This window comes from Talpa occidentalis, unplaced genomic scaffold (genome assembly GCF_014898055.3).
Source record: "Talpa occidentalis isolate TD23 unplaced genomic scaffold, MPIMG_talOcc4v2.1 talOcc4.5, whole genome shotgun sequence".
Lineage (NCBI taxonomy): Eukaryota > Metazoa > Chordata > Mammalia > Eulipotyphla > Talpidae > Talpa > Talpa occidentalis.
This window is the reverse complement of record NW_023604861.1, coordinates 57880303-57952391: the sequence shown is the minus strand read 5'-3', so window position 1 is coordinate 57952391 and position 72089 is coordinate 57880303. Positions and strand designations below refer to the sequence as shown.

The following is a 72089-nucleotide window of genomic DNA, read 5'->3' as shown; positions in this document are numbered from 1 at the left end:
TGTACCCAGGGAGGCCTTTACTGACAGTTCTGTAGAGGGATTTGGGGCATTGCTCCTGGCTCTGTATCGCAGCTTCCAGAGATGTTGTGAGCTGCCAGTATCCTGTATATGAACTGTATTTCTGCTCAAAGCAGTATTTGTTTCTGTGGCTTGCAACTAAGAACTCTCACATGGCTAAGCAGATCATGAGGTCATTAACGAACAAATCAGAAGATCTTATGTGTTACATGAAAGTGACACACTGACAAATCAATGCAGAATTTTGGAGAGCAGAAAAGCATGGTAAAATGATTTATAAATAAGAAAGCAAATTATTCCAGTTTGCCAGGCAATCTGGGTCTATATTATTTTGATCTCATAATTATTTATAGTTCTTTGATTTTCAAAAGTTTTCTGATATGGAAGATAAGAATCATTCTACTTACTAATTATTGAGATAGGAAATTTTGATTCTAAGCCCCAAGTCAAAGTTCATTGAGAGGCATCTGTAATAATGAGATTATTATGTGAGGGGCCTTTCTGGTGGTGCAGGGATTAAAGACAGTGCTATCAAGATATTGCTAGCACAAGTTCGATGCCTGGCCAGCCAGGGAACAATCCATATGGCAGAGCGGACCTCTCTTGCCCCACACCTCTGGCTTACACCCCAGTTCTTGTATGCATAAATAAATAAATCTTTAAAAAAAAAGATCATTAGGGCTTCCCCGGTGGCGCAGCGGTTGAGCGCTGGGTTGCGAAGCTGCCCGCGGCCTCTGCCGCGCCGGTTCGATCCCCGGCTGCTCCCCGGCCACCAGAGGAGGGTCCCACATGGCGTGCGGACCTCTCCTGCCGCCCGCTGCTCCCCTCAGCAGTGTACTTCGGTCCTTCTGCCTGCTCTGCTCCCTGCTCTGGCTCTGGTGAATTCTCTCGCCCTCCCGTGCTTCTGACTGTGCCCAGTGCATGTATAAATGAACAAATAAAGAAATAAAGAAATAAATAAAACATGCCTCTATAAAAAAAAAAAAAAGATCATTATGTGAGACCCTAATCCACTATGACTAGTGTCCTATTAAGACAAACTTTGAACTCAGACTCAGTACAGAGGGAAGACACAGTGAGATGACTATTTGCTTATCAAAGACAGAGGCCTCCAGAGAAATCAACCAGCAAATAAACACCTTGACCTCAGACTTCTAGCTCTAGCATTGAGAAAATAAATTTCTGTTAGTTAAGCCCCCCAGTCTGTAGTACTTTGTTTTGACAGTATGAACAAATGTAATGTAACATAGAACAGACTTCTCTCAAGACTTCTATGGCTTTCCATTGCCAGTCTTGCCCTGACCTACAATTTGCTTCACTGAGCTGAGAGACACTCAGCAGCTCCAACTTAGGTCAGTTAATATGCCCAGTCAGGTAATCCAGACCAGTTAATCTTCAGTACCTGGCAGCCCATTTTTGTGTAATGACCAAGTATAAAGAGTTAAGGGTTAATTGGAGTTCCTTTAATCCATGCTGACTGCCTGTCTCTGTGTACACCAAACAGAGAAGGGTCAAAAGTATTATAGATCTTAACCATGAGCTTGACTCATGTTCACTGTTTCTGGCAAAGCAGGTTTTCAGGGTTACAGATTCAACGCCTAATCCTGTCTCCAAACATACTTGTTTTTATCCCTTTGTACCAAAACCAACTGTGGATCTGAAGATTCTCAAAGAGAAAGACTTGTCATAAGATTGATTAGCTGGCTGATGTCAAAGCCTTTTATGAATATCAATCAACAATTATTTATCAGCTACTCCGGCACAGTGGGAATGTCAAGGAAATATTACACTTGGTTCCTATCCTTAAAACAGTGACTGTGTAGTTGGAATTGATGTGGTTTAAGAGCTTCAAAAGTGAAATAGAATAGAAGGGACATAATATAATAAAAGCCATATACAACAAACCCACAGCCAATATCATACTTAATGGTGAAAAGGTGAAACCCTCCCTTTAAAATCTGGCACAAGACAAGGATGTCCACTCTCACCACTGCTTTTCAATATAATACTGGAAGTCCTAGCCAGAGCAATAAGGCAAGAGAAAGACATACAAGGAATCCAAATAGGGAAAGAAGAAGTAAAACTATCACTATTTGCAGATGATATGATAATATACACAGAGTATCCTAAAAACTCTACAGAAAAACTAATTAAAACAATAAACCAGTTTTGTAAAGTAGCAGGATAAAAAAATCAACACACAAAAATCAATAGACTTTCTATATGTAAATAATTAGTCTGAAGAAATAAAAAACCCATCCCATTTACAATTTTATCCCCAAAATTAAATACCTGGAAATAAACCTAACAAAGGAGGTGAAAGACCTATACAAAGAAAATTATAAAACATTGAAATAGAAGACATAAAGAAATAAAAAGACATCCCCTGCTCATGAATTGGAAAAATTAACATTATCAAAATGGCCATCCTACTGAAAGCAATTTACAGATTCAACACAATCCCTACAAAAATTTCAATGGCATTCTTCAAAGAAATAGAACAGATATTGTTAAAATTCATATGGAATCACTAAAACCTCAAATAGCCAAAGCTCTCCTGACTAAAAAGAAAGAGAATGGAGGTCTCTTCAAATTATACTACAAGCCATAATAATCAAAACAGTATGGTACTGGAACAAAAACAGACACACAGATCAATGAAATCAAATAGAAAATCCAGAAATAAAGCCACACATATATGGACAACTAATCTATGACAAAGGAGCAAAGAATATGCAATGGAACAGGGAAAAAATGGTGCTGGGAAAACTGGACCACTGCATGCAAAAGAATGAAACTAAACTACTACCTCACACTATGCACAAAAACCAACACAAAATGGATAAAAGAATTGAACATAAGACCTGAAACTATAAAATAAAACATATGCAAAACACTCCATGACATATATCTCAGAAACATCTTCAAATACTCATCTCCCAGAGCAAAGAAAGTGAAGGAAAAGATAAACAGCTGGGACTACATCAAACTGAAAACTTCTGTACAGCAAAAGAGACAACAGTCAAAGCAAAGAGACACCCTACTGAGTGGGAGAAAATATTTGCACTCCTTACAACTGATAAGGGATTGATTTCAAAGATCTACAAAGAGCTCGCATGACTCAATAAAAACAAAGGAAACAATCCAGTCAGAAAAATGGACAGAAGAGCCAAAAAGATACTTTTCCAAAGAGGAAATGCAAATGGCCAACTTGTATATAAAAAAATGTTTAACATCACTTATAATCAGGGAAATGCAAATCAAACTACAATGAGATACCACCTCACACCAGTGAGAATGGCCCATATAAAAATTTGGCAACAACAAATGCAGGTGAGGATGTGGAGATAAAGGAACCCTTTTATACAGCTGATAGGAATGTAAAATCATCCTACTACTATGGAAAGATGTATGGAAGACCTTCAAACTTCTCAAAGTGGAGCTACTATACAACCCAACAATTTCACTCCTAGGAATCTACCCAAAGGGCACAAAAACATTAATTCAGAAGGAAATCTGAACTCCTATTTTTTTCCAGCACTATTTATAATAGCTAAAATATGGAAACAACCTAAATGTCCAAAATCAGATGACTGGATCAAGAAGATGTGGTATAATACACAATGGAATACTACTCAGCAATCAAAAAAGATGAACTCATGCCTTGGAGGTGGAAGCGATTATGCTCAGTGAAATGAGCCAGAAGGAAAAAGAAAAATATTGGATGGTCTCACTTATATGAGGAATATAGGGGAACGAAACAAGGCATCAGGAAAAAAAAACTAGCAGAAAAAAGAGACATTCAGCAGGGGAGGGAGAGAGATCAGAACAGTGGAGGAAAGAGCACAGAAACTATGGTGACAGTTCATGGGTGACTTGGTGGTGGGACTCTTATGGGGATTACACCTGAGAGGAACAACAATGTAAAAAAATACATAATTTTTTTAAAAAAGTGAAATAACAATAAAAGACTGGAATATTTAGCTGTCTATTAGCTGTATGATCTAAGCCATTTCTTCAACCACTGAGTCCCAGGGGTTTTCTCTGCCAAATGGAAATTAGTACTTTGTTCACAGGGTTCTTGTGAGAATGAGATGAAACAGCATGTGCAAATAATGTCCAATTAAGTACCTGGCACCTAAAAGTGTCACTTTTCAAAAGTGAAAGGCAGCACACATGTAACTGCAGTGAGGGGATGTTCATGGGTGTTAGGACCTTGTTCTTATATACATCCAGAATTTGCTGAGCACCAACTAAATGCCAGATCCCCAGCTGTATGTTGGGGATACAAGACCAGGTCACAAGAGGTTTCCAGTCAGCTGGAAGCAGACAGGCAAACAAGCCATTGCCAAATAGGTGGGAAAAGGCCCCCATCTGAGAGAGAGGCTGAGCTTCAATAACAACTCATCAGGTCAGTCACTGAAATTATCAGGTCAGGGATCATTTACATACACACACACACACACACACACACACACACACACACACACTTCACTTTGCAATTCAATGGCTTGCCTATAATGGTACCAAGAGATCCACATAGATTTCTATCCATTTTGAGGTTTCTAGAAGTTATGGGGTTTTGCTTCCTATTTCTTCTAGAAAAAAATGAAAAGATGTATATCTGATGGCCTGACTCAAAATATAAAATAATTATAGATGTGTGGCCTGTTGACTCTGAAATCCTGATGTTGATTACATGCCTATAGCAGGCAATTTGACTATACAATCTGCTCAGGCCTCAGCAACTTGTCTGGGGGAGGAAGAAGGTGGATCTAAACCAGGCCGACTTGGGAGTCTAAGTAGACACCTGCCTATACAACCAAAGCAGGTAGAACTGTGTCCCACTGACCTATCTGGGGGGACCAATCTGGGCAGGGACGATACCTAAAGTCAGGTAGGGATAACACTGAAGAGCTGTGGCCCACTTAATCCAGCTAGGGCCCCAAGCAGATAGCAGGTAAGGGGTCACCATTGAAACCAAGCAGAAGCAAGATTTGAGGATGTGCGCTGGTCTCAGAGAGGACCTAGACCATAAGTCCTGAGCACAAGAAGCATATAACAGGAGGCAGTGAGGTATTAAATGTAACAGCAGCCACTGCTGGTTCAGGATTCAGCCACTGCTGGTTCTGTCCAAGTGCTTTTCAGGTAATCTCTCACATGCGCTCCACAACAACCTAAAGGATAATCCTTCATTACCCTGATTTTGCAGATGAGGGATCAAGTAGCAGCCCAAGACCTCTCAGGCAGTAAGCAGAAACCAGCACCCCAATCCAGGTTTCACTCCAAAGGTCATTATCTTTAACTGTACACCCCCCTGCTAAAGGCAAAGCCCCTAGGCTTTCAAGGAACAGTGGTTCATGCCATCAGGCCCCAGTGCAAGAGGTACTCCAGGCCTTGCCCACTTGGGGAGAGAAATTCTTCCTGCATTGGCTGGAAGCCAGGCCACTGGGCTGGTTAGCATTGGCTTAAGAGCGAGGCAGGGCCAAGTTTGCAGGTGCGTGGTCTTGATCATGCCAGCTGAAGACAGATGGGGAGGTACAGGCTGCCAATAGCAAAAACAGGTATGAAGTGAAAATTTTAGGGGCTACATGTCTTCTATCCCAAATTTAGAACACAAATATTTGGATGACAAATAGTTATTTTCTACCTGGATGTTTTGACAACTATATTACAGGTTATCTTCTTTTTCTCATGTCAGGAATTTTCTAAAATGGTATTCTGGTACTTCATTGTCATTCTGGTGATTCTTAATAAGGTAAGCCCTTTGTAGAAATGGCTTCATGCCACGTGCTTCATGCCACGCCTCATCCATACAGATTTCATGAAGAGTTCTATGAGGGAGAGCAAGTCAGGGGATACAGCTTGCAATACCAGTCACTACAAATTTTTTTTTCATAAGAAAGAAAGTTATGTTCAGATCTATGGAACAAATTTAAACAGACTCAGCCAGGGGACAGCAGGCAGCACCTACATGGTAGATTTGAGGATGTTCCATATCCAGATAGTATATCCTGTCCCTAACACTGGTAACAGAGGGAGAGCCCTCAGCATTTGGGGGGCCTGTCCAACCTCTAGAATGTGGGGAATCGGGGCTCAACCTCTGCTGGGGTTTAGGGAAAGCATGTGGGTATAGGTAGGGCCAGCACAAAGAGTCGCTAGAGTCAACAGCTAGAGCAGGGAGCATAGAAATCAAAACATTCTTTCCTAAGGAGTGAAGAAAAGTCTAGTTCCAGAGCAAAACAGGAGATTGGCAGCAGAGGATGGACAGGACTGAGTGGGCCAGGTGTGGCTGGAATGATGGCCAGAGGAGACAATGCCCAGCACAGGCCTTATACACCATGCCCCTTGGAGAAGAGCCAGGATGGGGGAGGAGGTGGTCTCTGAGGGATGCTACCTGGTGCAGACACATCCAGGTGTGAGCCCAAAACAGCTCCCTTGTACTCCCAGCAGGGCTGTGTACCTCCATGCATAGGACGATCGCTTGTATAGATTCCTAGGGCAGCTGTAACACAAACTGGGTGGCTTGAAAGAGAAATGTATGCTCTTACTCTCTCTTCAGGGGCCCAGAAGTCCAAGACCAAGGTGCTGGCGGGTCCCTTCTGAGGGCTATGAGGGAGCATGTGCCCCAGGCCTCTCGCCCAGTTTCCGGTGGTTTGCCTGGAATCCTTCATAGCTTAGGCTTGTAGAAGCATCAGCAGATCTCTGCTTCATCTCCATGTGGCACACCCCCTGTGTATGTTCTCCCTAAATGCCCCTTTTTCATAAAGACAGGAGTCCTATTGGGTTGGGGCTCACCCTGATAACCTCATGCTGAGCTAATGAAGGTTAGGACTTCCACATATTTTTGTGGGGGGAGGGGTATACAATCCAACCCATAACACCCCCTTTCACAAGGTCTCCAAATGGCTAATGCTCCAAACCCAGGTGTCCATTAGGTATTAAAAATAAACTAACATCTGGACTCCATTCTCAGAGATTTGATTTACATAGGCTGGACTGGGATGGGGCCCAAGGATCTATACTTTCAAGATGTCCCCCTAGGTGCACCAAAAGCCTGGCTCGGGTTTGAGCACTTCTGTCCTGGGGATAAAATAAGGCAAGGAAGCAGAGACATTAGACACCAATTCTGCCCCCCTCCCTTGGTGAACCCTGAGTGCTAAGCCTAGCACTGATGTGCTGGTGCATGGCTGAGCAACCCAAGGAGAATACTTGGGGTGAAAACATCAGCTCTTTGGAGCACTATTAAGTGACAACCCCCGGGGGTCTTCAGTGAAGCAGAGTTTTCAAGCCTTTCAACAACTAGAGAAAAAGGGCATAACTAATCTTCCCTTCATAAAGATGCATTTACCTCAGACAACCCTCAGGAGAGTCCTGATGATTTTTAGAGCATGTGATTTCCTAGCAGGCCAAAGAGTCAAGGGTTTTAAGTGAAACTGAATATTATAGAGAAAATTGAAGCTGACTCACCTCGCTGCAAGGTAAAACAGAGGATCACAGCCTCACCCTTCATCCTGGGAAAGAGAAAAGCAATGAAAATCTAGACTACTGTGACAAACCCCTAAAATGCCTACAGGCCTGATTGTATGCTAGTCAAAATAATTTTTCTCTATTTTTAAACACTGTTGAAAACAAAACTAAATTAATATGGACTCAAATTTGAAGGAGGGAAAAAAAAAAGACGCCAACATCCATAATGAACTGACAAGCTAATTAATGTATCTGAACAGAGGAAGGAAACCATAGAAACAGATTGGAAATCATGTGGATTTCATTCATATGAGGGAGAAAGCTATTGAAATATTCTCAGGCAAATTAATTAAATTTATAATGCACCAGAATACATGTTGTTCTGTTTTCCTGCTGAGTTCCCAGGGAGAGACTATCAATGCCTTCTGACCAATACCTTCTGAAAATGTGTTTTAGAAATAGGGCAGGAAAGACAAGCATGCCATTGGACCTTTGTTACTGGACCTGAGCTCACAGGACACTCAAATTCAGGTCCTGGCAGAGTATGCACTCTTAGAAGGACAGTCCCCCTGGTGGGGACCAGGTCCATGTCTGCTTCTTCTCTCTCCCTTTTGCCCTTCACTTACCACTGGTCCACCCACAGGTCCAACCATACCTGGAATAACCAGGCTCCACTGATGCTGAAGCCAGGATGCCCCTATCAGAGCAGGGGTGGCAGAGGTCTCTTGGCTCCCTTTCATGAGGTCCCAGAGGCAGCTTCCTCCCTGGCCCCTAGAAAAATAAGCCCATGACCAAGCTCAGGATATTGTGGCAGAATTACAAATTTTATAAGGCCATTCAATTTTTACACTTCCCAAAAGAATCCAAAATTGGCTTTGAAAAGTACTTTGGGGCCTCCCTGGTGGCCTAGGGGTTGCGTCTCAGTGCTATCAGCACTGTGGCCTGAGTTCGATCCCCAGCCAGAAAGCTAACCCACATGGCGCAGCAGACCTCTGCTGTCTTGCCCTCTGCTTCCTCAGCAGCATATTTCAGTAGATCCATCTGTTCTGCTCCCTACTCTGTCTCTGGTGAATCCTCTCATCCTCTGCACCTCTGGCCTACACCCCAGTTCTTCTACAAAATAAATATTTTTTTAAAAATGAAAGTACATTATTTGTGCTTCGCAAATTCACCTTGGCCAGTGAGTATTAACTAGCATTGCTTCTGTTATGAAAAATAAAAGCCCATTTTAGAAAAAAGGGAAATTTTGGAAGGACAGCCTAAGGAAATTTTACAGACAGTTGAACAACTGGGATTCAGGAAAGAGACCCACGTGACAGCCAAGAGTGAGCGTGAAAGAGTGCTGTAAGGGGCTGTAGCCATCCTTGCCCAACAGACAACTCTGTACATGGGTCCTTCAAGCGTGAGCACAATTGCAAGATCACTCAGGCTCAGGGAATAACGAATGGGTTTATTTACCAAACAGGGAACACAGAGTCTCTAAGGCCAAAAGTGGCTGGTTCTCTCACCCCATGTAGTGTCCACAGTGTCCAGAAGTCCCAAACAAAAGGCCACTTTCCAAGATGGCACCATCCCGCCAACAAGGGCCTGGAGCTCGTGGCAGCCGGCAGGCAGCAGGCCAGGGTTCAACTCAGCGCAGATGGAGGTGCCCGGGGCAGGGCTGCTGAGATGATGCCGCAGAAGCACAGCAGCAGTCTAGAGGTCGGGATGGACACTGGAACAGATAGCAACAGAGGCAGCAGCACAGGGAGGTGGTGCCAGACCTTTAGGAATAGTTAACAGCTCTGAGAAGTGACCAGGACGCAGAGTGCCGGACACCTGTCAACAGCGCAAGCAGCATTGGCCAGTAGTTCCCATCTCCACCGGTCACCAGGAGGTTGCGGTGTCAAAACCGCCAGCATTAACAGTTCTTTGTGAGTTGTTGACCCACACTAACAACCAACAGCTCTTTAAGACACCAGGCCTAGGTGGTGTCTCAAGTGTCAGAGGCAGGTAGAAGGCAGTTGCGGCTGGCCCAGCAAAACTTCTCGGCTTCTCTTCTTTCCTCAGAGGCCAGGAACAGCATCCCAGAGTCCCAAGCTGGTGCCCTGCTTTATCTCCTCATTCAGGGCCCCCGCCCTCACCTACAAGTCTGATTGGGCCATTTTCAATCCTACAACAGATTGGACAATTTACCAATCAGCTCATAGCTTGCACCTGATAAGTCCATTCCACAATCCCAGCACCAAACCCTGGGACCTCTTTACTGCCTGCAGCTGGAGTTGGAGTTGGCCCCATGGGGCCCCAGGGGCTGCGTGCCCGGGGGTGGCGTGCTAAGGCAACCATTGCTATCCACCATCACTGCCAGCCTTTGTCTGCAGCCTGAGCCCCACTGGGGCCACCAGTGATGACAGTAAAGTGCCCACCACTCAATGACACTTGCAATGGCTGCGAGCAGCTTCTGGGGCTGAGTGCCAGAGACCCAAAGCCTATTTCAAGAGCAGGAAGTCAAGGCTTCCCTCTGATGATCTGCCCTAAAATGGGCTCAGCGCCCACCCTCAGACACTGAGTCTCTCCATTCTGAGATAAAGAGAGAAGCTGAGGGGCCCGTGTGGGCCAGGTGTTCATCACTGGCTGATGACTTGGGTGGTTACTCTGTCACACAGAGTTGTCCACACTGGCTCCTGGGATCCCACCTCCATGAAGCTGGTCAGATGCAGGAGGGAACTCTGTAACTACCCCATAGATGTCTGGACCAGCAGGGGTGTGAAGTCAGAGCCAAGAGCATATATGTTTATGCCCTTAGTCATTGTAGGGTAAAGAAAATGTCAGGCTTTTCTGCCCTCCCGCCATCAGGATAGATGATGGATCCTTGTCCTGAATGCATGCCTGATGGCGGGCACCTGGAATAGGGTGTGGGCATAGGTAGATGGGATTCAGCTGAGCTAAGACTGTGCTTTTAAGGGCGGCATCACGGGGACGCCAGCAGCAGCAGGAGCAGCAGTAGAAGCCGAAGCAGAAGCCGAAAGAGAAGCCGAGAAGCAGCAGAACGAACGCCAGAGAGCCCAGATAGAGTGAAGACTTGCTGGGGGCTGAGAGGCTGGCAGGCCTCCCAGCCCCCAGCCTCCCAGCCCCCCAGCCAGCACCCCTGCCTGCCATATGCCTGGTGAACCCCAATAAAAACCTGCAAAACCACTGAGGACTCTGACTCCTCCTTTACCCGGTCTGCATGGGATCAGGAAAACCTGCCCCGTGGCCAGTCCTGCCCCCTACAGTCATATATGAATTTTCCTCTGCCTGGTGTATGCCTGCACCCCTGACCCCCAAGTCTTCTTAGAAACTCCTGGATGAAGGCTGATCCCATTCCACCAAGTCAGAAACATGCACTCCTCCTTCTGTCCCTACGTGAGCATGAAAGAGTGCTGTAAGAGGTTATAGTAGTGCTAAGTACAGCCCAGATCAACCTATGAAATGGTCTCTACACACTCATCCCCTCAAGTCCATCCTCCACATGCAGGACTGATCAGGCCACTCTGCTGCTTGTTTCTTGGAAGGATACAAGACCCTCAGCTCCTAGTCTCTCTTCCAGGAACCTGTCCTGCCCAACAATCTGCACCCCCCACTCTGCGCCTTTGCGGGCCTGGGCACAGCTACCCATGCAAAACTGCAGGTAGGGGACCTGCTGTCTCTCCCCCACCCTCCAAACAGAGTGGACACTTCAGCTCTTGATTTCACCCCCAGCATGTAGCCTAGTGCCTTAGTCCAAAATCAATGCTGAAAAGACAAATATGGGCACTAATTAATCAATATTATAGGGTTAGTGGAAGTGATCAGGTTTTTTCTGCCCTCCAGCCATTAGCATCTATGATGGACACCTGTGGTCTCACACGCTGCCTGAGGGCAGCACCTGGAGTATCCCATGGGCGTGCGTGAGTGGACGCACCTGCGCTGAGAGAAAGAGCACCTAAGGGTGGCAGCAGAGGCCAGGGCGGCAGAAGTCCGTGCAGCAGAGTGCAGTAGAGACCAGCAGAGAGACTATGAGAGAAGGCCAGAGAGTTCAGAAAGAGTAAAGATTGGCTGGGGACTGGGCGGTCTCCAGACACCACCCCCCCATCCCCCAGGCCCCCTGCCTGCCCTGCACCTGGTTGCTGCACTACAAATGGTGTAGAAAGATCATTAAAAGCCTGAAAAAGCCACTGAGGACTCCAGGACTCTCCTTTACCCATCTGCCTGGATCATAGAGAACCTGCTTGCCACTTGCCACTTGCCACTGGCACCTGGTGCCAGCTTGCCACAATATGTGAATAAGCAAATTCATATTTCTTGTTAACTAGTTTCAGGTTTCCCTCCACATGAATTTTAAGTTTGGGGATCAAGAATAGTATCCTCATGAGGTTGATTTTCTGCTGATGTGGACTAAAGGGAGTCAGTGTGCCTGGGATGGTGTTTCTGCGCAATCTCCTTCATTGTGCCCTGCAGCCCTGGAGCACTTCATAAGTACTAGGTGAGAGGACACACTCTGGTTGCGATGCACAGGTGGCTTATGTCCCTGAGAACTGCCTCGGGCTTGGAGTCCCTATGCTGATGCATTGGAAGCAACCTATACTCTAGTACTGGAAGTCTCTCTATTCAGCTGGGATTTTCCTAAAGTCATAGTCACAGGTTCAGGAAATTGCAGTCTCTGTAAGCATCTGACCACAACTCACCGAGGAAGGTGTTTAACTCTCCCCTCTTTACAGGAGAGCAGGCAAGACCCAAGACTCATAGTCAAGCCATGGGGGCTTTGATTCTGGCCAGTTGTGCAACTTTGGTCAACACCCAGACTGGGGTAGAGCCCCCCAGGTAATGCTGTCATCATGCCTTCACTTTTCTATCACAGAAGCAATTATATTGCTAGCAATGCTATTTGTTCACTGACCAGACCCCCGCTGGACTGGGGACCCCAAAGACAGAGACTATGTGCATGTCACTGCCACCTCGCGAGATGCTTGGCCTGGAGGAGGTGCTCAGAAAAATAACTACTTAATGAAAGAAATAAAAAAAAAAGAAGGAAAGAAAGAAAAGTGGAATGGTGGGGACAAGACAGGGACAGAGAAAGAGCAAGCAAGAAGGAAGGAAATTTCTCTAACCTCAGTTTTCACATCTACAAAAATGGGCCAATAATTCCTATCTCCTAGGGTTGTGGTGGTTAAATGAAACAATGATTTGCTCCCTTATTTGTTCTCTGGTGACTTCTGTACAGAGTACTATTACAGAATTTAACAAGGATAGTTATTTGTACACCTGTCTCTCCTTAAACTGGGAGCAGGGCTGTTTCTTTCTTATACTTGTGTCATACCTGCACCCAGCCTGCTGACATCTGCACATAGTAAGTGATTAACTCCTGCGTGTGTGTCCTGCCTCTCTCAGAACAGCTGAGGCCTGTCACACACTTGCCTGGCAGAGGCAGCCAGCCCCAAACCCCACCCCCAGCTTTGTCTACCCAGTATTGTCCACTTCTCCAGTCACTTCTGTGTAGTCGCAACTTCCTCTCTTATGGAGCCTAATGAATACTCTGCCCAGGCCTGCAGAGGGAGTGCCCTGGGAGAAACAAAACCCAAGAGACCAGCAAGGAATCAGAACAATGTTGCTCTTGTAGTAGGAAAATACTGCCAGAACTCAGGGGCCCACCTGCTATTTTGCATAAATTTGCATCCCCTGCAGAGCCAGACCTCCCTGGCAAGTGCATCATGTGCTCAAAACTCAGTTCTTTGGTGGGCTTTGCTGTCCTTACTCCCCCCAGACATTTAGGACAGGAGGATCCTGGCCACCACCTCTAGCACTCAACTGGCTCAGCCTGCACTCCCAGTGCTGTGGTCACCCATTCCTAGTGGGTGAAACGCTTCCCAGGATCTGCACTGAGTTGCTTTTCTCTCAGACTTACCTTCCTGTTGATGGCAGGCTTGTCCATTGTTCAAACCAGTTCGCATCCTCAGCTCTTCATTAACAGCAGTCAGTTGGTTCCCTAGGCCTCGTAGGCATGGGGATGGACCCAGAGGTTTCTGAGATTAAGAATCTTAATTACATCTATGCCATATCCTACTGTGTTATTAATATTATATGTCAACTTGACTGGGCCACGGGGTACCCAGAAATTTGGTTGAAATTTCTTCTGGGTGGTCTGTGATCTGTTTTTCAATGAGATTAGCACTTGAATGGATGGACTGAGTCAAGCAGATTGTGCTTCCCAGTATGAGTGGGCCTCATCCAATCAGTTAAAGAAAAAGCTGAATAAGAGGGAACTCCTCCTATGTGACTGCTTGTGCTAAGATATTATTCTTTTCTGGGCCTTCCAACTGAAACTGGAACATTGACTCTCCTTGGGTCTGGAGCCTGCCAGCCTTCAGACTGGAACATACACCATCAGCAATCCTCATTCTTAGACCTTCAGACACTGGAACACATTTGCTGTCCTAGGTGTCCAGTTTGCTGACTGCATATCTTGGGACTTCTCAGCCTTCATAATCATGTGAGCCAATTCCTTATAACAAATCTCAATATAGATGTATAGATTAGATATAGAGATATAAATCAAGACATCCCATTGGTTCTGTTTCTCTGGGAACCCTAATGCCCAGCCAAGAACCACACGTATGGATTGCTGACAACATTCTCAGGCCCTTCTTCCTCCCTTTCTGGACTTTCTCCCCTCTGCGGGCTGCCTGAACCCTCCCTAATCCCCAGTGCCCACATCCCCATGCTCCTACCCCTCCTCTCCCATTCCTGCTCTGTGGAGAGGGTCTCCTGCTCTCAACCTTTCTCCTGCTGCCACTCACTCTCTTCCTTCCACTCGAGTGTGCACATCTTGCTGGCCTTTGCCCATGCTGTGCATTCAGGGTGTCTTCTGTGTTCCTCTGAGTCCTTTGGGAGTGGCCTCTCCTCAAACCCCCTTCACTCCCCAGCAGGGTATGTCCCTCTTGCAATAACCCTCAACATCTTTGATCTCCCAGCTCCCTACAGTTTCAGGGGTAGCAGAGCATTTAAAATCTAGTTCTTACCTGTCTCTCTGCCACCAGGCCCAGTTTCTTGAGGGCAGGCACGGTGTCTGCTTTGACTCTATCCCAGGACCTACCACAACCTTACACATAATAGGATCTCAAAATTTGTTTGTTGAATCAATGCTAGAGCTCTTAACACTGAAGTGAAAACCTTATATAAGATAATGTATCCCCTCCACCTGGGGCCAAAGACCTAGCAGTTCAAAGAAATGTACTCGTCTGAGCTTTGGGAGAAATTACATAACTAACTCTTAGGCAGAAGATAATTGCAAAAAAAGAATAAACTGAAAATTGCAGATTCTCTAGCATAAGTGAGGTAAGCGGATGCTGTGGGTTGAATTGTGTCCCCAAAAAAGATATGTTCATGTCCTAATTCTGTGACTGTGATCTTATTTGGAAATAGGGTCTTTGCAGATGTAATTCAGTTAAGATGAAGTCATACTCAATTAAAGTAAGCCTTACATCCAGCATCCCTGTTATCTCTATATGAAGGCCATGTGATGACAGAGACGGAAATCAAAGGGATATATCGACAAGTAAAAGAATGCTAGAGACTGCTGATAACCCCAAAAACTAGGAGAGAGGCAGGGATCAGATTCATCCTCAGAGTCTTTTGAAAAAAATCAACCCTGTCAAACCCTTTCTTTCCGGCTTCTAGCTTCCAGAACTGTGTTTCTGTTGTTCTGGGTGACCCAATTTGTGGCACTTTGTTAAACAACTCCCTGCCCCCCCCCAGAAAACTAACATAGTGGGGCGAATAATTTTTTGAGCAAGGTACATGGGGGGGATGGTAGGTTGATAATCTGTCCATATCTCAAAATAACATTTATTATTATAAATTATAAAATAACATTTATTATAAGCCTCATTGAGCACATTCTATGTGTTAAGCACTAACTCTATGTGACCTCATGTAGGCCTCCATTCCTACTGGCTCCATTTACTTTATCCTTCCATCTGAGAGGAAATAGTACTATAATTTTAATTTTAAACAATAATTTTAAACAAAAGGAAAGATCTATGTGGAATATTGAACTCCTTGGCCTGGGGGAGAGAGGAGGTGAGGAAGTGACAGATGTCTATTGAAAGAATCATTCTCCCATTCATTCATTCATTCTGCAAATATATACTGAGTACATTCCGTATTTCAGACTCTGTTCTCAGAACTAGGAATACTGCTGTGAATAAGAAAAACATCCCCCATCCTCACAGAGTATTGTATCCAGAAAACTCCAAACTCAAACCATCAATACCCAATACAACTGCTCACCATTATTCTTCTAAGTATTTTTGGTAGCTCAAAGTGAAAATGGCACCACCCTGCTTCTAGGATGAGAAGCCAGGTGTACTAAGAGATGTAAATGAATCTGAATACCTACTGAGGCAAACAATAGATGTTAAGGGTACTCCACTGTCTGTAATATGTGACATGAATTTTCATAGACGATGCCTCACCCTACATTTTAATAGGCATGAATAAAAAAAATCTGTTTGCTGTGCTTAAAATTGATAAACTAGTTTTTCCACCAAAGACATTCCTTTATATATAAACATGTTTTTCTCAAAAGTAGCTAGAGTTGTAAACATGTTTATTCCATTACTGATTAACATATGGCTAATGCCTTTAAAGGAGATATACATGTGTTGTGATCCAAAGACATTAACATGTTTTGGATGATACAGAAAAAGTATGAAATATATTGGTAAGTTGAGGTAATCTGCAAAGAATTTACACAGCCAATGATGCAATGGCTTATGTAATTTGTGGCATGACCAATATAGCACACGTATCTGCAAACCAATAGATTAGGTAAGCCCAAATTGTCCAGGCTCCCTAGGAGGCATATGGTTTCAGCTGTCAGACCACGTGAGCGTTAACAACTCCCTGAGGCCCCCAGAGAGATCTAAGCTGGTTGCTGGTTGCAGCCCACCACGTGCCAACCATAAGGGATTCCTGCTTCTGGTGGGAGTGGTGGTGGGGAGCGGATGGAGTGCGGGGTGAGACCCCTGCCAGCAGAGACTACTGGATGTGCAAAGGATGCAGGGGGAGCTGAGTGGTAGGCAAAGCAGGGAGGGAGACTGGCCAGTCCTGGACTGGTGGGTATGCCCTCCATTCTCACCCCGCTTGCTGGCTCACAGGCACCCCTGAAATTGTTGAAGGAAATAAATGTGTGAATCCTGTTAAGGCTAAGTGGTGTTCGTTCTCAATGTTTCTCACTCCCTGACATCCTGAACTTAGGTATTTGCTTGGACTTGAGGTCTAATTCCTCAGAATAAATCACAAGTCACATTATTTGTAGAAACACACCATGTGTGAAATTCTTCATTTCTTCATGAACAGTGGGGTTCGGTTGCCTTTGGAATGAGGCTGTTCCTGGCAGTGGTGAGGTGGACCATTAAGGCAGGGCATTTCCCCCAAGGTGTGTCCCCATGTGGCGGCCCTGACTCACCCACCTCCGCTCTCAAACCTCAGCTAAGGGGCCTGCAGGACAGACAGGTCTCCAACATCCTAAAGATCAACCCACCACCCCCCTAGATAGGAAGGATTGCTCCCCAGAGTCTTTGGTCCAGCGCCAACACCCCTTCCCAATTGGCTTGCTGGGTTGAGCACCGGGGGAGGGGACTTGCATCTATGCTATTTGTGTCATTTCTATTCACATGAAGTTATGTCTCTGGCTTGTGCATCCAGAAGCATTCTAGAACAGTGCTAGCATTTGTGATTTTTCTGCACTGCCCCCTCCCTAGCACTCACAGACTTCTCCCTCCTCCGCCATGCTGCCAACCAAACCAATCACTATCACCACCACCACCACTGTCACTATTGTGTTCAAAATAGAAATAAGAAAGTTTCAAAATCTCTCTCCCACACACCCCCTCCTCCTCTCACCTCCTGGCCTCCTGTAGGGGTGCGTTAACTGAATGTGTGTGCTGGAAATTCTGTCTCTGCTTTTAAAATGCCCTCCTGTGTTACTATTTTGAGGTCTCACCACTGGGTCGCAGCAGCAGGAAGGAAGATGGAGGTGCCACTCACCTGAAGCCACTCTGAGAGCTCAGCCCCAGGGTGGAGCATGAATGCCCACAAGCCATGGTACCAGGGGGTTTCACAAATGTTTTCAACCCTGTTTTAATTGTTAGTCTCTCCACAGGCGCCCAACGGGTTTTCTCTCCTCTCCCCCTCCACAAAGAAGTGATAATTTGCTTCAATGTGAAATTTGAACATAGAATAAGAATTGATTGTGTTGACATAGAGGCATCCTGCTCTCAGGGTGTTCCCAGGAACCCTGCTCCCCTCTCCTTCAACCCCAACCCCTCCCTACAGCAGGGTTTGTTTAAAGTCACAACATAGACACTTACAGAAATCCCCCCACCTTGCCATCTTCACTCCCACTCACAAACCCTGCACAGGGGGCCGTGATTTTTTTCTCGGATTGTGGCATTCAACTGTCAAGCTGCAGGGGTCTCTGGGTGGGGTGTGGGAAATGAAGAGGACACAGCCCTGAGAGCTCCATGGGAAATCCAGCCTGGTGGCGCAGCCTGGAGGAGTAGCCTGGTGAGGGAGCCTGGGGGCTCCCTCTCTAGACCTCAGGTGGCAGGGCCCCCTAGGTGTGCTTGTGATCTGCCAGCTCCTTCACTGGGTTACTGTACGGGGCAGTCTGCCACACGCTGTCCAGGGTTGTCATCCAGCGACCAGCAGAGTCCTGTCTTGGGGTTCATGGAAAGTCACTGGAATTTTCAGATCTGAGCCAAAAGGCCCTTTTGAAATCATTCAGGCCACTTTAGGAAAGACAAATTCATTTCTTCTCAGTATCTGCCATGGGCTGAATGTTAACTCTCCTCCCCAAATGTGTTTATGGAAGCTGATGTCCCCACTGAGAATATTAGGAAGTGAGTCATGTGGGGGGCAATTAGGTCATGAGTGTGGAGCGCTGATGGGTGGGATGAGTGCCCTTATCAGGAGAAGCTAGAGAGAGAAAGGCTCTCCTGCATCATATTCAAAATAAGGGGAAGGAGCTGTTTACAAACCCGGAACCAGGCTCTCTTCAGTCTTGAATCTTCTAGCACCTTAATATTGGACTTCCCAGCCTGCACAACTGTGAGAAATAAATTAGACTCTTAAAGCCACCCAGTTTGTGGTAGTCTGTTACAGCAGCCCAAACTAACTAGGACATGAGCCAACTATGATGAAATGGAAATGGCCTCCTCTTTCCTTCTCCAAGAAGCCTTGTAGGTCGAGGAGAAGCCCACAGCAAAGACTGCTGTAAATCAGTGACGGCCGCAGTTGCACGCATGACGGGGGAAGGGGCCCATGTCTGAGGCATGCAGCCCTGGGTTGATTTGCTACTCACTTCACTTGGCCAATTCCTCAACATCACACTGGCTTGGTGAGGAACGGCCCCACTGTCCAGTTATCCCAGCTTGGGTGCTGGAGAGGAGAACATGGGATAGTCCCAACCCTCCTTTTTCTGCTACATCTTTAATCCAAATGTCAAAGTGCTAATTTTACAGAATTATATGAGTACGTAACACTGAAAACAAGATGTAGAGAATCAGAACATCCAAACATAGTTTGATGTCTTTTTAAATTAATCTTGGGATTATTCTCCATTATAACCTTCCAGACCACGGGAACCTGCATTAAATGCATCATCTACTGCCCTTTGATTTTTGCAAACATTTAGTGTTTTGCAATTTATGCATTTTCATTTAAAAAGAAGTGTAAGACTTGAAAGACAATCACGAGTAGAGAAAAGATGTTTGAAAAACATAGCTGATTAGGAACTTGTACCCAATACACAAAGGATGCTTAAAATTCAACACCAAACAAAAAACAGCCACAATGAAAACACCAAATGCTGGTGGGGATGTGAAACGACAGGATCACTCCTTCATTACTGGTGAGAGGGCAAAATGGTATAGTCACTTTGAAAGATAGTTGAACTTACAAAGCTAAACAGTCTTACCATATGATCCAGCAATTTGGCCCCTGAGCTCAGATGTTTACAAGTCTTTTTTATCATTGCCAAAACTTGGAAGCAACCAAGACATCCTTCAGTAGGTAAGTGGATATATAAGCTGTGGTACATCCAGACACTGATATATCATTTATCAATAAAAAGACATGGAGGAAATTAAATGCATATTGCTAAGTGAAATAAGCCAATCTGAAAAAAACTACATACTCTATGATTCCAACTGTATGACATTCTTGAAAAGGCAAAATTATGGAGACAGGAAAAATATCAGTGGTTGCCATGATCTAGTGGAGTGTGTGCGTGTGGGGGGGGGGAGGGTGGCGAATAAGCAAAAGAGGATTTTTAGGACAATGAAATTATTCTGAATGTTACTGTAAGCATGAATATATAACATTAAACAAATGACGAAAGTCACACCTATACAACACAAAAAGTAGATCTTAATTTCAACTAGGTTAGTTAATAATGTATCAACTTTAACAAATATATCACACCAATGCAACTTGTTAATAATTTGGGAACTTGGTGTGTGGAGGGTGGGGGGTTGTTAAGGGTATTTGTGGAAATTCTCTGTACTTTCCTTTCAATTTTTCTAGAAATTTAAACCTGCCTTAAATGGAATCTTTTGATTTTAAGAGGCAATAAAGTATAAAGCATGGAAAATTAATCAAGATTACATCAAAATCTCTAGCTTTGAAACAAAGTTTTATTAAAATAGTCTATTACAGAAGGTGATTTTTTTTTTAAATGTAAAGGCATTCTATCGTCTTGGCTAGTAGGATTTAATAATATTAAGATATTAATTCTTTCCAGATTAACCTATAGATTCAGCAATATCATAATCAAATTTCAGTTGGATTTTTAAGTAACTTAATAAATTTATTTTAATATTGATTGGAATAATTAAAAGATTATGGAAAGCTGAGTCCATTTTTAAAAGAATAGTAATGAGAGGAACTTGCCTTAATTATGTAATAAGATATAGTTTAAACCCAAAATAATGGAAAGAGTTTGATAAAGACAAATGGATCTGTGGAATGGAGTAGAGAGCTCACAGACACACCCACGTGTCTATGGGGATCCAATTTGAGAAAGGGGACACTAAGTAAATGGGAAAGGGCAGTTTGGAATCATCAAAATTAAAGAACTGTTTTCTTTTTTTAAAAAAGATTTATTTATTTATTTATTTATTTATTTATTTATAAAAGCACTGTGTACAGTCAGAAGTGCGGGAGGGTGAGAGAATTCACCAGAGCCAGAGCGGGGAACAGAACAGGCAGACTGACAAAGTACACTGCTGAGGGGAGCAGCAGGCAACAAGAGAGGTCTGCAGCCATGTGGGGCCCTCGCCAGCGGCTGGGGCCGGGGATCAAACCGGCGCTGCAGAGGCTGCGGGCAGCCTCACAGACCAGTGCTCTAGTGCTGCACCACCGGGGAGGCCCAAGAATTGTTTTCAACAAAAGATGTCATGAAAATAGTTCATAGATAATGCAAAGAAACAACAACATCTGAAATTGGCCAGGATTGATAGTATATACAGACTGCAAATCAACAAGAAAAACCCACAATACAGAAAAATGGCTAAAAGATAGAAAGGCAATTTCAGAACAGAAAACTCACAAAATAACAAGCATATGATGAGGTGCTCAAAAACTCTGGTGATCAGCCAAATACAAGTGGACACAATGAGATTCAGTCTTGCACTGGAAATGCAAGAGAGCAGGAAAGTCCCAAGTGTTGGTAGGGTGCTCACCTGTGGGGTGTAAATAGTTGATTTTACAGAGCTTATTCTGGAATCAGGTAGCTAAATTAAATAGATGCATATTTTATGATCCCAAAATTCTCTGGGGTGTTTTCACAGGAAAGTCCCACCTGGTACACAAGAGAACAGGTAGAAGGATTGTGCAAGGACTCTCCCTAGATAGTCATCACAGGGAGAATGAATTAAGAAAACATGGTCGGGCCTCCCTGGTGGCGCAGCGGTTGAGCACTGGGTTGCGAGGCTGCTCGCAGCCTCTGCAGCGCTGGTTCGATCCCCGGCTGCTCCCGGCCACCGGAGGAGGGTCCCACATGGCGCGCAGACCTCTCCTGCCTCCCGCTGCTCCCCTCAGCAGTGTACTTCGGTCCTTCTGCCTGCTCTGCTCCCCACTCTGGCTCTGGTGAATTCTCTCACCCTCCCATGCTTCTGACTGTACCCAGTGCTTGTATAAATAAATAAATAAATCTTAAAAAAAATTAAAATTAAATTAAAATTAAAATATCTTTAAAAAAAAAAAAAAAAAGAAAACATGGTCATTGCATACAATGGAATATTATCCAGCAGTTGGAAGGAGGGATCGGATGTGTACATAGTACCAAGTGGATGGTTCCAAAAAACATAGTGTTTATTGAAAAACATTAGGGTTCATGAAGTATAGAACATGAAATCATATATGTAAATCTAAAATACATGTACACAAAGCATTTTTCAAGAGCACACTCCTAAAAGGAAACAGATTAAAAGGGAGGTCTTGCTGGAGATGTGGTCTGGGCCAAGCAGAATTAAGTCAACCTTCTGTACTCCAGCTCACAACAACATTGAATGACTTACCTTTTACAAGTTAGACAAAAATTAGCTGTGAATTCAAATCTATTTTCCCTGGTTAAATGTCCAACCTTTTACTATGAAACATTGATTAACACGCTTTTGGATCAAACAGCGTGGATTCACATCCTAGCCAATTACATGGTGACGCTCAAAGCCCTCTCCCCTGTGAGCTTGAAAGTGATGTCAGTGGTCCTTCTAAAGATGAGGTCCAAGACTCTGAAGTTTTTGGCTATTCCTATTTATCAAGTGCCATTGCAGGTGCTCTATACAAGCTGTCTCGTTTAATTTTCACAGTGGTAGGTAAATCCTGAAATGTCAATTTTGCAGAAGTGATAATTAAAGCTCAGGGCAATTCAGTGACTTACCCAAGGTCTACAGTTAGTAAAAAGCAGTTATTTGAAGTCAGATCTTTACACTGTCTCCACTATGCTATACTGGAAAGTGTTAAAAGACAGAAAGATCCTGCTGCTTATTTTGAGTCCAAGTATGGGTACCTAAGAAGAACTTGAGGGCCAGGTTTCACCATCCATCAGCTGTGACTCAGGAAGTCCAGAGCTGGCCCTTTCCATCTCTTATCTGGAAGAATGGATAAGGCCCACCTGCATGGTTTCTGCTAAAGGAATTGCCATTTTGTTTAATTATGCGGTGCCTGTGTGTTAGCTTCCCTTGTGTTGCCCTCTGGCCTATACTGCAATGCCCTGGGACTTCTTTCTTAGGTTTCCATGCCTCCATTGGTCAAGGGCAGTCTTTCCATGACAAGCTTTTCAGTGGCAGAGATGACTGAGGACTGTCATGTACAACCCCAGACAAGCAACCCACACCACAAAGTGGTATTGTCTATGTGTCAATCATGTTCTAATTGAATTAAAATGCAGTGTTTCTATCCATTACATTTACTTGGCAGACCTCTGGCTTTCAAAGTGATTTGTCTATAACCTTATGACACCAAGTTGTGAAAAAAAATTTTCATCATTATTTAAAAGATAATTGCATCTCATAGTAGTCTTTCTAAAGGTCATTCACCATAACATCCCTGGTGAATGTGGGCTGAATGGACACACATTATGAACTAGTAGAACCTAGCCTCTCCACCAAATGTTAGAATCCCACAGCCTAGAGGGACTTCAAGAGCCCTAATGCCTCCTGGAAAATGCCACTGAGACTGTGACAAAGAGCACGAAGCTTGGAGTCATGGTGGCTCTAGGTTCAAACCCTGGCTTAGCCTCTAACTCTGGGAGCTTGGACAAGTATCTCAAGTTCTTCAAGCCTTACTTCACTCATCTCTAAAATGAGGATAATAATACATTCCTTTTAGGAATATTGTAGAATTACTGTGAGGATTCATTGCAATCATGAATGGAAAGTATGTAACAGAGAACCTGGAACATCATGTTCACTATTTTTTGTTATAATTATGCATAAAGATCTCCAAGAATGGAGGTGTACTCAGCCAGCATGATAGTCTCTACTTTAATAGTCAAAAGAGCGATTTACCCAGGTTCATCTCTGATCTCACAAAAGAAAATCAGTTGCAGTTCATCTTTCATTCATTCACACTTTGAAATATTTATCCTATTTAGGAAATATTTCTTGGACATTGTTTTCCTGACATTTTCCCGTGAGAATAATTTAAACAATAGAGTTAGGGACGAAAACCTATAGAAGTCATATTGTCCTATATTTTTCCACTTTGGGAAATCTTACAAGTTATCTCCTTAACTACCACACTGGCATATGGTGACTCAGCTTAGGTTCAAATAATTGCAGCTACAGGGAACTCACAATATTGATGGGTGGCAAGTTACTGTGGTCCTCCTCACTGTCCGCTCTTTCTTCTAAAAACCAATAGCATCAACATTAACATCAAAAGTCTACACTCAATAAACAAGACTGTAGCGCCCGTGAGTTGATCTTGGGGTGCTGGTTCACTGACACATTCACAGGTGAGTTACACTACCTCAGAACCTAGCAGGTAAGCAAGAGATATTTGTTGGATGGAAGGACAGACACACAAAACAGATGGATGGATGCTACAGAATAATTTACACATATTTACCCCACCATCAACCTGAGTTTAAAGCATGCATAAATGCACTTATTTCTAAAATAAAGACCTGGGGAGATTTCACGGGAAACTATACTCTCTCCTAAGACCTGCAAACTCTTCCAGGCTTGAGTGGCAATAATAATACTGTTTTAAAATGAATCATGCACTGATTATGGGGATGCAAGTAATAGTGAGAACAGTCTCATTCATTTTCAAATATTAACCCTAACAGGTGCCTGACTGATAATTACTAAGAATTGCATCCATTCCCAAATGTCTTCTTTTCTTTAATCTTCAGCAAAATATAAACTCTCATCTATTTTGAACCGAATACAATGCAGAAGACCTTAATAGAAATGGGTGAAATTCTGAATTGGTCACAAAGACAGACTGTTGGTGGAATCTATATGTCCTTTTCCCAAATCTGCATTTACTCATTGACAACATGGTCTCTTTCTCAAATTAAATTACTAGATTTATTTATCTGTGAAGAACAAGATTGTTAATAGTGCTTTTATTACATGTAAATACACTAGTGCATTCACTTTTATTGATAATAAGGCAAGTCACCCTCTTCTATGTCATTGTGTCATATCTTGCATTGTTTTCTTCTCTTTTGCACAATTTCATTTGCTTAAAGTTTCCAGTGTATAATGACTGATTTGCTGTTTTCTTCTCTGGAGGAGGGGAAAAGCATTAGGTACCTGGTACTCAACAAAAGCCCTGACTGCAGAGTCATCAATGAAATTCCTCAAAGTGACAAAGGGCCCAATGTGGGGTTCCTTGCTGATACAACCAGGTCACAAGCCTAGGAAGGCTTGACAGATGTGGCTGGCTCCTTCCTCAGGGCTGACTCTGTTTCTGGTCTGGGATTTGCTGACCAGGCTGCACTCCTTCAGGCCTTCTGCAGGACCTCAGGCTCCAGGAATTTGGACTGAGTTGTAGAGACATTGCCAGCAGACACAGCAATTGCCAGCTTCTGCCCTGCGCTGTCTCGTGATTCAAAGCAGATTCAGCTCCACTTATTTAAAAGGAGGAGCATATAAATGCTGGGGACCCACAAGAGCAAACCAGGCAAGGAAATGCCACTGTATGACACAAGAGTCCATGAGTTAGCCACTCTGCCACAGTGAATCATGGCGCGGATGTGGTTGTGGGGAGCTTGCAGCGGGAAGATCTGACTGCTGAGTGACCTTGTAGGAGATGATAGGAGCTGCAAGAGCCCTGGGACTTCCTCATTTCACAAATGATCCTGGGTTGAGACCCTCCGCCTCCAAGCACGCACACACAGAAAGACACCCCCACATACGCACATCCTACCCCTCTGGTTCCTAGTCATCCAAGGACTGCATTTGTGCTTGACTGCGCAAAGGAAGAAGTGGAGAAAAGAGGATGCTTTTCCATCTTGGGCCATTATCTGAAATATCAATAAATACCACTGAGTTGAATAACCTTATTTGCAAACTTGTCATAGGGAGTAATTTTGGACTGGGCCTCTCATATCAATTCCACCTGATACCAAATTTAGACAATTAGCAACAATTGCTGTAGGTTTTATGTGTAGCGTAGTTGTTGAAAACACTTCTTGCTTTGTCTCTCTGCATTCATTGCCAGCTCTGCTCTCTCTGCTTGGAGGAGGCATTTTGGTGGTAGCAGCTATATTTGTATATCTCTGCTCTCTAAAGTGTTCTTTTATGAGAACTGTTCACATCACAAGAATCCTGATATTCATGAACTGAGGCCACTAGAAAGGGAGGGGTCACAGCAAGCCTAGTAGACTGCAGTGGAGGATTACTGAGACGTGGTGGTGGGTGGTGTGATAACATACATTTACAGAGGTGTGGCCTTTAAATCACATACAGTGTTATAAACCAATGTTACTTCAATAAACACTTTTTTTAAAGATTTATTTATTTATGCATACAAGAGCGGGGGTACAGGCCAGAGGTGTAGGGGGTAAGAGGATTCACCAGAGACAGAGCGGGAAACAGAACAGGCAGACTGACTGAAATACACTGCTAAGGGGAGCAGCGGGCGAGATAGGAGAGGTCTGCTGCACCATGTGGGTAGCTCCCTGGCCAGCTGGGGATCGAACTCACGCTGCAGAGGCTGCGATTGCTTCATAGTGCGGTGCTTAACCCCTTGCACCACCAGAGAGGCCCCAATAAACACTTTTAAAAAAGAATTCTGAAATCTAGGTACAATTAGCTTAAGTATTAATATTTTAATGCATATGTGTGTGTGTGTGTGTATGTATTCTCAATATATTACATACTACTTACAGAAGAGCAGGACTGGAATCCAAGCCTATTTCTTTCCTGTGTGTGTGTGTGTGAATGATTTTTTTTAAATCATTCATTGAGCTCTCTAAATCTCATCATCTCCATGTATGAAATAAAACAAGTTACCTTGTCATACTGTCGTTATGATTAACTAAGAAAATACAGAGTCCTTTTTAACATAGCATATAATTTATTACTATTATTACTAGTTATTGCATTATTAGTACTTATTATTACTACTACCATTATGTCTATCTATCATGATACACATGGCCCAGTTATAAGCTGTTACCTACATTTATTTTCCAACACAATGGTTTGCCTCTGATCTGACCAGGCCTGTCCAAGGACACACACGTCGTAAGTGACAGAAGAGGGCTAAAGCTCAGGTCTTCCATCTCACAGGTTGGCTTCACAGTATTTCTAGTATAGACACACCCCGGAGCAGTAACGCAGCCCGGGGTAGGGTGGAGCTGGGAGCAGGTCACCAAGACTTCCACGCCCTGAAACACAGCCAGGATTTTCCAGTTCTCTGGGGCAGGTGACCAACTCGCGCCTCACCCTGCATCTCTCCCCTCTAAACTACGGGAAACCTCTCAGCCTCCCTGTGGCCTCTCCTCCTCATTCTCTTCCTCCTTCACTCCTGCCCCCCTGGAGGAAACTGTGACTTCCATGGGGACCTGGCCTTGCATTCAAGATGTCTGGCCATAAAGCACCAGTTGTGCCTCCTGTCCCCACACACCCACATGCTGTTCCCTGTCACAATTCTCCTGATCCTGCAGGCCAATAGAGAGAAATTATGTTTTCTCTCTGGGGACAACTGGAGACAAATATTAGTGGCTGAGTTTGATTTTTCTCAGAAAAATTATCATAGAAATACATGTGGTCCATGGAGTTTTTCTCCAGCCACATTAAATTCCACCCAATGCAACCCATCAAGTCCTCTTACACTCCTGCTGCGGGGCCAGGGCCATGCCTCCAGAACTCAGCATCCAGATACAGAAGGAAAACTCTGAAGTCCAGCAGCTTGTCCCCTGGGAATGATGCACATGGAAACACACTCTAACACAGCACAGTGAGTATGTTTATCTGAAATAAGTTAGTACAAGGGAAGGAATGAGTGATTCCACTAGCAGATCAGGAATATGGCCCAGAAGACATGACATCTGACGTGGGTTATGAAGAATAAGTAGAAATGTGAGAGAGGGCTAAGACTTTCAGCCTTAAAACTGATTCTCATAGAAGTTAGGATTGGGGCAAAAGTAAGAAAATGCAAGTGTAGATATATGGCAGAGAAAGGAAACTAATTACAATCCATTCTCCATTGCCAGGGATAATCATGATGTCTGTTAACCAAATATGATGATTAACAGGTTTTCATAGAACCCATTCAAGAGCTATTAAATGTCAAGAACGTTCAGTAGCCAAACTCTGAAATGGAATCCCACCTTCTTTTTCTTTTTCTTTTTTTTTTTTTAAAGATTTATTTATTTATTCATACAAGTGCTGGGGTACAGGCCAGAGGTGCGGAGGGTGAGAGGATTCACCAGAGACAGAGCGGGGAACAGAACAGGCAGATGACTGAAATACACTGCTGAGGGGAGCAGCGGGTGAGACAGGAGAGGTCTGCTGCGCCATGTGGGTAGCTCCCTGGCTGGCCGGAAATCGAACTCGTGCTGCAGTGGCTGCAAATAGCTTCATAGGTGGCGTCTTAATCCTTGTGCCACCAGGGAGGCCCCCACCTTCCTTTTCTTACTCATAAACTGCTTCATTATCTTATAGAGCCATGGGTAATTATTATGAATAGGAGTCTGCTGCTTACAGAGTTCTACTTAATAGACTACACCCATACTTTGGTTTGCCCCAATGTAACTCAGAATCATGTGTGTGCTGTTTAAAACAATCTGCAGTGCCCACCACAGGCTCTGGCCTAGTCTTTCACTACTGTTATTACTTTCAAAGAAATAAGGACCTATAAGGCATTGTTCAAACAGAAACAGCATCAAAGTACATTCCAGGATCTTGGACATAGTTCCCATTTAATCAACAGAAAGATCTGCCTAGGTTGTAGTGGGCACATCAGCATTGTCTTCTCACTGCATGTCCAGCCCATACATGACACCCAGAATTGCTGCCAGAATCCCCACCTGTGGTCAAATAAGTGCACCATGAGATTCAGAACAGAGACCAGGATATCCCCAAAGAGTACCTTCATTTTCACCACATCAAACTTACAATTTCCCAATGTCCCAAGTTCCAACCAAGGGATTTCCATTGCTGTTTCAGGCAAATTAATAAAGAACACTTTACAGATATCCATTAAGTACAAATATGCTACTAGGAGCCTCAGAGATGGAGGTAGCCTCGCCCCTGGGAAATGACTCTGACGACACCCATGGATTTTACTTTCACAGGTAGGTCATTTGATCTTACAGAAACCACAAACAATTGTTAGGCCTCTGTTAATAATCCCCACTTTACAAATGGGAGATTAATGATATGGCAAGACTCAGTTCACCCAACAGGCAAGTTCCAAACGCTCTGCCTCCACACCTTATATTCTTTCCACAATTCCTAACCCCACTCTCAGCCTTCAGCTGCAGAAATATCTAATACCTTGCTTTCTGTAGTATTTACCAGAGGCATCCTCATTACTCTCTTAGCTCAACCAAACTTTTGGACAACAGGCTAAACCTAACCCTCTTTTAATTCTCAGTCAACTAAGAAGCATCGTGAAGATGGCTCTTATAATTTGAAATTTTATATACATTAACCTTACCAAATCAGGACCGACTAGATTTAGCATCACATTCATCATAAGGGAGCAAATATATTATAAAGGAAAGTAATAACCACACTGGTTTCTTAAATGAGTTAAAGGATGGATCTACAGCAAGATTCATGAGAATATCATTTCTTCCTCTAGTACTTTCCTCCTACTCTGCACCCAGGGACACTCTCCTCAAACCCTCCACGCCTCCCTCCTTTATTCCTGATCTATGGCAGCCCTTAAGTTTTCCTTCCTTCTGCCTCCTCTGACTCAGCATTTTACTAGAGTCACCAAATCCCCCTCCCCAAGAGCCATGTCTTGCTATTTCATTTGGAGAGGCCAAGAGGAATTAAACCAGCAGTGACAGGAGTCTCTGTCAAGAACTGTGGGGGAGACACTTGTCATCTCTCCTATCAGTCACTTTTGCCCCATCATGCACACAGACCCTGGAGACACACACGGTGAGGCATAATAGGAGGCTTTGTGTTCTGTGGCCCTGAGTTCATCCCCATTTTGAGAGAGGAACCAGGTTATCCTGGCAGAGAGACCCCAGCCCACCTGTCCTTCACCTGGGGGAAGAAGGGAGGGCCGTGAAGCACCATCTCCTGAAAGCGGTTACATTCAACAAGTTTATTAATTTGTCTGAAACCCAGTTCCCTCGTCTATAAATGGGGATCCTAATAGCATTTAATTCCCAACGTTGTCGAGAGGATGAACTGTGACCATGAATGTAGAGCATTGAGCACAGAGATATGTGCACAGTCAGCCTTCAGGCTCTGCTATTCTGGCGACGTATATTCTGATAGTGCCCACAAAAGCTGGTCCTGCAAGTAGGCAAGGATAAACTAGGTGGAGAAAAGATTTCTTGAGCCCATTTACTCTCCTACCTTAAAGTGTCTGGCTAAAAGCCTGCTGGTACTGGCCCAAGTCAAGTGAGAGACCAGAGCTCAGCAGTACTCGCTAAGGTCGTACAACACCCTGAAATGTCTTGCTTCGTTCCTGCAGACAAGTCAACATTTTCAGGGACCTGAGTCTATAAATACATATGACCTTCCTCAGGAGAGGAAAATCTAATTAGAAGTATTTTTTTTTTTTACTTATTTCTTTTCTCATTAAAATAAATGGCAAGCCCACAGCTAGGCTGTAATTCATGACACACATGTCTTGCCTTCATTTTTTTATAGCTGAAGATTCTAAGAAGCAGCTTTGGTAGTGATAGTTTTGTGGGCAAGTAAAATCTGCCCACAACTGAGATCTCAGCCTGCTGGCTGGGGGCCCTACCCAGGGTGTATTCTGGGTGCCCATGTCCCTCCAGAGGACTTTGGTCAGGCAAGTCGGAGGTCTGCAGCTGACTCTTGGCCTGGCCTCTGTGACATGAAGGATGTGATGTGGAAAGGACTGACTCCAAGCAAGTCAGGGATGCATGCCAGTAGGTGTCCTGAGGAAGCCAGCCAGGCAGGATGGGGCAGGAAGAGGGTGCAAAGCATGCACCTTTCGGGGAGATGTCACAGGTGGGTTAACAGGAAGGAGGGGGGGGAGGACAAAGGAAAGCCATGTTCTCAGGCAGCCTGCATGGGAAGGGTAACTGACTGCTGGACAGGCCCAGCCAGCTCATGCCAGGAGCAAAAATTTGGGGTGTTCAGTTATGCCCTGTCTCCCCATTGGGCCAGAGACCTCCTTTCAGTTATGGATATCTAGGAGAGAATAGAAGCTGCAGTAATGAAAAATGGCATGAAACAGAAATCCTCTGACTGTGAGAAGAAAGCAAACTCCAATTGTTAGGGGGAAAAGGATGTCCTAAAGCTAATTCCATACAGGCTTTGTGGACTCCATCCCCACCCCAGGCCAAAGCCAAAGACACTGGGAACTCCAAATCCCATCACCACCAAAGGGAAGGTGGCTGGGACCTGAGGGTGGGGTTAAGCAGCCAGGTTGGTATAAAGGCAGACACGTGGGCTTTGGAGGGGTCCCCCATTTTGGCTCTCCGCCAGCTCGCAGCGTCCGGCCAGCTCTGAGAGTGACTTTGGGTTTCCAGGTCGTTGGATCGGGTAGGACGCATTAAAGACTTTATTTCCCTATTTTCTCCCTGAGTTGTACATTTTCCTTATTTCCTTTTCCCTTGTAAATAAACCTTTTATTAACCTTTTGTGTGTGCCTGTAGTGGAGTATTCATAAGTCCCTTGTAAGCGCGCGGTGAGGACCCACAGCCAGGCAACCCGTTCAATATCGGGGCTGCCCTATAATGCTATGACATAGTAAAGAGAAATCCTGTTGCCATCCAAGAAGGTGGCAACTCTTGACTCCCTCAAATGCTTTTTATCTCCTCAGCCTTCATGCTGGTTCTCACTGACATGAATAACACTGAGCTTTCTGCTGGGTCTTAGGGGGTGGGGGATGGGAGGTGTTCTTACCTCCCTCTGTGTTTCTCCAATTGAAAGCATAGTTTATTAAAAAGTCTGCAACCAAATGTCTGTCGCTTGGGCTTGTGTCATGTGGTCACAGAATGGATTTAAGGCTCTGTGCAAGATTTATCAACAGTTTAACATCCTGGCCACACTCTGTCATTGTTACTTGTGACGTTCCCCATAAATCAGTTAGCTTCGTAAATATTTGAAGCCCCATAGCCTGCCCACCAGACCTGCTGTAGCCCTGGTCAGCATTACTAAATCAAGCATTTCAGGCAGGACACCCTCTGGGATGCGGGTAATAGCTTTCTGTTTGACTTACCCAAACAGTTTAATTTCTTTATGATCCAACATGGTTTAATCAGCAACTTTCAATCTGTGTTTCTAGATGAATTCCTGGGTGGCTTAGCTATCTATGACTTTTTCAGATTGATTATATATATATGGTAGATGAGCCTTATGAAATAAGAGTGAAGATGTTGGGGCCCTATTTTCAATGCAATGACTCTTCACTCACACTCATTGTCAGTTTATTCCAGTACCTTTTTCATAAACCAAGGAGTGAAAGATTTCTTGCACATTGTTTATGCCATGCTACCCAACTCCAGCCAAGGCACCAAGATGGAGATTCCCTGCACCTTTTTTGTGCAAGAAGGAGCACCGCGCTCCCCCTGCTTTGTCAGGCAGATCTCTTCGTGGGCCAATAACAGCCTGCAGCCAGCCAACCTCAGTGAGCCCAATGGCACCATCGTCCAGGTCAGTGAGCGGGCCTCCAAAAGACCACAGGTAAGAGACCCATCCACCTCGATGAGGATAGTGTCCGAGGGCTGTGAAGACAAATCCCAGCCATTACTTGCCCGAAGCCCTGTAGATTCGCACTGAGTCCACCCCAATTGCTGCATAAGTTTGTGGTCCTGGAAGGCCCTGCCCTTGAGTGACATGCTCTATGGCAAGCAAATCTGACCTTTGGCCTTCTTTTCAGCCTCCCCCACCTCCACCGACACTGCTGTCCCACTTCCCACACATACACAGGCAAAAAAGGCATCTTTAGAGACGCCAGCAACCAGCAGAGCCCTGTGGGCTTTGTCCCCAGCAACTGTCCTCCCAGGTCAAGTTCCCCCAGAACTCAACTTGCACTACAATTAATCCCTCTTCCTCTCAAACCCACCCTTCCTGTGACAGAAAAATGCAATAGGTACCCCAAAAGTGATTTCTTAGGAATTTAGTTTAAGGAAATATTTTAAGAGATGAAGTTATATGTAATAAGGTGTTTTTCCTGGTGTTAGCAAAGAAAAAGATTTACAAACAACCTGCCTGTCCAGCAATGAGGAATGAGTCATATTATGCAGTTATCATTATGATTAAAGCTAAGAAAGATTGTTGATATTTACTGAGTGCTTTATCTAGCATTCATCTCCTTGCTCAATATTTTTAGCTCAGTTCACCCCACAGTCATCCTAAGATGTAGGTGCTAGGTCCCATTTCACAAATGGAGAAACTGAGGTACAGGAGTGAAGCCTCTCACCCAGGGTCCACAGAGTCAGGATGATAACCCCGGCGGCCTGGCTCCAGCATCCTTGATAATTACAAAGCTCAGACAGACAACAGGGAGAATATTCTAAAACCAGTGTTAAGAAGCAAAATAGCAAGTGATTGCACTTTATGACTGAACTGAGAACAATATGTGTGTGGACAGGACTATAGGGTTAAAATGCAAACATTAAGATCTCTATTGATATGGAGGTTTCCAGCTCTCTTTTAATTCTCTCCAATGTTTCACATTATCTTTTCAAATTAATTTAAAATGCTTAATTCCCTGTCTCATTGTGCTGCAGGGGACCCAAGACCACAGTTACTGCTCTCAACCCGCAGGGTGGATCATCCTCTAAGAAAGAGGAGCAGTGAAGCGCCACGAAGAGCCTGGTGCTGGGCCAGGCGGCTTGGGTTCAAATCCAAGGTTTCTATCTTGAGCAACTGTGTGGGTGGTGTGGTTTTGCCACTCACAAGCATGTGACCTTGCACGACCCCTCCAAGCCTTGGCATTTATAAGACTGCGAATAACAATAGAATTTTGGAGAGGAGTTAGTGACGGTGTGTTAAAGCCTTTAAGCAGAGTCTAGCACAAGTGTGTGTTTATTAAATAAAGGATTGGGCAAACACCATCCCCTAAGGGGTGGTCAGCCTGCTCCTCTCTCTGGTAATGCATGGAATTTAAAGGCTGTCAGGAAAGTTGCTAAGTTGTTGTCTAAGCAAAGGCTCTGTCAGGGATGAGGCCAAGCAGCTGGGGCCTTGGGGGTGGTCGGGTATCAACATGGGAGAGTTGATACACAGCCCTGCTCCCTCCCAGGGGTCTGTCTGAGCAGTGCACACCTCATGCTTCCTGGGAACGAGCAGGGCAGCCCAAAATGTTCAGAATGTACAAGCAAGGTCTTCAGCACCCATTAGTTACAATTCATACATACTAACTACTCATACACACCCAAGCTCAGGGCTTCTCTGCACCCTCAGAGCATATGCTCAGGTGCCAGCTCTCCTTGCTTGCAGGTGAGGTCTCGGGAGGCTCCACATGGGCGCCCCAAGGTGGCACAGCATCTGCACAGTTGGCATTTGTGAGCACCACATCCTTCCAAAGTTCCTGGTGGCAGATTCTCCACAGACACCCAGTTGCTGCCTTTCACCTGTACCCAAGGCCTCGTCCTCCAGGACGAGGATGTGTGATGTGTCAGATGACTGATGTCAACTACAGTGAGCTCCTTCGTCCCATCCCTTAAAGGATCTGGCCACGTCTCCTTGGTTCCCTCTGCTGTGTGGAATAGAGAAAGACCAGGGAGTCAGGAGGCTCTTAGGACATTGAGGAAGCAGATGGGGAACAGGAACCCAATTTCGTGCTTTCGTGCTTGCTGTTTCCCTCTGCATTTAGGAAAGAGAGGAGGTTGTGTGAAACCAAAAACATTTGAACCCCCATCTTCCTTGGCAAGCACCCCTAATAAAAACCACTTCACTGTTTGGTGCTGAGAAAGGATAGAAGATTGAGCGTCCATTGAAAAGTCTCCCGGGAGCTTGTCCACACTCAGTCTCACTGGTCCTGAAGTGCCTTTCTTCTGCCTGCCCACCCTGATGATAGTCATTCATCCCGGTGAAGGTGGAGTGCACAATGCCAGGGAGTTGCCCCTTTCCGACCGGGTATATGGCTTCTCCCACGTGTTCCCAGGCCAGCTACTGCAGGTCCTGTACAGGGATTCTAGGTCTTAGGATCAGAAGGGGTGACCAGAGACTGTGTCTCAACAGTCTTTGACCTTAGACTGCTTCCTGAGGGTGAAGTGGACCGTCTGTTAATCACACTTGTTGTTTCTTGGTCTGTGAGCTGAGCTTTCCAGGGTCCAGGATTGTTATGTTCCCTTGGCTGCTATACAGAGCTGACTCCCCATTTACTGAACCCCCAAGTCAGTTCCAGGACCCTATAGGCCATCAGGTGGAGGAGCTGGAGCAGCCTTACCTGGGAAGCAAGACAAGTCTGCTCCTGGTGCTGCCCCATGTCAAAGACACACACTCTGTCTTCTCTGGGCCAGAGTGGAGCCCCCAAGCTCCCGTTTCAGCTTCACATGGCAGCCAGCTTTCCAGCAGGAGAGAGGGACAGTGCAGCAACCTTCAAGGAATGTGGCCCAAGTTTTACACATCCCAAGATTACACAATTGCCATTTTTTCAAAACCAAAAAAAAAGATAGTTTATACAATTGAGCAAATACAGATACAATTCTCATCAGAAGGCAAATTAAGGCATAAAAGTTGAAGACTTTAAGTCTTAGTACTGAAGTTTCTCATTCTTTCAGAACAGAGATGAGCCCTTCTTTAGGAAAACTTAATACACACACAGTTTGTCAAAGAGTATATGATGGTGCTAGATTTTGTTTTTCAAAGGCAAAAGCTATTGGCAAACCATTACTTTACAAAAGGATTTCTCATGCAACTTCTTTAAGTGACTAGCTTTTCTAGTACATCTAAAATCAGAATAAATTTATAACTAATCTGTAGACCAATATGCACTGGTGAATGCAGTCTGAGGGCTCGTTTTCAGCATGTATATGCTTCACGTTCCTTCTCTCAGACGCCCTGGCCTCCTCCACTGACCAGTTTCTCAGCAGCATGGAGCCAGAGGTCTTCGCAGCGCTCCTCAAGAGGTTAAAAATAAGTTCAGGCACTGGAACGAAAACATACAGATAAAGAACAAAATGTATAAGGACTTTTATTCTACATTAAGGACGTTAACATACCAAAAGAATAATCAAGAAAACCAACAACGAGTGTTAAAAATGTAATTTACATCCGTAATGATGCAATGCCCACAAGAAAGACCAATATATCAAATATATATTTGTTTAATCAATAAAACACTGAGTTACTAGATCAACATAGTAGGAAGCTGAGCATGAGCATTTTTCTCATATTAGAAGTGATATTTGTGTTTTTTAAAATCCATGAGCTCTCATATCCAAAAGGAGTTTTGCCCTTCCTTCACAGAGCTTCTGGTTATCATTATTTGTGGTGTTTCTAAGGATATTTTCTTCTTTTTTAAAAAAATTAAGGTATATAATTCACATACCATACAATTTATTCTTTTAAAGTATACAATTCAGAGGATTTTAGCATATTGGCCAAGCTGTGCAACTATCACCATCACCACTAGCTAATTTAGAACATTATCAATATTCAAAAGAAACCTATACCCACATCATTACACATTCCTCTCTCCCACCCCCCACAAGAGCTGGGCAATCACTAACCCACTTTCTTTCTACATATATTTGTCTATTCTGGACATTTTACATAAATGAAATCATACAGTAAGTGGCCTTTTGTGTCTTCTTTCACTAGCAAAATGATTTCAAGGCTTATCCTTGTAGCATATATCAGCACTTCATTCTTTTTATGGCTGTGTAATAGTCCATTGTATGGATAGAATACACTTCCTTTTTCTTTAATTTCCTTTTTCCCAGCTATACTTAGGTATAATTGTTATGTAACAGTTTTATATATTTATGTGTGCACCATAATGATTTCATATATGAATATTGTGATATATATCACAATTGAAATGACTAATACATCCATCACTTCACTTAAATATCATCGTGTGTGTGTATATACTGCATTTCATTTATCTACTCATCAGTTTATAGACACTTAGGGGTCAAGACACTTTTTCTTGTGTCCACTTTTGACTTCTACAAACATTCATGTGCACATTTTTGTGTGGATACATATTTTCTGTTATCTTGGGTGAAAATCTAGGAATGGAAATACTGACTGGGTCATGTATTACCTTTGCATTTTACACTTTGAGGAACTAACAGACAGCTTCCCAAGTGACACCACCAGCAATGTGTGAGTTTCTCTGTGTTCTTTTCAGCACTTACTATCACCCACCATTTCTGTTGTTGTTTCTTTTAAAATCGCTCTTAATGTTTAATGGTACAGAGTTTCCATTTGGAAAGATGAAAAGGCTCTGGAGTAGATAGAGGTGATGGTTGGACAACAGTGTGAATGTACTTAATGCCATTGTATCATACACTTAATACATTATATACTTATCAAGTTAAAATGGGGGATTTTATGTTGTGCATATTTTACTACTACAATTTTTACAATCCCTTTTCATGAAACTGCTTTCTCAATTCTGGATAAGAAAGTTGAGAGGTTGTAAAGCTTGCATTCAGGAACTGACTAATTATTCTTAGTTATACTCACTAGGATGCCTGCCCCTCCTCTGTGCCCTCCAGCATGCCCCCCTCTGAGCTTTGCTTTTCTGCTCTGACTGAAGGCAAGAAGGCTGCACCTGTCTGGCATCTCAATGGTGTTACAACAGCTGTGGGAGGAGGCCCCCAATTTTTTTCTTCTAACCATCCGAGTCGGTGTGAAGTGATAGCTCATGGTCACTTTCATTTGCATTTCCCTAAGGACTAATGATGTTGAAAATCTTTTCATGATCTTATTGGCATTTATACACCTTTTTTGGAGCAATATCTATCCAAATCCTTTGGCCATTTTAAAAATAGTTAATTGTTTGCTTTCACTGTAGAGTTACAATAGTACTCAATGTATTCTGGAAACTAGTCCCTTAGTAGATATGATTTGTAAATATTCTCTCCCATTTTGTGGGTGATACTTTTTCTTTCTTGGTAGTATCCTTTGAAGCATAAAAGCTTTTAATTTTGATGAAGTTCACTTAATCTATTTTTTCTCTTCTTGTGCTTTTTTTTTACATCATGGTTAAGAAAGCATTTTCTCTTAGCTATTTAAACATTTAGCCAAGGTCACAAAGATTTGTGCCTATATTTCTTCTAAAGATTTTATAGTTTTGGTCCCCATATTTAGATCTCTGATCCATTTTGTATTAATTTTTTTATATATGGTATGAGGTAGAGTAGCAACTTATACTTTGTGTTTGATTATTTAGTTATCCCAGTATCATTTATTGAAGAAATTATTCTTTTTCCCTTTGAATTTTCTTGGCATACTTGTTGAAATCAATTGACCATAGATGTATTTTTTTTTAAGATTTATTTATTTATGCGTATAATAACTGGGGTAGAGGCCAGAGATGGAGGGTGGGTGAGAGGATTCACCAGAGACAGAGCGGGGAACAGAACAGGCAGACTGACTGAAATACACTGCTGAGGGGAGCAGCAGGCAAGACAGGAGAAGTCTGCCGTGCCATGTGGGTATCTCCCTGGCTGGCCCTCACTGCAGAGGCTGTGGACAGCTTCACAGTGCTGTGCTCAACCACCTGTGTCACCAGGGAGACCCGACATATGGTTTTATTTCTGGACTTTCAATTTTGTTCTATAGGCATAAATGTCTATACTTACACCAGTATCACACACTCTTATTACTCTAGTTTTTTAGTATGTTTAGGAAACAGGAAGTGGGAATCTTTCAACTCTGAAAATCTTTTGTTTTCAAAATTGTTTCAGCTATTCTGGGTCCCATGCATTTCCTTAGGAATTTGAGGATCAACCTATCAATTTCTGTCAAAAGATGGCTAGGACACAAAAGGATTATGTTATATCTATAGATGAATTTAGGGAATATTGCTTTCTAACAATATTGTGTTCCAATTCATGAATACATTTTATTTAGGCTTTCTTTAGTTTTCTTTCAACGATGTTTTGTAGTTTTCAGTGCACAAGTTTTCCACTCTTGTGCTAACTTTACTTCTAAGTATCTTACTCCTTATCATGGTGTTGTAAATGGATGTCAGATTGTTCATTATGAGTATAAAGAAATAGTTAATTTGTGTATTTCGATTTTGTATCCTGCCACCTGGAGGGACTCATTTGTTAGATCTAATATTTTTGTGTGTGTACATGTGTGTGGATTCCTTGGGATTTTCTATGTGTAAGACCAAGTTCTCTGTGATTAAAGATGGCTTTACGTCTTTTCTAATCTGGATTCATTTTATTTCTTTCTCTGCAAAATTGATCTGCACATTCTTTAGCACAATGTTAAATAGCAGTAGTGTTCATTCTTGTCTGATTCCTGAGCTTTTGGGGAGGTGAAAATTGAGTTTTTCATCATTAAGTATAATGTTAGCTCATCCCTTATAATCACAGAAATGCAAATTAAAACCACATAGAGATACCGCCTCACACCAGTAAGAATGGCACATATCAAAAAAACAAGCAACAGCAAATGCTGGGGAGGATGTGGTAAAAAAGGAACTCTCCTACATTGCTGGTGGGAGTGCAAACTGGTCCAACCACTGTGGAAAGCTGTCTGGAGGTTACTCAGTCTACTAAAAATGGAGCTACCATATGACCCGGCAATTTCGCTGCTAGGGATCTATCCAAAGGACACAAAAACATTGATCCAAAAGAACACCTGTACCCCTATGTTTATAGCAGCACTATTTACAATAGGTAAAACCTAGAAACAACCCAAATGCCCAAAAATAGATGACTGGATCAAGAAGATGTGGCATATATACACAATGGAATATTATTCAGCAATCAAAAAATATAAACAGGCCATTCGCAGCAATGTGGATGGAACTAGAGGGAATTATGCTCAGTGATATAAGCTAGAGGAAAAATAAAAATATTGGATGGTTTCACTTATAGCAGGAATATAGGGGAAGGAAATAAGACATCAGTGTAAAAAATAATAACAGTATAAAACACAACAAAGCAAAAACAGACAATTATAAATCAGAGACATCCTGCAGAGGAGGAGGAGGCAGGAGAGGGATCAGAGGGAGGGAGGGAGGAACACAGGGGACTGTGGTGATGGTGCACGGGTGCATTGGTGAAGGAAACTCTATGGGGACTACCACTGAGGGGGTGGAGGGAAGCAAATATTGTTTAAAAATGAACGATGTAAAAAATAAAAAAAATTAATATAAAAAAAAGTATAATGTTAGCTTTGGGTTTTTTGTAGATGCCCCTTTTCAAGTTGAAGAAACTCCCTCTACCCCAAGTTTGTTGAGTGGTTTGTTTTTATGAAAAGATGTTGGGTCTTTTCAAATGCTTTTTTGTGCATCTATTGAGATGATCCTTGATTAATGTGGTGCTTTCCCTCAAATGATTTTCATATGCTGAACCCACCTTGCTTACCTGGGATAAATTCCTCTTGTATATGGTGGGATTTATATATTGCTAGATTTAATTTGTTGGTATTTCATTTAGGAGTTTTGATCTATATTCCTAAGGAATATTGGCCTCTCATTTTCTTTCTTGTAATATCCTTGTCTGGTTTGGTAGAGGGTGTTTTTTTTTTTCCAGTTCATATTTTTGTAGCAATTCTTCTGAACTTGCCTTTATAGCCATTCAAGAAACTCACCCTTATCCTTCATAGTCACACCTCACTTTTACTACTGTTTTCAGCTTACTAAAAAAATGACATGTCCAACTTTATCTACTCACCATCTTCAAATCTATACTTGACTTCAAACATCTCTTAGCTCTTTCTCAATGATACTGAAAAGCAACAAAACCACAACGGCAACACAGAAGTACCTGCAGCGTGCTGGGCACTGTTCTGAACCTCACGAGGAGGAGTCCACTTTCTCTTCACAGAATTGCGAACTAAGGAGTACTACTATGTTCATGTGATAAATGAGGAAACTAGGTAAAAACAGGCAAAGTAACTTGTCTAGATTTCTCAGCAGGAATGAGACTGAGCCAGGACCCAAACCTGAGTGAAGAATCCCCACATTCATGCTCTTAACCACTATGCTTCTTAAGAAAATTTCAGAAGGGTCATTCATGAAACTTTTTGGAGAAATATCAGCATGCTTGGAGAAAGCATATACCACTAAAAAACTATTTGGAATAGTTTTATGAGAAAATCTGATATTTCTGTTTAACACATTGGTCACATTGTCTTGTATAGCAATGGAGACCTTTGATGTTAAATGGTTTGTCCAATATTTTAATTCTCCTATAAGTTCTGCATGATTTAAAGAAAAAGTTCCATTTTGAACTTTGGTTTTCAAAGAAAAATAATGTCAGCAGTCCTTTCAAAGGATACTTCAATGGTAAAATTTCAAATACCTTGCCCTTGGGGAAATTTTACAAAGCTGGGTACTGATTCTTTCTGCTCTAAGGCCTTCCAAGGAAAACTCAAACTTTAATTTGCATTCCTTCCCTGCTGTGCTTCAAAGACATACACTGCACACAGCAACCATAAAAATGTCTTATCAAATACAAACATGTTAAGAGAGACACTGTTGTTAATTAGTCAATAACTTCTTTTCTACACCTACTGTGTGTGAGACGCCACAAGAGATGGGAAGTAGCAGAGAGTGGACAATGAGAGCACAGGCTCCGCTCTCTTTCAGCCTTGGTCTGAGTAGAGCTCCACCACATATTCATTACGTCCACTTGGGCAAGTTTCGTAAGCTCTTTGAGCCTCAGTTTTCTCATCTGTAAATGAGGATAATAGAAACATAATTATATGAAGATGAAATGAGATAATCCACATAAAATACTTGCTATAGTGCCTAGCACATGGTAAACCCTCATTAAATATTATTATTATTAAGCAATCGAAAATTGACTGGGATAGCCTCTCTTCCCAAGTAGTTCATAGTATCATAAATAACAGTAATAAGAAGCAGAATGTTCTGTACATCAAAAAAGTAAAAGTGTTAATGAGGCCTTAAGAACCAAAAGTCATTAAGCAGCTGCAGAGAAGAGGAGGGAACAATTGGGCTTGCGGAAAGGATAGTAATTCAGAGGCCATCAGGGGAGATGCAAGGGACCTGGAGAGAACAGCGGAAACAAAGGTGAAGAAGTGGGAGAGAGTGTGTGGTCAAATCCCTCAATGAGAAAGGTTTCTGGAAGGAATATTAAAAGATAAAGCTGGAAATGAGCCTGGAAAACACTGACCTAGAAGTTATGGGGTTTGGATGTCATGTGGTGTGTATGAAGGTATACTAAAAGAGAGTGTTAAGTGAAAGTTGATAGTTTGTTTTTGTTTTTCAGATTTAGGAGCCAGGATCATTTTGACTTAAAAAGCATTTTCAGTTCTTGGGAAGTCACTGACCTTTTTGATCCACTCAAAGCTAACTTGAAAGGAATGTCAGGTAACAACTGTTCTTTTTCCAAACCTTTTGACATTGTGTTTGGGGCACTTTTATCATCCTTTGATTAAGGAGTTCTCATTGTTTTTAAAGAGACTTCAATGGTAAACAACCACAGTTAACATTGTTTAAAAGAATAAAGTACTTTATAAAAGAATGTGATGCTTCTGATAACAATCAAATTTAGAGTGGACTTTATGGTGAAGGGGTGTTTGCTGAGAGACCTTTGAGTACCATTTTCAGAGACCACCCTCAAAATGAGGTCAGTGGCCACGGGACACAATACAATTCACCCTCCCTTTGCCTTCATGACAAAAGCATGCCAGAGACATTGGTGCAACATCAAGTCTCTTCATCCTGACCTCCTGCTGTCATTCCAGTTGCACAGACACCCTTTGTTTCTACCTCCTCTCCCTTCCTCCTTGTCTCCCTCTGTGCTGTTCTAGGGAGATAAACTTGAAACTTATCATCCATCCAACATCCTTCCCTCAAATCATCCATGTGCCCATAAACTTTCCCTAAAATATTCTCCTTCCCAGCATCCATATTACATTTCTTGCCCATAGTAGACGTGCTACTGTATCAGTAGGAGCTGTGTTTGCCTATGAACTGACAGGAAACTTGCATCTAATATTAAGAGAGTGGAATACCATAGCCATATGTTCCAGAATCATTTCATGAGACCATTGCCAATTCCAAGACCCTGGTTCATTTCTGCTTAAGATAGTAATACATATTTGTACAAAGATGACACTGGAGCAGGCATATTCATTGGCCTTGGCATTTTTCTTGCCTAATGAGCTTAATAATTTAAATGCTAAAATCTCACAGTACATAAAGGTTGCCTGAAGTGTTGTTCAGAGTCTTCTTTTTTAAGGAGTCACAGAAAAAATGGCACTATGGTCCACAAGGTAAGTCTTGCCCTGGGTGTTAGATGATAACAGACAGACTAAATGACAGTTATCAAATAAAACACAGGTGTAAGGAACTATTTAGAATATTTAAAAATTCCACAGGCTCATTGCCTAAACAAAAGATTAACGAAGCAAGTCAAATTTGGGCATAGAACTTCCAGCTATGCTTGGCACAGAGGATATCCAGTAAGTATTGTTGATTTGGTTGAATGACACAACCAGAAAATTTCCCTCATGACACAGGCATAATCTGACCTTGTAGAGGAAAGAGGAATACTGGAATGAAATATCTGAACTTGTGCTCTCTCTAACTTTAATAACCTGTGAAATCCATTTACAGTGTCTTCTTGCAACTCTGAGACTCAGACATGTATCCTCATTGTTGATGGCAATATTATTCTTTTTTGTTTTTGATCATCCTGACCAAAATTTTGAGGCCATTCAAGACCTTTTTTCCATATCATTACATTCAATTAAACCTATGACTTAATGATTTTGCTGTTATAGATCTTAAATATCTATCCTTTTATGTCCTAGAAGTACATCTTAGAATGCCATTAATCCTGTGTCCTCTGGGCTTAACTAACACTGGGCTTAATGCAGCAGCTTATTGGTAAAGACTTCTGAGGTCCATAAGTTCCTCTGATAATATCTAACAAGCAATGTAGTTTTAACAGTACCTTTTTGGACACCTAACCTCTTTTTTAAAATAATGCAATTCAAGTCTACTTATTTTTGTTGAAATCAACAGAAATATAGGCTCATGGATATAGCTTATTAATTATGAAGCAGTTAGCAAATGCCAAGTGTGAAGCTTGCATTCACATTTCACTCTGATAAAACACACCAGCCTTATAATCCCACCCAAAGAATTTGTTCCTCTGATGCAAGGGTCACCAAAGTAAAAATTTATCAATACTCAGCTACTCTCATTCATTTACAAATCACCTTCTGCTATGACAGAGAAGTTATGATGAACACTACATGATCCACAATGGCTAAAAAAAAATTACTGTCTGGTTCTTAAGGATTTCCAGTAAAGTGTTGCTTTCCAATACCTATATTTAAACATAAGAGACTAGTCACCTTCTATGCCCAAGAACACTTTGATTCTGGAGACATGGACACCGAATCTAAGAAATAGCCTAAAATGGGGTAGTCATTACCCACCTCTCTCATCTTTTGGAAATGAAATTCTTTATCATATAAAAAAGCTTTAGCAAAGAATTTGCAAGAGAGTAAGTGATGAGAAAAAGCTGGCCATCCTTCCCACAACTAACAAGGGGCTACCAAGCAGTTCTGATCTATTGATTGAAGCTCAACCTTAGGGAACATTTGGTCTTTTCTTGCCATTTGGTTCCAAAACCCAGAATCATTTGATTCACATTATCCTTCCCCATTTAAAATATCACTCCTTCTTTTGCTGTCTGAAGAACTTGATAACTGTCATTTCAAAACCCAACTTAACCCAGGGTGTAATTTTTCTTCCTGGAAATCCTAGACACTATGTCAGGAATGTCCAAGAGTAATTCCAATTCACTTACACAAAAAGAACTGCTAGAGATACACTTCTTGAGAGAATTACTTCACAAAGATTAAACAGGCTTTGATAAAAACCCATGTTTCCTAATCCAAAAAATATCCCTCATGCACAAACTTGAAGCTTTGAAAAAGCTATCTTATTCTTTACTTTTATAAGTAGGTTGCTTCTAATCCTGGTTTATTAAGAAATACAAGATCATTGGTACTACAACTTTGTGAAAGAAAAAAAAAATCAGTGGTTGCCAGGTATTTGGGGACAGAGGAGAAGTGGTAAAGTGAAGTATAGGAGGATTTTTGGGGGGTATTAAAACAATTCTTTATACTACTGCAGTGGTTAATACATGATACTTCATTTCTCAAAACTCAATTTATAGTACAATGAGTAAAGATTTGTACATGATAATTAAAAAAAAAGATTTAGAAGTTGTAAGAATCCCACAATTAAATGCAGTATGTGTCAAAACAACCTAACTTTATTACAAATGTGTGATACACTCTCACTAAAAAGTGGAGCGGGGAGAGGTATCAACCTAAGTAACTTAGGAAATGGAGGCTATAAAAATTGTACAAAATCACAGTAAAGGAGGAGGGGAGAGGTCAAGGAAGAAGTAGTAGAGTAGCAGCAGCAGCAAGACGCTCCCTATCACTATGACTTAAATGGGCAAACCACCCATAGTTGTTTGGTTACCTACTAAAGCTAACTTATGACACACCAGATCAGACTGGTCAGAGCTGCATAGGTCATATCAAAATTACAGATTGCTCCTGACTTCAGTCCTCCTCCCAAGGTCAATTAGCAACTAACCATAAGATAAGACACCAGGGGTGAGGCTGAAACATGCATTTGAACCACAGAGACTAAGAAGAATAGCAACGAAAGGTAAGAGGAGCACTGCACTCTGCCGATATCACCCTTACTCCACCACACCACTAAGAATGTCTTCCTGGATCTATGGCTTCTCCAGTGTTGGAGGGGAGGGCACGGGGAAGAGCAAAGATGGACATCCAGTTCACTGTTACACTACTCTTCCTGAAGGCCTACTTGGGTCTCACCTCACAGAGATCCCTGGGGAAATCCATGGCTATCAGCTAAAAATAAAGGGGGTGAGAAAAGGATCTGTGATCTAGCTTTTGCACATCATGTTCCTGCTTATAGAAGTCTGTGAGTAGAGATTCTAACCAGAGTACTGAGGATCTGCAGAAGCCAGTGGCCTCTGCCAGTGGCCTCTGCCAGTGGCCCTATCTCACCAGTGAGTTCAGTTGCCCTATGGTACGTACCACCAAGCCACAGAGACCAGCCAAAAGCCCCACCCAGCAGTGAAACCAACCTACAGCCCTGCCCAACTTCCTGGAACAATGTTACCCTTTCTGAACAGGGAGTCCAGCCAGCAGCAACATGCATATGGGAAGCACAGTCTGAGATCCACCTGACCAGGAGCAATTATGGAATTCAGCCCAGAGGCCTTCCATTCATGGAATTTAACCAGTGGCATCAATCTGCCAAGGGAACATGGCCTATTACCTTGCCCAACTGGAGGTGGTTGCAGAGCACAGTTAGTAGTTCTACCTGACCTGAAGCACAGTCAAGTTCTGCCCAAACAAGGAACCCACCCAGTGGCCTCAACACCTCAATGCAGAGCCCAGTCAACAGGCCCACTCAGCTGCATGATCCAATGAGTAGCAGACCCATATCCTCAGAGCACAATCAGTAAGTAGCCTTGCCCAAGTAGAGACCCCAATAGCAAGCCACACCTGTCCATAAATGCTGCCAGCTGACTGGTCAAGATTTTTCTCTGCTAAAGCAAATCTGTAAAGTTTGGAAGAGGAGATCATTTACTGAAATGCACAGCTATAAAGGCAAGGAATCAAGGATCATGAAGAGTTAGGTAAACAGGACACCACAAAAAAGAAACTTAGAAAAGTCCAGTAACTAATCATAAAGAAACAGAGATGCATGAGCTATCTGACAAAGACTTACAAACAATACTCTTAAAGAAGCTCAGTAGACTACAAAGACACGCAGACAAAATTAGGAAAACAATGTGTGAACAAAATAAGTTCAACCAAGAAATAGAAACCATTTTTAAAAAATACCCAAACACTTTAAAACTGCAGAATACAATACTGCATTAAAGGATTCAATAGAGAGCTTCAACAAACAGGCTCAACCAAGCAGAGAAAAGAATCAATGAAATAGACGCTATGTTTTTGAAAATATTTTGCCAGAGAAAGAAAAAAGGAATGAAAAAATTAAAGTTTACAGGAGTTGTGAATTCCATCAAAAGAAAAAATACACATATGACGGAATCCCAGAAGACGAGAAAGGGATGGAAAGCCTAGTAAAGCAATAATGGCTGAAAACGTCTAAAACTTGGAGAAAAAATGGGTATCCCAGATTCAAAAAGCCCAAGGAATTTAAGCCTCAAAAGAACTACACTAAGAGACATTATAATTATAAAACCTCAAAGACAGAATTTTGAAAGAAGGAAGAAATGACTCATCCATACAAGGGAATGACTATAAGACTATCAGTGGATTTCTCAACAGAGATTTTAAGGCCAATAGTGGAATGATATATTCAAAATGTCAAAAGAAAAAACCCTGCCAACTAAGAATACTATACCTGCCAAAGCTATCCTACAGAAATAAAGGCAAGCAGGGCCTTACCAAACTAACAAAATTTTCATAAACTAATAAAATACTGAGGAGTTCACCACCACTAGACCTGCCTTACAAATTATGCTAAAGGATATTCTTCAAGGTGAAATAAAGAGATGTGAATCAGCACTGTAAAAACCTATGAATGTACAAAAATCACTGGTACTGGTAAATACATACTGTCATTTGTCCCTTAATAATGGAGATATGAGAAATGAATTAATAGGCAAATTTGTCATTGTATGATTATCAAGAGTGTACAGTTATACTCCACATAATGATGTTTTGGTCAACAACAGACTGCATATGATAGTGGTCCCTATATATAACCTGGGTATGTAGTAGGCTATACCACTTAGGATTATGTAAGCATCCTCCTCACACATGACAAAAGTTGCTTAATGAGACATTTCTCAGAATATATCACCATCATTAAGTGACATATTAACTGTATACATCTCTCTCTATATATATAGCACTGTCATAAAAAAGGGACATTCTGCCATTTCAACATGAAAATACCTTGAGATCATTATGCTAAGGGAAATAAGTCAGAGAAAGATTCTGTTATCTCACTTATATGTGGAATCTAAATAAAACAAACTCATAGGAAAAAAGTAGATCATTAGTTGCTAGGGAAGAAGTGAAGGTATAAACTTCCATTAGAAGAAAAGTTCTGAGCATTGTGATTTTACTTAATGTTGTGTTGCATATTAATAAGTTACTGAGTAGATCTTATAATTTCTCAATACACAAAGAAATTACAACTATGTAAGGCAATAGATGATTAATCTTATTGTAGTAATAATTCCCCAATACATACATAAATCAACTGAGCTATACATAAATCAACTGAAGAAAGCAACTAGCCATAGCTTAGTTTCAGTCTTTTTAGCTCTCTCTCTCTCTCTCTGTATAAGCACACAATTTGCAAAATGTGCAAATGTGCAATGTCCCTATATATGTGCATCAGTTTATCATAAAGCTGCATCTTTTGTCTTTGCAATTATAATTACTATTCGCAAAGTTAGTATCTTTTAAAAAGTTATTGCCAGAATTTGCTTCTAGTTTATCTTTCTCATCACTTGCTTTTAAAAGAGCAAATTATATGCTTACACAATGTCTTAAACATTTTGAGAGGATGACCAACCACACACAAAGCATGGATAGTCTTCACCAACAAAGGGTAAGCAATCATTTAGATGAAATTTGTCAAAGACACATCCTATGTTATTACCCTATGGGTCTACAGACAACATTTCCTTATGTTCCCCAGAATGTTAATCTGTTAAGGTTGGAGACAGGATGGTATAAGTGGCCCATAGTTAAACTCTACGTATGAGTCCTTCTGTAGAGATTTACTGCAAACTTAAGCAAATTAGCAACTCAGTTCCCTACTAAAAACAAAAACACAAAACTATTCAACCTGCACTTCCCATTTTAATTAACCATGGAACCCTTTTTACAGGATAGCACCTATAAACAATCTTGGCAACAGATTTTGGGAAAACAGTTTGTGCAACCCTCAATGGCAGTTGATAACACTGCCATAAAGGATGAACCTAAGACCAAAAGCTACAGTCAGGAAAATCCATGATTGGCCTCTTCTAGTGGATTTCATTAGTTGTAAAAAATTTCATTATCTACTTAACAAAATTAAACAGATAGGCACTGTATTACAAGACCAAGCAAGAAGACACAAACTCACAGATGACTTATAATTCTTATTTTGATCACAACTGTTGGTCTTCTGAAATGTCAACTCTTACCAGAGATAAAATTTAAGAGATGCAGATTCTAAGACATAACAGGTTGTTGCTGGCTTTTAGCTGTACAAACACATAAATGTCAATTATTGGAACACTCCTGTAGTCTGAGGAGAAAAACTAAGTGAAACTCTTCAGTTGCAATCTCAAGAAAGTGAAATAAACACTCATTCATACCAACTGGTCTTATTTCTCACACTGTGCCAAGGTGCCTGGACTCAGTACAGACACATTTAATATATTTAGCTATCAAAGGTTTTGTAGTGTGTCTGTTCACATCCCATCAACATTTATTTAAAAAGTCCAGATACCATATTAGGTATTGTCACAGATATGAAGTGACAAACTAGTAAAACCTTCTCAGGACTATCATAGATCTATTCTTAATCTACAAAATTCTAATTTTGGTACTGCGTTTCAGCTTGTTGAAATGGTGCTTAATTATTAGAGAAATTTGTTTCTTTCTTAAAAAAATCCTACAGAATAAGATCAACTGTTAAATAAAGCTAGATTCTTCTTGGCTTATAACAAGTGACACTAGATGACTATTTCTATTGACTTTCCCCTTCCTTTGGCCCTTGTCTGGGTTCCTCAGTACTAATACCAGAAAATACATTAAATGAACATTCAATTCATAATTTTCTGTATAACTTATTTACAAGATGGACAAAATGTTCCATATTCTATATTATGGATTGGTTTTATCCTCTCACAACATCCATTTGCCATCTCCTTTATATGCATGAAAAACGAAAAACAATTTAGCCGAAGATGATACAAAGCAGCTTCTCTCAATATACATGTACCTCAAAATTATTATTTTAATATTCATGCTATAGATCCCTTTCCAGTGGCATGCTAGAGTTAGGTAGAATACACTTCTTCAAAGATGATAGTGTTTGTGTGTGCAGTGGTGGGGTGGAAATGGACACTACACTATCAGAATTCCTTATTGAATGTGTGGCCTCATTTTGTTTGCAGATTTTAGCCCATGAGGCAAGTTAATTGCATAACTAGTATGCCTAAGTATACAGAAAGCAATCATGCAGTATTAGACATTATTAATACTCTGAATTATATCTTTTAAAGTCCACAGTACAGACCTGTGACTTTTAACAATGGCTCTTAAAATATAGCCCAAGAAGCCATTCAAGAGAAATCACATCTTGCTGAAAATGCAGCTTACTGGGCTCCAGAATTCACACTGTAACACATTCTCTAGCAATTCTTATGACCACTGATATTTTTAAAATATCGTCCAAAGAAATATAGTTATTTTTGAAAATTACTGAAAAATTTCACATTTCTGAATCAATTTGGAGATGATTAATTTACCAAATTTGAGGTTTTAAAGTTTGTATAAAACATTTAACTTAATTATCTTCCAAACAATTCTGTCCCAAGCTACACATTAAGCAGCACAAGAGATTACAACTAAGCATACCCTTTAAGGTATACTCAAGATTCTCAAGATGCATCAAAAAGTGCAAATAAGTCACATTTTTATTATTTCCTGGGGTTAGGCCAAGATGGCTTTTATGTTTCTGAAGCAATCCAGAAAGCAGAGATTGAGGTTTCTGAGGAAGGCACCAAAACACCTGCAGCCACAGGTATGTTCGCAATTCTCAGTCAAGTTTTCCTGTATCTACTTTTGTTAGATTTATCCAGTTTAACAGTCATTCCTAAACCTGCTTCCTAAAAACTCCAAGTCCAGATGTGGTATAGCATTTTTAAAAAGAAATGTTAATGGAGAGAAAAGTTTCCAAAAAATGTAGGGAGAGGTACACACATATTTTGAAAAAGACTTGTACTATTATTCCCATAAACAAGGAAGAATAGTTTTGAAAATTATGTTCAGCAAGAAATTTATTTCATGGAGTATTTTGAAAATAAGATGCAGGGTTGGTTAAGTGGTATCTTTTAAAAATCTCCCTAATTGAATCCTGTCTTAACATTAAACAATGAAATAGCATTGGGATACTTTTATTTCTTCAAAAATCAAGGGTATAACTGACTTGACACTTCAATTTTACGACTTTCCCCAAATGAATAGAAATTCACTGAGATTCTCCTGATCTTTCCTGTACCTCTATTGTTACTGAAACTGTCCGATTCCTATTTTTAAAGCAGATGGGCCATTCATCTATTTTTAGGGAGAAACCAACACAGGTATTTTTTTTTAATAGGATACAAATAAATTAAATATTTATGAGCATCTCTCTTACAACAAATGCTCATTTGTTCATGGCAGTCTAAACCAAGCATTCCTGCTAGCTAGTTTCTATGATGGCTCAGGAGTATCTCAGTTCCTGTGCTGTATATCCTAAGAGGGATATTTCATGAACAACAAAGGCTACTAATATTCTCCATGTCTTGTTGCCTTCCCTTCCTCTCAGCTCATTTATAGTTGAAGCAGTTTTGTTTTTAATTGTTTTCTATTTCTGGGGAGATGGAAGTATCATCAGATTAAGCCTTGGCTTGTTTTTCAGATGTTGCCTAGCTTTCTTGTCATTTTAGGGTAAGAAAAGTTTCTTTAGGCCACTGGAGTATCCAAGTAGTTCCCTCACTGGTGTTCTAGTGAATGCCTAAATTTCTGTTCTTTTTCAAGCTTGAAGTTACACAAATACCAAATGTTTGCCCTAGTACTCTGAAGTCACAGAACCTCATCTTAATCCAAAGATAGAACGGTACAGGCACAGCCTTAGCATAAAAGGACAAACATTAAGTCCTTTAAAGGTCAACATTTAACTAACTATTCAACATTGAACTAAGTATTGAAATTATTTCTAATCTCCCCTCACCCATGCCCCTGGAAAACTATTTATCAGGCTAAAAAAGAGATTCTCAGTAAAGAGTTGTTGGCAAGTCTAAACAATGTGTTGAAAAGAGATAGGATGAAACAAGACTAACAAAATCAAGCAAAAGTGGATCTACTTTAACTAAATGTCAGGCATTATTTTTATTTATGGAGAGAAAAAAGTCAAAAGTTAGAATAATGATAATTACTCATAGGCTTTACACAAATTGTTAAAGAAATACTGTCAACATCATTTTATCTGAGAATCATTTGCATACTGCTGTAACGTGCTAGAAATCAAAGGAACACTTGACAAAAAGGATGACGATAACCATTCACTAGGAAATAATCTAGTTTGAGATTATTTTGGGAGAAAAATCCTTCAACAGAGTACACCCTCCTAGTATTTCACCATTATCTCAACCCCGTATTTATTAAATATGTCACTTTTAGAACAGAACTTTCAACAGAGAGCCCTCTCTTAGGAAGGATGTATGTCAAAAATGAAAGATGGAATCTTCTCCTTCAAGAAACAGAGACAGAACTAAACAGAAAGGTCAATGCCAAAAGCTGTCATCAATACTGATGACAGTTGAAAGAGAATAATTTTTTCTGGAATTTAATTGCATAAATATGATATAAAATCTTTGAATTAGTTAAGGACACACCACTATTTCAGTAAGAGTTTTCTGATCTGCCTTAGTATACAGAACATGTAAGGCTAACCAAAACCAGTGTATGTAAATAGTCCTTATCAATTTATTTATCTCATTTTCCAGGAGGTGCTTGCCCATATTGCACAAGGCAAAGTGGTTACTCTTCTGGTGACAGGGGTATTGAAGAGGTAGAAACCAGTCTCAACCTTCAGTACACCAAAATGACACATCTTACTGATAAGGGTAAAATAATGACCTAATCAATTAACAAAAGGGACATACAGGAAAACTAAGGAAAAAAATCTTACCTCAAGATTAAATTGTTGGACATTTGTCCAGCGTAAAGTCATCCATTGATCTAAAGTGCCTAAAAGACATGGTGATCTCCCCCTCAAAGGACTCTCCCCTTCTCCTTTGTTTATAAAAATGCTACAGTATCTCACTAATATGCCCATTTTTTCTAAATGTAAAAAACCTGCAAGACACAGGGTGTTACACTTGAGTTTCAATGGGTTTCAAACTTGGTGAGTAGGTTTTGGGATGATAGTGTATTGTATGGAAGCAGAGAAATTAGGGACAGAGAGGAAACTGAATGAATTACTTCTTCCCAAGTCCCCCAGGGTTCACTGCAAAAAATTGTATTAAAGGTTAAGGGTATAAAACAGCATTGCCTCATGAGCAACTGTGAAATGGAAATAAGAACATTCTGATAGGGAAAACTGTTAAATATTGGATTAGACTGAATCTCTTTCTTGACTATTCATCTCAAAATCTAAATATGTATCATTTAAGACCCGACAATATATTCTGGATTTTTTGTAGCTCTTACTGAATTTAGCAATGTAACTGTAAATAATTATCTTAACAATTCCATCTATTAAATGACATCCTGCTTTACTTAAAGATATTTTGTAGAGGTAAAAAAGGTTTAAAGAATTGCATATGAAAATACTATATAACATCACATGAGATGATTCTTTTTCTTGACAGGGTTTGTCTGTTCAGCATTGGAAGAGTATCAAATCCCCTAGACTACATTAACAGATCTTGAGCATGCTTTCAACCTCCATGTATGCTTTTCTTCACAAAAAGTTACCATTCGTTATACCCTTGAAATTTAAAAAAATGTTATGCTAACTTGTAAAAAGGGTATGTGATTTTTCAAATATTATGAACTTAAACATACTTCAATTTTATTATGATTTTATAAATCAATTTGCCTCTTTTCATCTAAATAATCTACGCTTCTCTTCTGGTCACTCCTCAATAATACAAGGCACAGCAGTGATCTATGAATGGTAAAGTAGGTCCTCAGTTAGGACATGTGAGGTCATTTTGGGCTAAGGGCGGGAAATAAATGATGCCAGTTTTTCCTTTTCCTGGGTAACTTAGCAGGAAAGCAAAATGAACAAAGTCATCTTAAATACATTTTCTTTCCATTTAGTTTCTAAATAAAATGAAGAGTTTGTAAGTATGAGACTAGCAGAGCAGAATAAAGAGATCCCCTTTGAACCCCCAATATGTTGTGGGCCTTTTGTAAGCATGGCATCAAGCCGCTCAAGGAGAGACATTTCAGAGTATGTGGTGTACCCAAACTTACCACTCCCTAAGTAAGAGCTTCAACTTTGTGCCATCCACAGTCCTAACGAGAAGGGAAAAGGAACTGAAGTAAAGTAAGGAAACCAGTAACGTTCAAAAGTGTCTGCTTTTTAAACAGTTTTAAGAGTTGGTTGTCTCTCTGCCACAGATACTGTCGTTTTCCATTACCTAGGCAGATGTGAGAGTATGGTGTGGCCAACAAAAGCTAAGAACATATAGCGAAAAGACAATGCAGATTATGTAACATGTAATTACAGATAAGTTTAACAAATATGAATTTCAAGTGGTGTATTTTTCCAATGCTTTAAAAAGCAAGGCCTTTAAAATTCCATTATCTTAAGGTGGTTTTAAATGATTATTTTAAATGTGATTATTTCCTAAACCACACAAGAGTAAAATAGAGCATTTATTGATGGAATAACAAAAGTGCTTTTCTTAAATATTCTTCAAAATACATTTGTACAACTTACAATAATATATCCAAAATAACTGTATATACAAAACATTACCTAGTTTTAATGTATGTGCTTTTTTCCCCAAAAATTACAAAGTAACTTCTTTTTATTGGTTTTTTTTTTTGGCAAAGTTCAACCTTAACAGAGGTGACAATTTTAAAGGTTGGTTTAAGAAAATAGAACCTGAGGGAAATTGACACGCAAGAGTCAATGACAAGCAAGAGATTTGGAGGAATATTTTTAGTTTGTTAAATAAAAATGTTTTTTAGAGTGATATTTTTCACATTACAAAAATAAACCAAAATGAAGTAAAGGTCACTGTAAAATGATGGGAATCTGTAGACTTGATCTCAGTATTTCAAATAGCCAACAATGCATGTCAAAAAATGAATGCAAGATCACAACAGTCTTGTATTTACTTTGTATTTGGAGAAGATAGTGAAATAAGTGGCCACATTCTGTTCTCTTTTAATTGCTATTAATATGGTTGATCTGATTGGCTCTTCGATGAATTTCATCCAAGAAGTTCTCCAGTTGTTCTATTAGCATTCGTTTTTTAAACCTGTATGAAAATAAGTAATAGTACTCTCAATTTCTTTTCAATGGATAGTTATATATTAATATAATTCTGTTTTTAGAAAAGAGATAAACTCTTTTGGAAGATTTTCCGAACTGAAATGAAAATGAAGTCAACAACTTTGATATATAAAGATTAGCAAATAACTTTATCAAAGCAGTATTAGAGTATGTTCCTAAAACAAGTAATCCAGGAATAATAGAACAAAAGTTTTTCCTTCCAAAAAAGAAAAAGAAATACCTAATACATACAAAGGTCACAAATACTCTAGCAAAATCTGGGGTCCCAAAGCAAAGACTCCAACAGCTTCTTCTTAGGCTCTTTAAAAATGTTGAACAAAGTATGGATATAAGCCCCCACCAAAATGGAAGAAGAAATTAAAAGTGGACAATAGCGTTCAAAAACTATGGTGTTCTACTACTACAACTTGATAGCTAGCCAATCAAAGATAAAGACATCTGTAGCATAAAGAGGTAACACACAGTTAAAAATCAACTAGTAGTTTAAAAAATTTGTAACATAGTAGAATAAAATTGCATTCATTTACATAAGTATAAACACTGTTGATGGGTCTTAGAATCCAATCTATACCTCTTTAATCTCTACTTAATAAATTAATGTGCATATCCACAACTCTTTAAAAGGTGGCAGAAGTGGAGTGCAGGTACCAGGAATATAGCTATTTCCATGATGAAGTTATGGGCTGACAAAATACACATAAAAAGCAGAACAGGTTAAATACTGAAAATAAAATGAAAAGTTATGTTCTTATCTTAAACCTTCAAAGTAGGCTATATTCTGGAACTCAACAAATAATAGTCAAATTAACTGCTCTGATTTTTTTAAAAAAGCTTTTATGTGTACCTGGAATGAGCTAGAGAACTGAAAAGAGTGGGTATATTTCCATTTGGAGGGTCAGATGAGATTAAAAACCCTAAGTTTCGGGCCTCCCCGGTGGAGCAATGGTTGAGCGCTGGGCTGCGAAGCTGCCCACAGCCTCTGCAGCGCCAGCTCGATCACTGGCAGCCAGGAGGGTCCCACATGGTCCACAGACCTCTCCTGCCACGCCTGCTGCTCCCCTCAGCAGTGTACTTCGGTCCTTCTGCCTGTTCTGCTCCCCACTCTGGCTCTGGTGAATTCTCTCACCCTCCCGTGCTTTTGACTGTAGCCAAGTGCTTGTATAAATAAATAAATAAATCTTTAAAAAAAAAAAAATTAAATAAACAAAAACCCTAAGTTTCCTTAAATATAAAAATTCTGTAAGTCTTGAAGAAAAAAAGTAAAAAGTGCTTTTGTACTCACTAAACTCACATAACTATGCTTTCCAGATAATTGCCTTTTGTTGATAGCATTTATAATCTTGACCCACATTCCTTGCACTAAAATACATAATCCCAGGCTACTGAAGCAATCAGAGTAAGGTTCTTCTGTCCAACTCTGGTTCCTTAATTTGTTTTCCCACATAATGTACAAATAAACTGCATTCAAATATTGCCTTTCAAGGTTATTTCTAATCATTGATTAATGTTAACTGTAGTTCAAATATTCAAAGGAGAAAAATTAATGGCTGTAACATATTAAAAAACAACAAAAAGCCAGAGTAAGATAAAATGAGAACTAGGCCAGTATCTAGTAATTTGTAGAAAGAAATGGAGACTCTATGTGTGACTGCTTTTTTAAGTTACCTTCTTTCAGTAAACTAAAAAAAGAGGAGTACTTATATACTCATGGTGTGTCATATACATAACAGATAGATAACAACACAAGTACAAAATAAATACTATTAAAATTACTGACTATATAAATTGGGAACTCATTTCAACATCAATTCATAATGTGCAATAGATTATTTACCTTGATGCTTCTTTAATGACATTTTGTAAAAATATTAGTCTTGTTTGTAAACTGCCTTGCACATGCTTCAATAAAGTGAAGATCCTTTCATATTCTTAAACAAGAGAAGTAAAAAGAGAAATTAACTGGTTTTTCTTTGCACTCTTATTCAGTATTTTTCTATTACATTTTACTATATTAAGAAGTGATGAAAACAAAAAACATTCTACGTAAAATTTTGCTACTTATTAGAGATTTATATTACATACATTTCATTTCACATCAACAAAGATAACTTATCAACACTACTTTTATGATAAAAATTCCCATTAAAGTATCAAACATAAAGGTTAAGGATGAGTAAACAGTTTTTTTGGAGTGCCACTGAAAAATAAGTAGCCTTTACAAAAAACCACTTTTATGAGGAGAAAACAGGTTAAAAGTATTGTTTCAACTTTAAATTTTCACATAAAACTCTATCAGGCACTACCATGTAGGACTTACCTTTCTAAATCATAAGGACTGAATTCTACCACCCAGGTCTGGACCCACGGGTCATTACATTATTCTAACAGTTAATCTGTCAACATTCTCTGAATGAATGCTACAATTTTACCCCTCAATGTACTTTTGTATTCATATAATAGAGAGCTCTCGTAGGTTTTTTAACCTATACGCATCCCTACTCACTGTCATAGCTTAAGTCTTAAACACAGTGGTAGCACTATGCCAAGAACTTTACAGACATGAAATCACGTAATATTTATGTCTTTTGGGGTTACCTGCTATGGTAAAATCCCAGTTGCTAGTTAGAAGAATACTTAAAACTTTTGGTTCCCATCATGAAAGGAACGATGTGTAATTTATCTGTGTATTCCTCTCTGCTCTCAGTCCCTCCTCTTAAAACTAGACACAGTAGTTTGGAAATAACAGATATAAAGTATTTGTCAGCTGAATAAAGAAATCACACACAACTCACACGTGTTTTAAGACTGATCTAGAATCAGATCTATGTTGTCTGTTAATTTGACTAAGTTTTTGAGCATAGACAAAAATCAGATCTAAGACTAGTCTCTAATTATACATACTTCTTCCTGGTTTTCGGATCTCTTTCATTATTTGTGCTTTTAATTCAGTGTTGATCTCTTCATGACTTCTGCAATGCATCAATTTCTTTCCTTTGTTGAGTGAAGATGCTGGTATATTCTCTTCAGGACATTGTTCTTTATCCCTTGACTCCTCATGATTTTCTAAAAATCCACCAACAGAGAGGTCATTAGTTCCTAAATGGTCATGACCAAGAGCCTCTGTATGATTGGTCGGTCGTTCCAGTAAACTGGCAGAAGATGATGCTGAAAACTCAGTATCCATAGCATTTGGTGTAATATCTGATGAAAGTTGGTCTGCAACATGATTTTCAACGACATCATCCATTGTTGAATCATTAGTGGCTTCTGAAACTAAAAACAAAGACAAAGTACATGATAAGAGATAATTTTTAAGCACACAGTAGAGAAAACAACAACTATTACAGCAAATCACAATTCATCCCCTGTGATATGGTTCTCTGCTGTGCTAAAGATATGGTGGAGTTCAATGTGAAATAGTCACAATATTTACAAAATCCATACAATTTTAGATTTCAGGGGAAGGAAAAATAAAAGCCAATTTCAAATGTCTTTTATCTCTCTATTTTATTCTATGAAATTTTATTGGGAAAGTAAGTTTTTAATGTTTCAGAGACATATAATCAAGATTTTTGTGGTAATTTTTTCCTTGGAGAGGCCTAGTTCATTCCAACTACTTCTACCTTATACACCTATTACCATTTAGAGGGAAAGCTAAATACAGTATATTTAAACTGTTTAACATTCTGCAGGGAACATACTACCAAACAGGTCTTTTCACAGTATACCCTTTTCGTATAACCATCTCTCTAGTCTTCATACGAGTAATGCAAAGGGATCCACTGCCCACTTCAGTCCATCAGGCTATTAGACTCAAAAGCTTACAACCATGTACTTAACATTACACTTGTTCCCCAAAGAAAGCTTCTGAATTCTGCATTCCCTGATTGCTTACCAAACCTCCAGGACATAAACTGAATTCCTTTCTGCTTTTAGTGTCTAAAAATGTAAACTCATTCCCACAAAAATGCCTTGAACTTCTGACTCCCTCCTAAATCCTATTCCATAATTTTCAAACTTAAGTGAGTATTTTCTACAACTCCTGCCTGAGTTGTTGTACTGGGGCTCAAATATACCACTCCAATCATCCTCTCTCCTCAACACACCTCCATGGCCCTGGATGTCTGGCACCTGGCTCATAGGCTTCCCCCCAATTCCATGCCCTTCAGAACATCACTCTATCTTGTTACTAACATAAGTGTGGTCTGTGGACAAGCAGCATTAGCACCATCAGAAAGCTTGCTAGAAATGCTTACTTTAAGCTCCACTCCCAAACTGAATGAATTATAATCTGTATTTTAACTAGACCGCCACATGATTGATATACACATTAAAATTGAGTGTTATATAGTACTTCAATATCTAAGCAGATCACTTGCCACAACTTTGGCCTCCCCAAAACCTTAATTTCCATTTCCAAAGAATTTTTTTACCTACAAGTTTGCCTTTCAAGACAGACACAGATTCACAGACAGCAGGGTAAAATCCTTTGGGGTATAACCTTTGCAGTATTCCTGCTGTTGCCATTTAACTCAGATTTTTATCTCAACAACTCCTCCACTTCCTGCTTCCTATTAATCAGAGCTCTTCTAAATACTTTATCAATCCAATTTATATCCCATAATGTATCACTTTTTACCAGTGTTTAGAATATCTCATTCTATTATCCTCCATGATACCTGCCAGGCAAAACCCCAAAGTTGATGATCTTACCTATTTGCTTGTTCTAGACATGCATCTAGAATAAGGAACACTACTGAAGAAAAATGACTCAACTCTGAAAAGTGGTCACAATCACCATCTGTACCTGGATCTTGGCACATCCTAGCAATCTTTTACCTTGTCTCCCAATCCCACGAAAGATCATTTAAGCTTTCCCCACTTCCCCAATCTTCTCTTTCAGCAGAGGAAAGAAAAGCAAAGCCATGGAAAAAGAGCTTCCTGTTTCCCACCATCAAATTTATACATACTACCATTTTGCTTCTATGGACGAAGCACTCTTTCAACTGGGCTCTGGACCATTCCCTTCTGCTTTCTCTAATTTTGTGCTCTCTACGCTTTCTCTCAGCTTCTTTCTTTAGCCACCCCTGTCAACTGATTCTGTCAAACCAGTATTTAAATATGTGGAACTCTATCATTTTAAAAACAAAGCAAAAGCACCATTTTCAATCCCATGACCTCTTTTCTCATTTAGCCATCACATTTATACTCAATCTGGTTGTTTACACTTATTATTTCTGTTTCCTCATCTTTAACTCCTCATTTCACTTGTTGAGTCTTGTATCCCCTTTACTCCACCCAAACTTGTTCTTGCTAAGATAGTAACAACCAACAGTATTTTTCCAATCTTTTCAACTGATCATTTAATAAGTATTTGAGACCACCAACCAATTTCTCTTTTCCTTTATTAGCTTCCATTACACTAAATTTGTCCCTGTTGTTTGTTTCTTAAGTTCCTCCTTGTCAATCTCTTTTACTTAACCTTAGTTCTCCTCTTTGATACTTTGAAGGTTCTGTTTTAGGATCTTTTTTTCTTCTCATTTTTTCCCCTAAGTGGAGTTTATTCACTCCAGTGGGGGTTAAGCTGCCTCCCATACCATCTCTTTAGCTTACTCCTCTTCTCCTTAGTTCCAAACAGAATACCCACCTTCTTAAGCTAGAAGTTGGCTATCTGACAGGCACTTCTAAACTCACTCATCATCTCTTCTTCCCATTCTGTCCCTAACACCATTATCTACCCAGTGTCTTTCAAGATAGAAGCCCAATTCCTCCTTTGCCCTGGTTCCAACATCTAGTCATGACCAAATTCTTTGCCTATCTATCTCAAATACATCCTCTCCTCATAACTCCACTGCTGGATCACTCTCCCCTGAGTTTCCTTACTGGTTTCTGTGCATCCATGATAATTAATATCAGATAGGCCAGTCAGTGTCCAGAATCTGCAATTATCATGTATATCTTCTGTTTGTGAAAAAGCAGCTGAATTTTGATTTTAATTTAGGGTTCAAATGAGGCCTGTATACTGAAGTTGGTTTATATGTTTTAACTACCTTATAATTTATAAAATCATTCTGTATCTCTTTAACATGCATTATTTTTTCTGGAAAAACACATATACCCGCCCCCAATCACACACAATTCTTGTGTTCTGTTGAATTTCCCATGATCTGGATTGTGCTAAGTGTAGTATTTATTTTGTTATTTAACATGTTTCTTGGGCCCTTGCATTTTTTAGAGGGCTGATAGGATTGACGTTTAACTTTTTTTGGAGGTGTGCTGGTAAGACAACTTCAGAGGCAGTATTGCAAAAGTCCAACAAGAGGTATATGTTTTCTCTCCACTAAGTATAATTAATGAATCCATTAATGAAGGGTTCCTTATGTCCATTCCTGTTCTTCCCTGATAATATTCTACACAGTCTGGTCTTCATAAAATGCTAATCAAATAAACTCACTACCTCTTTAAAATTTTTCAATAGATTCTCACTGTCCTTAGAATGAAGTGTAGGATCTTTACAATGGCTTTCACAGCTCTCCATGATCTATCTCCATTTACCTTTTAGTTCTTACTTCATTCCCTATACCTTTGCTATACTAAAAATCTCTGGCTCCCTAACACCCTTGTATTTACCCTACACCTTTGCATATATTCTTCTTAGACTACTACTCGAGCATTAAGTAAATGCATAGTTTTAGTTAACTAATGCCCATCTATCCTTCAAGTGTTGGCTTAAAAAAGACCTCCTCAGTCAAGTGCCTAAGTTAAATCCTTTTGCCAACTGCTTCCAACTTACTTCATCACACTTACAACGAAAATCTAAATGACTTTCTTCCTTTACTCACTGTAAATGAAGAGAGAGATCACTATTGTCTTGTTCACTGCTATACCTCATTGCCTAGCATTGTCCAAAATAGCTTAAATATATTTAATAGCTATTGTTGAATTTAACTGAAATGAACATTGATAATTCTCTTTTAAAAAATGTTATTCTGAAATACTTAGGATTTATAAATGACATTTGAGATCATGATACTACTAATAAAGCATAATGAATATATTAAATGTTCAACATTCACTAAGACATACAAAAATGACTACACGTTAATTTAGAATAAACAGATATCTTCTCTAGATACCCTTGTACTTTGTTAATTTTTTTCTGTAATCTTCCCTAAAAAAAGTCTAAAAAAGTTCTTCCCCAATGAACCAAAGAGCAGTAAATAATGCTTTAAAAAAATTCTTACTTTTATGAAGAGGAAGGGGTTTAATAAGATCTGGCTGTGCTTGAGTCAAAGGTACAGGTGGTCCTTTTCCTCCAATATGGTTGTTCACAACTGGATTCTGTTGTCTTCCCCTTAGTAATGGAGACATACAGCGGCGTCTTTTAGGGATCCCTTGCATATTTGGTTCTCCAGGTCGTTTATGTTTGTTCTGAGGTCCAGCTACAAATTCATCTGCTTCATCTATCATCATACCCTGTAACAAACAAGGAGTTCCCCTTGACATATACAGTATGTAAATGGTACAACTCCAGTTTCCATTAAAGCAACTATTTTAACTACATTGACATTTATTAGACACTACTAGTAAACTAGTTTCAGCTTACTTTAGTTAAATTAAGAAATATTATATTCACAGAGCCAAGCACAAACTAAATAATGAACATTTCAAATTTACCTTTTTATCCAGTTTAAAGGGGTTACCAAATGTATGCAACCTTCGAGGCTGATCAGGGTCAAGTTCTCTCAATGGAGAAGGTACTTGCTTGAGGTATTCCTGGTAATTCCCCATTTGTGCTATAGGAACACTGTGCACTTGATCTTTTCAAACAGAATAGAGCAACAAACGTTAACCTCACTAAAACCATACCCTAAGTAGTTATCAAACAATGCCTTCTTATATATGAATGCTACCTGGTACTATTCTAGGCAGTGTTTTTTAATTATATACTGTTGTTACTACAAATACTATGACATAGTGTTTAAAATTTTTATAATAATTTTTTTTTTAATTTTTAACTTTTTAAATAAAACAAAAAAATTGCAGATCACCTCATTGCATAGAATAAGCAATATGCACAACTTTACCACGCAAAGGAATGTCTCTTCTAGTCTATTCCAAAGACATGGAACTTAATTATAACAGAACTTAGAGAAAAGAGAAACCACATAGATAATTCTTTTTACATAAAGCTGTAGTTGGGATGCTTATATCAGAGATGGCAAAAGGTTAAATTCTCATTTGACTTGACTTGTTGCCATGAATTAATTGAAGGAAATATTATGACATGTACTAGCCATCCAGAGTTAACCATCATATCACGAGAAAACAACTGTGTGTGTGTATATGAATTTAAGAAAAGAAAATAAGAAACTAAACTATTAACACAAGTTAAATTTTGGGCAATAGTGACAGCAGAAAGAAATACAGGGAAATAGGGATGACTCACTTTTTTGCTATAATAATTTAATTACTGTACTGAATTATTGTAACAATTCTTTAAAGTTTATATTACCATACTATGTTTTTTTTCAATTTAAAGGAAAAATTCCACACATACAAAAAATATCAACATTAAGACCAAAATCTAACCTTCATCCTGTCCCTTAAGGAATCTGCGGGTGGTTTTCAAAAGATTAGATCTCATTCTTGTTAAGTGATCCAAAAGATTCCGTCTCGGGATGTCATATGCATTCCTAAATGTCTGTGGCTTCAAGTCCTATTAAAAAACAGTCAAGGACAAAACTTACTTCAAACATAGTACTAAGAGACTAAAATGTCTATTCTACAGATTAGATTTGAAAATATAATATAGAAGTTAACTAGTTAGCTTAAAAAGTAAAGACTTAGGGCCTCCCGGGTGGCGCAAGGGGTTAAGCACCGCACTATGAAGCAATCCACAGCCTCTGCAGCACGAGTTCAATCCCCGGCCAGCCAGGGAGCAACACAGACCTCTCCTGTCTCGCCTGCTGCTCCCCTCAGCAGTGTACTTCAGTCAATCTGCCTGTTCTATTTCTCACTCTGTCTCTGGTAAATCCTCTCATCCCCAACACCGCTGGCCTGTACCCCAGCTCTTGTATGCATAAATAAATAAATCTTAAAAAAAAACCAAAAAACTAAAGAGGCAATCTTAATAATATTGTTTTAAAAACCAAAAGATGAAAAACTGATAAGCTCACCAAATAATCTTAAATTCCATCCAGTTATCAAGATTTTGTTATAGTCAGTGACTCTAAAATTCAATGACTCAATGATACTTTATAATGATAATTATTCTTTAAAGGTATATACAGTAGTACTTCTTAAAGTTTAGACAAATTAACTATCAGATAATAGAATATTTGATTTATTCAATAATACAAAAGAATATAACAAGAGCAGTACCAAATTCATTCAACTATTACCTTATTCAGCAATGCCACTTGGAACCCAGTGTACTCTTTCATATTAAGGTCTAGCAGTCTGTGAGGAACATCCTCTGAAATTCCCTGGAGCAGTTGTTGAAAATCTTTCCTATATGCCATTGATAAACCATGTGATCGGCTTCGGACTTTAATTCCAGTTTCCTGTACTACTTTTTTGCCAACAGATCCAATGACTCGATCAGATTCTATTTTGGCCTGAAGTAAAAATAAACAAGTTGTCTTGACATACTCTAAATTGATAAATACAAATAGCTTTGATCTTCCATAAACTACAAACAAGTGGCATAGTTTACGTCAAGTAGTTGGTGAAGTGAATGTAGTTTTAACAATAATGACTGTAGATTTTAAATCATTACAACTGTAACTCTTTGGAGCAGGGTAAATAAACACAATTTCAATTTATTATATTAATACCATCTACACTTAAAACCATGCAATGTAAATGCATTCTAAATGAAAATACATACTTCTGTATCAGAGGTGATATAAAATTGTAATAATCAATATTTACTTAGTATGTATCAATAGCACCGAACTATACATGAAGAACTACAGCAAATAGAAATGCAGTTTTTCACTGGAAAGAAAATAGCAGTATTTTTACTCTTCAATTTGCATTTTAATTAGCAGTTAAGGTGGAGATAACAAAAGTAATAAAAAATTAATGTATTTCATACTACATGAGTAAATTGGCAAACAATATACTGCGTCATTATAGTATCTTTCAATGTGACTTGTGCCCCAGTGTTTATACAATTATTTGTTTAAAAGAAACCCCCATTTTGAAAGAAAAAATCTAGATATTTTAAAATATAAGGCAAAAGAAACTGAAATTTCATTTAAGAAAAAGAACTCTAACATAAATTTTTCAAAAGTGAAATAATAATCACATAAAGGAAGTCTAGGGTCACGTTAATGAAGCCATTTTCATAAAACAGAAATTATTTGAGATTAACATTTTAAAATTTAGCATAGCACATACTTAATACAGAATTATGTTGCTACATATGTTTTTAAGACATAATGTATTAATATAGTAGAACTCCCGTAGAACCATCAAGAAATTAGTCAAAATCATTCAAAATACTAGATGGCTTGCTCTTTCTTTCAACATTACCTGTTGACTCAGTTTTTTGAGGTATGAAATGACACTGTAACTAAGTCCATATTCCATACTGTCTGCTATTAAGTTAGGTGCTCCCATCATTCTAACAGCTTTCTTCAAAGGCTATATGAAAATATAAAATAATTTAATATTGTCAAAAATTCATGGCTACATGCATTAAGTCAACTTTGAAAATTTCTTCTCCCCCAAATTCTCCTTTTCTTCAATGAAAGTAAAAGTCATATTTGTATTTCAGTATGATCTCTGTCAATGGAAGACAGGTGTGAAATACTTCAAAAGGATTAAAGTCTGTAATCCAACCACCCAGAGCAAAAAAGAGTGAACTCCTGGACTACTTAGCATCACAAGAAACAGTAAGTTTGGAAGAAATGGGGAGAAGACACATTTCAGAGGTAGATATAAAATGAAAAGGAGTCAAGGAAGATAGAACATCTCCATTTGGGTAACTCTGGGTAGGTTGTGGCTCAATTACTCACTAGCTTTTTGACTCTGGACAAGGTTATATAACCCCACTGTGATTTAGTTTCTCATTTGTAAAATAGTAACAGGATCTATACCTCATAGGGTTATCATGGGATTAAATGAATTAATACATGAAATGGACTGATAAAAGCACCTGGAACACAGTAGGCATTCAGTAGGTGTTAATCATAATTACTATCATTAAATGAGCTGACAAAACAGATAAACTATTAAGGAAAAATAAAAATGAGGCAAAAAGTATATAGTATTTACTATGGATGTGGTACAGTGAAATAATTTTCAATTGTTAAGATAGACTAACTGAAAATCACTTTGTGTAATGAAAAATATCACTAGCAGGAATCTCTGGCATATGTGATTAGGATATGTCAGAAAAAGGATGATAACCATTCACTGACATATAAGAAAGTATGTAAGTGCTGGTGTCAAACTGGTATCCAATGCCAGCTAATATTTAATATCCACATTGCTTTGACTAAATCCTCTAGGTTGCTATGAAACAAAAATGAATAAACATATGTAGCTGTTCATATTCAAAGTGTTTCTCCCTTTTCTCTCACTGACATGGCAGGCACTATGTGCTAGACACACAAAACTAATTTCTCTCAACTATGAAATACGATCTTTAAAGCTTAAGAAATTAATGTCTTATTAGGGACCATTTAAAAAGATTAGTTAAGTCAAATGCTGTAATATTCCTGTATTAACAGTGAGAGTAATGTTTAAAACTGCTTTTAGTGTAGTTCTTTTCCTTAAGAAATTACTTTTAATAAAACAATGTATTTAAATATGTTATTGATTTTATCTCCCATAATGCTCTAGGTTTTAAGGAAATACAAATTTTGTGATTCTAAAAATATATGGGTCTAGGAGAATATATACTTATCTACTTAAAAGTATGTTTCTGGAGATTTGGGGAATAAAATAAAAACATCTTGTGCACATAAAAGAGAAAAAATTAAAAAACTGCAATTTTTCTTTTTTTTTTAAATTATGGAAACACTGGCTTATCACGTTGTATATGATTCAGAGGCATAGATGGTCACACCTCCTCAGAGGCATGTCCTCAACACCACACCCACCACCAATGCACCCAATCTTCCACAACAGTCCATTATGGTCTTCTCCCCACTGTTTTTCTCTCCTCCTGATCTTGTGGTCTCAACTGCACAGTCAGAAAACTGCAATTTAAAAGGGCACTACAGCAATTGAGGTTAAAAGCCTAAATCCTAAATTCAGACTCCCTAAACAGACTAATCTTTCTATGACTTAGTTTCCTCATCTATAAAATAGAGTAACAACCATTTCTATCTTTTAGGATTATTATAAACTAAATAGTATAAATTAAATGAGGTTAATACATATAAAGTGCCTAAGATGGTAAAAGGTTTTGTAAATATACATACAAATGTATATACACACATAGGGAATGAGACATAGAGACAGTAAAAAGAAAAACATTATACATGTTCCTGTGATCATCATCATCATTATTATTATTCTGCAAATTCCTGAAACTTTTCTTTCCCAATAAATCTCTACTGGTCATTCATACATTCAATTTTCATCACATTTATAATAGCCAGAAATATTAGGTTTATAATAGCTATAATTAACTAAATTTTTTTTAATTAACAAGTTTTATTTTAACAATATTATTCTTACCCCAAGATAGTAGGGAGGCATTGTCTTCAAATAACTTTCAAATGACTGTCTCCACTTCAATGTTGGTTTTGCTTTATGTACTTTAAACAAGTCATCTAAAAATGTTTAATGTGAACAAACTATCAATCAATGAAAGAAGTTCCATTTTTAATGTCTGCTTTCTTATTTATAAAAGAGAAGAACATCAGATACAGATTTTTAACAAAATTAAAAGCGGCAATATTTTAAAAATGAAAATATGCCAATTGTGATCTAAAATTACATGTAATAATAAAGATAGAATCAGAAAAAACATAAGGACAATCTATACCCTATCTAGACCAGGACATGGTAGAAATTTGAGGAAATAAAGTATATGCAATGTTTTCTATAAAATATACCAACTAATATTTTAGCTATAACTTTTAAATCTGATATGACTCCATCCTGAAGGGTAAGAGTCTTCTCCAATAGTACTCCTCAAAAAATTAAAAATTTTAAAACAAATTTTCCCACTAAAAAGAAAAACTGTCAAATGAAAAAGCATAAATTCTTGGACAATACACTTATATCTCTTATGAACATGCTTCTACAAAATACAAATATGTTTCTACCAAATATAAAGTTGGCATTACCCATTCTATAAGAAATGCAACCAGTAGAAAAATTAGAAAATTAAAAATTTTAAAACATAATACTTTTATTATGTTTATAAGAATCAAAGGTGTTTTGACACTGACTTAATTTACCACAAAAATGAACAGGTTGTTAGGCACGTTCAATATTTTAGAGTATTAAAAACATTTTCACTGGGGCCTCCCTGGTGGCACAAGGGGTTAAGTCTCAGCACTATGAAGCTATCTGCAACCAATGCAGCACAAGTACGATCGCTGGGCAGGGAGCTAACCCACACAGTGCAGCAGACCTCTCCTGTCTCGCCCACTGCTCCCCTCAGCAATGTATCAGTCAACCCGCCTGTTCTATTCCCCACTCTGTCTCTGGTGAATCCTCTCACCTCCCCTACCACACACCTAATCGCCTATACCCCAGTTTTTGGATGCTAAATAAAATAAATCTTAAATTTTTTTTCATTAATTTCCAGAAGACAAAATTTACAGAGATGTTCCAAAAGTTTGTTTTAAGGAATATTTCTATGTATACTGAGTCAAAGAGAAGAGAATATGACAAGACTGTCTTACCTAAAAGGGGAAGGAGGACTGGGTAATTATAAGGCATCACAAATAAGTTGACACAGTTCAATGCTGTACTGGCTTTCAAGTAACCAAAGGGATGACCAAGTTCGCTATATTTTGCACTATTGCTCACATATACCTGTTAAAAAGAGTGGTTAAGACTGTGTTAATAACTTTGGCAGAATGTTATATAAACAAATGACTCAATTTAACCTTTTTTTTTGTTTATTTAGAGAAAGCAAGTTTATTAAGGAGAAAAGGAACAGAAACAAAGTGGGACTCCCAGGCCAGTAGAATCAGGTCAGGGAGGGGCTCAATTTAACTTTTTAAGAAACATCTCATTTCAATTTTTAAATCATGTAATTCCTCAGCTCACCTGCCAACATGTTTGAGGAGATTTCCTTTCCAGGATAAACTGAGTCAGTGGGGAAGGTTCCAACTCGTATTTGTCAAAAGGCAATTTGTCAATAACCATTGGTTCACAGTCTGTACAGGAAAACTTCACTATAGGATGAGATGTTCGAGGTGGCTAGAGGAGAAAATCTTACTATTACTACTTACACAAAATACCAGAAACAAACTCATTTTCAGTCTCTCTCTACCAAAATTTACTCAGTTTCTCAGTTTTGCTGGTGAGAGTTTAATTTACTACTGCAAATACCATTCACATTGTTAAAAAGTGAACAGAAAATCCTTGAAAATGTAATGGTTAAATTATACAATGGTCACAGAAAAAGATGAAACAGTTAAAATTCTATACAAAATAAAATTATCTTTAGGTCTCAAAATGATATTTAATAGAAGTTAAATACACAATTTTGAAATAAGTAATAATTTTTACATTCAAGAAAAATATATATAGAAACCATAAGTCCTCACTTGTAGCAATTTTACTATATAACTGTATAATTTATACTATTGTATAGAAATTGCTTCTAACCTTGGTTAGTTAAGTTTTTGGCTATATATTAGGGCACATATAATATTTATTTATAAATTATGTGTAAATTACTAATGTATAGGTAGATAATAAAATATATGCCAAAAGAATATTTAAAAATAGGAGGAAATAAATATAAATGGAAGTTCTAGAGTTTTCCTCCCTTAAGCTAGTAGACTTTTGGTTAACCCTGTGGTGTATACACTCTGCTTTGGACTAGCTATTCTAGAGGCACAAAAAACAATGCTTCAAAGGAAAAAAAAGAAGACACGCTACTCTATTTTCCCTGTAATAGTGTCCTTCCTCATCACATGAAGGTTGGTGAAGGAAATATGAGCTGTGAAGAAATAATTTGGAATTGTATAAGCAGAAAGAAGTCTAGATATTACATTTGGAGAGTCCAACAAATGGCAGCAGAGTGAAGACACCAGGTTTGCCTCCTATGTGTATTTCACAATGAAATTGCAGCAAAGTCAATAATCCCTGAAAGGTAAATGGACAACTACAGCATATATCTGAAGCAGTGGTCCTGTAGAAAGGGGTAGGAAAAACTTTAACTGGATTGTTTGTAGTGATCCCAGGGCAGTACAACTTATGAGAGGGAGGAGTGACTGCCATATGGAGGCCCCATACAGTTGCTGACACAGGGGCACATAACCACATTGGTTTTGGGAGACCAGGTACTGTACTAGATAAGAGGTTGCAGAGTTGGCATTCAGAACAGAGGGTGCAATACTGGAGAAAATAAAGGAGTAAGGGGTGTGGAGTAATGATTACTGACTTGAGCCTAAGAGCACAAATACAGAACAACTGGAGCCAGAACCCTGAGGAAGAACCAGATTGGGCCACCTGTGTCTCCTCATAGACAAGGCTATTATTTGCAGTGTAAGGCTGTGACACTGAAATACCTGCTACCCACTATTGCCAAAACCCAGATATCAACTGACCTTCACGACTAGAGGTTAAGCACCTGTATATAAGCAACAGGAGTAAGTACCCCAGGGAAAGGCTCAAAACTGGAAAAGCACATAGAAAGAACCCTTAGTCTCATATCTATACACCGATGGCTCCAAATCCTCTATTGCTGGTACCAGATCTCTCTCCTGTCTCTTATGTATCCAAGTGTCTACTGAACTAATTTGAATCTTCTATAGCTCCCTCAGACACATTATCATCCAATTCATTTTTTCTACCCCAAACCACACAACTTATTTTGAAAACCTAGATGGTTATTATTCTACTCCACATTTCACTGTCACAATGATATGGATGAAAAACACAAATTCTAAACCACTTAGAACATATATACATGGCAGTTGCTTAGTATCTAGTTATTGTTCCATCAATACTAAATTCTCATCTCTCTAGAAATTTATCTTCCACTCCTTACATTCTAATTCATGCTTTCATTTCTCAGACTAAACTAGTAAAACTGTTTTGTTTTTTATTTAGTCTCCCTAACTAGCCAGCTCACTCTAATCAATCCCATTCACTGTGAAATATAAATTATATAAATTTCCTAATTGAAAATTTGGTAAAAGTAACAGTTAATCACCTAAAAACAAAGTTTCAAAGTTTATGTGGTTTACAAAGATATACGACGATCCTTGATGAACTGGTCCCTATCTGCCTTTCAACCACCAGCCATGTAGATGCTGTGTTCCAGTGCCAAACTACTTGCAGTTTCCCAAAGAAATCATCTTCCATGCTTCTGTTTCATGTTATCCTTCACAGCTTTATTATTTTCTCCCTTGCATACTACAGATTAAGTTTCAAAGTCTGAATTGGCAAGTACCAATCTCTAAGAGACTATTTCCCTGACACTATTTATGTACCCACACATATAGGTACATATGGGCTCTGCTCTGTCCCTCCTCTGGGCTCTGCTCTGTCCCTCCATTAGTTAGTACACTAATATTTACACAACTGACCTTCCTCTGGAGGGGTAAAAATTCAAGAGGTAAGAACTGTTTTTTATTCCTGTTGTGTTCCCATGCCTTGCATGCATCTGACACATAGATATCAGTTCATGAGACTTTATTTTTTTGATGAAAATACTGAGATCCAAGAGAAAAAGTTAAAAGATAATCCTCTAGAACCTGGCCTCCACCAAAAAATCTATTATTTACTGTATTATCTGCTATGTT

At 39.8% G+C, this 72089-nt stretch overlaps 2 protein-coding genes across 5 annotated transcripts in view; one reads left to right on the top strand and one right to left on the bottom strand.

Moving 5' to 3' along the window:
* Positions 1-32069: 32069 nt before the first annotated feature.
* SERPINE3 (serpin family E member 3) lies at positions 32070-51220 on the top strand. The gene is given in 7 exon segments (XM_037526817.2): positions 32070-32397; positions 34113-34206; positions 34208-34282; positions 34983-35225; positions 42050-42150; positions 50551-50637; positions 51131-51220. Coding segments are annotated over 7 exon segments (1008 nt in total). The 3' UTR covers positions 51211-51220.
* Positions 51221-54472: 3252 nt separating this feature from the next.
* INTS6 (integrator complex subunit 6) overlaps positions 54473-72089 on the bottom strand; it is an 82731-nt gene continuing 65114 nt past the window's right edge. For all 4 annotated transcript variants that reach the window (XM_037527263.1, XM_037527262.2, XM_054701667.1 and 1 more), the window contains 11 exons: positions 69379-69531; positions 69009-69141; positions 67831-67925; positions 65674-65784; positions 64536-64751; positions 63724-63850; positions 62809-62951; positions 62376-62607; positions 58033-58404; positions 56966-57059; positions 54473-55096 (listed from right to left, as the gene is read on the bottom strand). In XM_037527263.1, coding sequence (XP_037383160.1) covers positions 55003-55096; positions 56966-57059; positions 58033-58404; positions 62376-62607; positions 62809-62951; positions 63724-63850; positions 64536-64751; positions 65674-65784; positions 67831-67925; positions 69009-69141; positions 69379-69531 — 1770 coding nt within the window. In that variant the 3' untranslated portion in view covers positions 54473-55002. The remainder of the gene's footprint in view (positions 55097-56965; positions 57060-58032; positions 58405-62375; positions 62608-62808; positions 62952-63723; positions 63851-64535; positions 64752-65673; positions 65785-67830; positions 67926-69008; positions 69142-69378; positions 69532-72089) is intronic.